The 61,642-nt window shown below is 40.1% G+C and overlaps 1 protein-coding gene across 1 annotated transcript; it reads left to right on the plus strand.

The window, feature by feature from the left end:
* The first annotated feature begins 27,339 nt into the window (after nucleotides 1–27,339).
* Nucleotides 27,340–47,574, plus strand: TNFAIP8 (tumor necrosis factor, alpha-induced protein 8). The gene is made up of 2 exons (XM_009581886.1): nucleotides 27,340–27,364; nucleotides 46,770–47,574. The coding sequence occupies exon 2, from the start codon at nucleotides 46,835–46,837 to the stop codon at nucleotides 47,333–47,335; it is 501 nt and encodes a 166-aa protein (XP_009580181.1). The 5' UTR covers nucleotides 27,340–27,364; nucleotides 46,770–46,834; the 3' UTR covers nucleotides 47,336–47,574.
* Nucleotides 47,575–61,642: the final 14,068 nt, after the last annotated feature.

Below are 61,642 nucleotides of genomic sequence, written 5' to 3' on the forward strand. Positions count from 1 at the left end.
CAGTCAAAGCACTCCCTAACATACAGGGCTTGCTTGCCAAGCACACTTAATGCCTGAGTGAATGTAATGGAAATTTGGGCTGAGAAGTAGGCTGTCCAAGAGCAGTATTTCTGGAAAAGTGTGGTGTGTGAGTGTTACTTCAGATGCAGGAGTCCCTGCGAAATCAAGCAGTGAAGGATTAGGCATGACAGATACAGCTAGAGCACTCGACTGGTAGCCATGGCCAAGGGCTGAATAACTGAAGGAAATACTGTAATGAGAGCTAATAAATTTTCAGCCTCAGAACAGAAAAGAGATGACTGAAACCTTTTTTCTACCTATGTGGTCTCTAATTGGTTAAAGGGATTATGATATTCTCTTCCCGTTGGGTTCGGGGTAAGAAATAAGGCATCCTTAAGCCCACACAATTCATGCCTTTTGTGAGTTTCTGTAGAAGAGCTGAAGCTGTGGTTTGTTGTTTAATCGCATACCAAGTGTCTGTGTCATCCTTTGTATGCAGATAAGAGTCTGTGCATCCCACCATTGTTGTCTTATCTTTTTCCGAGCAGTAACAGGTTGGTTGATTTGTCATGATCTTGTGGCACAGGACCTTTTCCTTTTGTTTCCAGTTGATGATATCCTCTCTTTGCTGAAGGATTCAAGCAAGTAAGCACTAATTTCACACACATTTTTGGCTGCCAAAAATGTTGTTCAGTCCTGCTCCCACACACATGTTATTTCCTTCCTTGTGTCAGTGGAAACATTCATGTTCATCAGACTGAGGAACTCAGTCAAGAGATTGGTTAGCCTTTCCCTCCCGCCCCCCCCCCCAGCATTTTTTTTCTGTGAATCAGTTCTGCAATCCGGTGTGCTGTATAGCTAAACAGATGCTTAATGCTACCACAGGGAGCTCTCAGGCTGGGGTGGGAGGAGAAGACAGAGTTGGTGTAACATGTCTGAGGGTTGCGAATTGTGCAACCACTTCATTTGGAGGCAATGCTTAAAAGTTTTTGTTCATAAAAGTTCTCTCAGTCTGACTTTGCACTTAGAAATACTGGTCTGCATCCCATTTCACTGAAGCCAGCCCTGCCCGGATTTGTTCGCTTTTTCCTGTGTGTTTTGTCTTTCTGTGTTAAGGATGCCTCTCAGCTTTGTGGGAGGCATCGCACAAACTCTCACATTCTTTTGAGCCAAGTTTTATTACTGAAGTTTTGGTTAAATATGTTGCAAGGTTTAGCCTTACCTAAACTGTAGAAGAAGCCTTCTTTTAGCTTGATGTTTACGCTTCCAATACTCCCTGTCACCATTTTTCGTTTAGCAAATCCACTGTCCAACTATGCACTAATAGTCATCTATCATTCACTAGTTGCTTTCCATATAAGTCGTCTAGATTGGGAAAGATAGTGGGTTATTTTCACATGAACTACTTTTGAGATAACAGTTTCTGAATTATGTTTCAGTTTCATTAACCTCTCTTCCTTTAAAAAGCTTTCCATAACCTCGAACACTGCTGTAAACTAACAGGCTTGTAGTTGGTCAGATCACTTTTTTCCTTTTTCCATTCCCCTTTGTTGTTTGCTGTTTTGCAGTTTTCCTAAATTACAGAAGTAATTTATTCAGCCTTAAATCAATATAATCAACATCTGCATATAAGAATTTTTTAGGAAATTTTGTAGAGTGTTTGGATTCTGAAATATTTTTAGGGAAGGTGTTTGGTTCTCTTTAAGCCAGTTTTTAAAGTATATTTTTTTGTTGGAGCATTGAATATTTGAATACAGCTTGGCTTTGTTTCTCAAACGTAAACTTGCATACCAGAAAAAGCTGCCTTTGAGTAACACTTATGATCCATAATGTGTATGTTGCGCCACTGTAGCGTTTGGCATTTATTAGTGCAACTTGCCACAGTTAAGTGGAAGATTTACCTTGGAATGCAGGGAAATTTGACCCAGGAATGTCTAAGTACAGTAGATATATGGAAGACAAAAGATGCCAGATACTGAGATTTTTTCATTAATCTTAGCCTTTCTTTAGATATGTCTAGTGATTCAATTTTGTAGTTAGCTCTTATGAATATCTGTCTTCTCAGTGTCAGCAGTGGCAGAGTTGCATTCCAGGATGTGTACAAGAAGGGCCGATGTAGCATCTGCAATCCACATGTGTGTGTATTGTCTTTTAGATAAACCCTTTGCTGTATAAACATCTCAGTAAATAAATATGTAGCTGACATACATACGCGTGTCAAAATATTCTTATGTTTATACTAGTAACCATGCAGAGTTTTAAAAATATGCTTCTTTAGCAGTTGTTTAATTGTTTCTGTATAGCTTTTCAATGCAAATGGCAAGTCAGTGCATGTGAAGGAAGCACTGGGATTTTAAAAAATATTTTGAATATTAACTAAGGGAGGAAAACTGGTAGTATTTAATCCTGATCTGCAGTCTCTTTTTCAAAATACATGAAGAAGTTAAAATTATATTATTTCTTAAACTGGTTAGACTGAATCCTGAGTTATTTGCTGCAGTTCTTCTCTGCTTCCCTAAAAGCCATGATACAGAAGATCGCTTAAAACAGCATTAGTTGTGACAGAGATACTTGAACAAATCAAGACAATACACAGAAGCAAGATGCTGTGGCTTGCGTCCCTATTACAAAAGAACCAGAGTGGTGAAGGTTTGGTACACATAGATGTCTGATTTTACTGATTTTAGTGTTTAGGATTTTTTCCAACTTCTTCAAGAGACAGCTGAAGAGTACATTGTTTGTACTCAGGAATTTGTAATATGTCTTTATTGAGCAAGCTAAGGTATTTACTGATGATAGTTTAAAAAAAAAAGAAGGGGACTGCACACACAGTTGTAGCTAGCAGTGAGTATCTAGATCATGTAATCTGTAATCACACTAAAAAATTAATGTTTTCTGACCTCATATCCTTGGGTAGAAAAGAAAGTAGAAAATAGCTAATGTAGCTGGGATACAGAACAAGAAGTGGCATTAACATAGATACTTCTTCATGCTGCTGCATAGACTCACACTGCTAGTTTCCTTATCTGTCACCACAGGAATTATTTTGGGTGATTAAAACAGTCTGGTTTTTTGAGGTGTTTTCCTGTGGACTTTTTCTTCCTAATTCTTAAGAACAACTATCTGGTAGTACACAATGTTGTGCTGAAGAATTTCTCCTTTTTTTTACATAAACTTAATTTGTCTTAACAATCCTGATCTGCCCTGCCCCAAACTTACTTGTCAAAAATATTAAGGAGGGCAAATGCCCTAGAAAGAGAGCAGGTGGAGATCTCTGTTGGATGAATTTTAGCTTACAATGCAGAGCCCTGCGGAGCTGATCTGTAGCAGCTGAAGTGGACAGAGGTAGTAGTAATAAAATGAATTCCTACTAGTGGAGCTTTTTGGGCTTTTCTTTTTGGGGTGGGGTGACCCTGGCCGGCAGGTAAGTCGCCACCTTGTCACTTTTTCACTCCCCCCCTGCAGTAGGGGAGAGGATCGGAAGGACAAAAGGAAAAAACCCTCATGGGTCAAGGTAAAGACAGTTTAGTAGGTGAAGGCAGGGCGGGGGGAAGAAACAAGTAATGCAGAAGCAATCGCTCGCCACCAGCAGACCGATGCTTAGCCAGTCCCAGAACAACGGCTACTTTGGGCCGTTGGTACTACACACCCCCTCCCACCCTGGCCCCAGTTTTAATGCTGATCACAGCATTACATGGTATGGAAAATACCTTCGATCATCTGGGGTCAGCTGTCTCGGCTGTGTCACCTCCCGACCTCTTGCCCACTCCCAAACTACAGATGGGGAAGGAGGCAGAGTGAGAGGCAGAGGAGGCCTTGGCGCTGCTCAGCAATAGCCAAAACATTGGTGTTACCAATGGTCACAAATCTAAAACACCATAAGAGCTGCTGTGAAGAAGGTTAACTCCATCCAAGGCAGACTCTGTACACTTCTATTGACTCACCTGTAAGGCAGCAAGTACAGTAAATCTTAATAGGTTTACTAACTTTGCTCTGAAAATCCAAATATTCTGCAAATTCATGGTAAAGGCAGCACCCTGTCTTTACATGACAAACATTTTAATTTTACTTTCCAAATTAGAGATTAAATTCTAATGCCAAAGGTGGACTTCTCTAGAGCGTATTGTCAATTATCAGTTAATTCCCAATAAGCTCAAGCCTCCCATCTGAAGCGTTGTTAAATGAAAACAATGAAAGCTGCTATGAATGAAGTATGTGAATCTTCTTTCTAACAATTAGACTTTCCATTTTCTTCCTCACTAGTACATGGTTCTTGAGAATAAGTTTTGGAAATGTAAATCAAAGTTAGCTACTTTTTTTTTTTTAATTAACAAGAAGCTTAACCTCTTTCTCTGGTTAAAATTCTTCTTTGAAATGTTCAGTGCATTCTTTATCTCTAAATTGACTCATGTTTTTATGAGTAAATAACTCATGACTTTCCAACATAGCCTTCTGCTGAGGGCTTGAACTGCTTACCTTCCATTATATACCACACTGTTCTTTAAACAGCAGCAACTGAAATTTGTTAAAATCATAAAGAAAAGGAAAAATAATTCTTAGAGCGTGAAACCCTAAATCTTCTCCTAGACTACAAAAACGTTAATTTAGACTGTCTCATAATTCAAAGAAAATGCAGAAATGCAAGTGAAACAATTAACAGCTTTATGAATTGGATCTGAAATCTAGTTGTATCTTTGGAAACTCGTATCCGATTGACAATATAAAACCTCCAGAAAATAGCTCTTACCCCTGTCTATTGTTGTGAAGGATTTCCATAATTAGATTCATTTGTAAGCCAACAAGCATGTGCCATTCTCCAAACTGATAGGATGTAAGCCTGGTTTGACTCAAAAGCTTGAGTTAACAAGCCCTACGAGATGTGTCCTCCAATAGTACAGGCAGATTGTTTCACAAGCTGTTGACAGATTTTCGTGATTAACAGTTGCTCCTAATGAAGAGACTGTATAAACCAGCACAACTTGGTCTACAGGGACATGCGTTTTGGAGTCCTCAGTCCGAGAGCTAGCTGAAGCACCAAGTCAGTTTCATAAGAAATCTGACAGTTTACTTTCTGTCCACCAAAACACCTAGAAACTCATGGCAAACAGAAGCTTCCAGTTATTCAGTAAAAATGTTTTGCTTGTCATTTTTAGCAACTGAAGATGTAGTTGGAATGTCTGTGGTACTTCTTCACTGCATTTGCAGGGTAGGGTGGTTGGGCATCTACGTAATTGTTCCAGGGGTTCTGAAAGCCCTTTGGAGCTCTCAGGAAATTTGTCAGTGAATTACCTCAAAGCCCTTGGGACCCAACATTATTTTGCCATGCTGTTTCTAAAAAGTAGACCTGAGCGGAATAGATTCAGGTTGGTTTGTTACCTGTCAAGAGAGGTTGTTGGAGCCTTTCAGAAGCATTTGCAAGATAAATGCAGTGAGGCTGTGGAGGTCCACAGTACTTAATCAGCAGTTAGGAGAGATAGGTAGATATAACAATTGCATCACAGTCCTCAGACAAACTGAGTTAATATATAGCATCATGATAGTGTCTGGACCCGTTTTCTTTTTAAAGCAAAAAACCAGACCAGGCCATAGTAGTTTTGGTAGCTGCCTTTTTTTTTTTTGACTGACGTAATTGAACAAATGTAGATCTTTTGAATGCCTTACAAATTAATATAACTTTTGTTCTAATTTCAGGTTTACTTTTACAATATAAACAGATAACTCCTATTTTTTAGGATGCTTAATTACTGTAAATTAAAACAAATTATTAAGTACTAGTCCTTAAAGACTAAGAATAAATTTGGTCTAGTACTAGTACTCTAATAGGTAGTTCTGCTTAATTCCACAGAGGAGTGATATTTAAGAAATGTAGATAGGTTGCTACTGGCACTGGATCCAGCAAATAATAAATAAAGCATTTATAATTTTAAAACATGAAAAAGTTGCACAGATGTTTGAGTACATGAGTAGTTCCCATGTAAATCCTTTAAGTAAATGTTGTCATAATTCTTAGCTAAAAGCTTTAACCTAATGAGTTATGAAATGTATTTCCCAAGTTACAAACCTATGAACTCTGAAATGTGTTTCTGATCCTTCCTGTTTATATTTTTCTCTATTTATATTTATTAATTCCAGTGCTTTCTCAAATTCTTTCATGTTGTACGTGATTATCAACAAGCCATCTCTGCCTCCGATGGATCCTGAGCTGCGGATGGTCGGGAGGGTGGCTGGTGGCAGTACCGCTGTAGATGTTTTGTGCTCTTTCTGCTTTTGGCTGCTGTTGGAGTTCTGGGACAAACAGACCTTTGGTCTGGTCTGGTGCAGCTGCTCTTTGTGTTTGCAAGTGATTACTTAAAGCGACAAAAATTTTTAGCTTTTTAAATTTAGCGTTTTAAAAAAACTAAGTTCACAGCGGCAAAAGCCACTAATGCATATGCTTCACTGCTAGCCTTAACTTTTTGATCCAGCCAGACCTTCAAGTGTGAAACAGTGCATGAACTGGGAGGTTTCTAGTGCTGTAAGCAATGTGTGTTTTTCATAATGAAGAGCCTAATGTGTTCTGAAGTTTAAAGGTAGGGTAAGGAAACAGTGCAAAGGAAAGCTTGCCTCCTGGCAGGTTTTTTCCCCAGTGTCAGACAGATGCTGACTGACACATACCACTGGATCTTTTACTATCATGAGGAGGAAAAAAAAAAAAATTGTGCCTTATGAGAAGATTCTCCAGCTCCTTCAAGGGCAGGTAAGATTAACTCGGATAAAGTACCCTGATTTGTTCCATCTCACAGTCTGTCTTCTAGTATCCCCTTACAAATCCTGGCAGTCCCACAGATGGTAGTGGTAGAAAAGAACTATCTGAGAAGTTGAAAAAGTGTGTGCAGCCAAAGGTCCCTGAGTTCCTGACTAACCTCAGGGTATTTGGCATTCCCCCTTCACAGTCAGGGGCAGCTTTGGCTGCAGTGACAATGAGATGGTGGAGTTCAGGATCCTAAGAAGAGACAGAAGAGCAAAAAGTAGGACCATTGCCCTGTATTCTACCTCTTCAGGGATCTGCTTGGAAGAATCCCATGGGATGTGGCCTCGGAGAGAAGAAGGGTCCAGGAGAGCTGGCCGATATTCAAGGATTACCCATCCCAACAAGCAGGAAATCAGCAGAGACAGCAGGAGGCCTGCATGGATGAGCCAGGAGCTCCTGACTAGACTTGAACGTAACAAACAAATGTAGAAGAGATGGAAGCAGGGACAAGTGACCCAGGAGGAATACAGAGCTGCTGTCCGAGCATGCGGGGATAGCATTAGGAAGGCCAAGGTTGACCTGGAGTTGAATCTGTCAAGGGATGGGAAAGGCAACAAGAAAGGCTTCTACAAGTACATAAACAGCAAAAGGAAGGCTAGGAAAAATGTGAGACGGCTGCTGAATGGGGCAGGGGAACTGGTGACAAAGAAAAGACTGAGGTACTCCACCCTTGCTCCAGACTTATGGTTAGGGAGCACTTAAACAAATTGTATGTACAAAAGTCCATGGGGCCTGGCAAGCTGCACGCTCGTGTGCTGAGGGAGCTGGCTGATGCCCTTGTGAGGCCTATCTCAGCTAACTTCTTTCATAGCAACTGAAAGAGGTTCCTGAAGACTGGAAGAAAGCAAATGTCACTACTGTCTGCAAGAAGGAAGATCTGGGGAAATGGAGGCAGGTCAGCATCACCTCAGTTCCTGGGAAGATGATGGAGAAAATCCTCCTGCAAAGCATTTCCAAACCCATGAAGGACAAGAAGGGAATCGGGAGCAGTCAGCATGGATTTACAGCGGGGAAATCATGCTTGCCCAGCCTGACGGCCGCCTACAATGAGGTGACTTAGCGGAAAGCAGTGGCTGTCGTTTACCTCAACTTTGGTAAGGCTTTTGACACTGTCTCAGTCTCCCATAACATCCTCCTAGACAAACTGAAAAAATACTGGTTAGATGAGTGCATAGTGAGGAGGTTTGAAAACTGGCTGAACAGCCAGGCCCAGAGAGTTGTGGTCAGTGGGACAAAGTCCAGCTGGAGGCAAGTCACTAGTGGTGTGCCATAGGGGTTTGGTACCGGGGCCAATACTGTTTAACCTCTTCATTAATGACCTGGATGCTGTGACAGACACTACGCAAGAAGGAAGATCTGGGGAAATGGAGGCAGGTCAGCATCACCTCAGTTCCTGGGAAGATGATGGAGAAAATCCTCCTGCAAAGCATTTCCAAACCCATGAAGGACAAGGCAAGAAGGAAGATCTGGGGAAATGGAGGCAGGTCAGCATCACCTCAGTTCCTGGGAAGATGATGGAGAAAATCCTCCTGCAAAGCATTTCCAAACCCATGAAGGACAAGAAGGGAATCGGGAGCAGTCAGCATGGATTTACAGCGGGGAAATCATGCTTGCCCAGCCTGACGGCCGCCTACAATGAGGTGACTTAGCGGAAAGCAGTGGCTGTCGTTTACCTCAACTTTGGTAAGGCTTTTGACACTGTCTCAGTCTCCCATAACATCCTCCTAGACAAACTGAAAAAATACTGGTTAGATGAGTGCATAGTGAGGAGGTTTGAAAACTGGCTGAACAGCCAGGCCCAGAGAGTTGTGGTCAGTGGGACAAAGTCCAGCTGGAGGCAAGTCACTAGTGGTGTGCCATAGGGGTTTGGTACCGGGGCCAATACTGTTTAACCTCTTCATTAATGACCTGGATGCTGTGACAGAGTGCACCCTGAGCAAGTTCACAGAAGATACAAAACTGGGAGGAGTGGTGGGTACACCAGCTGGTTGTGCTGCCATTTGCAGGGACTTGGACAGGCTGGAGAATTAGGCTGAGAGAAGTCTCGTAAAGTTCAACAAGGGGAAATGCCAAGTCCTGTGTCTAGGAAGGAGTAATCATATGCAGAAGTACACTCTGATGCCTGATGGACTGGAAAGCAGCTCTGAAGAGAAGGACCTGTGGGTCCTGGTGGGCACCAGGCTGACCATGAGCCAGCAATGTGCCCTTGTGGCAAAGGCTAGCAGCCTCTTGGGATGCTTTAGGAAGAGACTTGCTAGCAGATCAAGGGAGGTAATAATTTTTCTCTTTTCAGCGCTGGAAAGGCCACATCTGGAGTGTTGTGTACACTTCTGGGCTCCCCAGTGCAAGAAAGATATCAACCTACTGGAGCAAGTCCAACAAAGAACCACAAAAATGATTAAGGAACTCTTCATGTGAGGAGAGGCTGAGAGAGCTGTTAAGCTTGAAGAAGAGAAGCCTTAAGGGAATCTTATCAATGAAGAAGAGGGACCCAGATTCTTCTCAGTAGTGCCAGTGACAGGACAATAGGCCTTGGGCACAAATTGAAATGTATGAGGTATCTGAACACAGGAACACACTTTTTTACTGTGAGCTGGTCAAACAGTGGAATGGGTTGCCCAGAGAGGTTGCAGAGATACTCAAAACCCAACTGGATGCGATCCTGGACAACCTGCTTTAGCAGTGGGGTTGGACTAGGTGATCTCAGCAGATCCCTTCCAGCCTTAACAAATCTGTGATTCTGTGATTTTGGTGACTACTGCAATAACAGTGGAACCAACCCTGACAGAATATTTTACCACAACTCAGCTTAGAATTTCATCAGACCTTTATCTTTCTCCTCGTCCATCAAAGAGGATTGTTCTCATAAGTGGAGACTTTGGCCATTTGAGCATCAGTACAAAAAACCTGTAATCTCGGGAAACACTCAGGTCTCATTTTCAACTAGTGAACACAGCATTCAGAGTCGTCATTTCTAGATGATTCTTACTGATGTATGTCAGCCTCACTCTGTTTAAAAAATATTTAAAAATAAATTATTTTTAGTTTATTTGTACTCATACAACCTCAAGGTGCTTCCTCTTATTCAGGTACAAGAAAGCATGTAACCGTGCTTTGTTCTCCATCTGCTGCAGTACAGTGATACCTCAGGTAGTGTCCTCCCTGCCGCCTCAGTCAAGGCTGGCATACTCCTCCAGCATCTGCTGCTACCATGAAAGATCTTACGGCCTTTCCCAAAGTTGTTGAAATGTATGGTGACAAGTTTGAGGAATCTGACAAAGGCTCTGAGGTTTTCTCCTGGTATCTGATTGCTGCGGAGGTTGGAGTAGGCTGCTGCCAGATGTCAGAAGCAATGAATATCACCATATTCTACCTAAACAAAATCCTTCGAAAACACAAGTTTCACATGCTTTTACTGCTTAATTCGGTGGCTGCTTCTTTATGAATCTTGAACTGATTTCCCTCATTGCTGTTTACTATGAAAAATAATTGACAGCTTTATTCTGCTTTTTTGGCAAAAACCTGTATATGTCCTGGTGCTTGTGATAAAACTTGTATTTCCAAGCTACTCTACAGATCAGCATAGTAAATTGAAATTGTTTTTGTCAGCATTAACAGTTTATATTCACTAGACTTAAATGCTTAAAATAATTTCTTTTTCTCAAAAAAGTAAACTGACTGCATTACTCTTCCAGAAGATCATCTTACTTTGAATAGGAGTCACAACAGCAAGGACTTAGAGCTCTGCCATTGAGGAGTTCCTCTTCATTTTCTGCACTGTCTCTGAAAGAAGCTAAAACAGAATTTAACCTTCTCTAGAACTGCAAACTCTGCCTCTGTTATTTAACATTACGATTACTCGTACTCATCAATCTATGTTCAGAAAAGGAAGCAGTGCTGTTGCTGATAAGAGACTGTCTTCCTGTCTTTGCCTCCAACAGTATCTCACCACCACATCTTTGAATGCCAGCCAGAAATGGTGTGTTTTTCTTTTTCTCCTTCCTCTCTTTTGCATTTGGACACAGACCGTGCATCTTCCATTTCACTTGCAGTGGTATCATCATGAACATCACTTCTTAGGTTTATGACATCCTGCCTAACTATAGTGGAATGTGTGATGTCATCAACTGACATAGTATCTCATGCCATATTACACATAAATGGATGCAAGACATCAAGAGTCCCTGAAGAGAGCTATGATTGCAGTCCTTCTGATAATTTTAAATTCTTCTGAATGATGCAAGGCTAGACAAGCTTTTTGGCAAACTGTCCATCCAGATTCATATGACATGGAAGTTGCTCTCCTCAGCATGGTAGCCCACTTGGATGGTTAAGGGACAGCATTTCTGTATACCTCTGCACCGCAGCTCCATGCAGTACAGGGCTATGTCCCATTGAATCAGCATTTTCCCACTGAATCGACAGCTCTCATGCTTTAGTGTTGACAATTAACAACCATAATGTATCACATAAACAGAAGTATGAGATCTTTCTCCTGTGTAAGGAAGTCATCAACTTTTGGGAGGTTATCTTACAAGATAACTCAGTTTGGTTAAACATCTGGGATGCTAGTGAGAGGCCCAGGACAAAGGTTCAAGATAACACATTTTGAATTAAGAATTCCTAAGGCTTACATTTCTTTTTACTTTAAGAAGTGATGGCTTTTCTGTTTCTGAGCCTATTGATTCCCAGCATCATAATAGGATACTTTTCTCCCACCTCAGTCTGAGGTATGTGTTTCTACTGAGCATTTCTGCCTCTTCTTCAAAAAAGCTCAGGAATCCTTGGAGTACTGGGAGAGGTTACCTTCCCGAATTCTTCCCCTTTTGTCATCTGGACTGTTTCACCACGTAAATGCGTGGCTTTCGCAGCCCCATGAGGTGCACTTGTCAATTTTAAATGCAGTGTTAGTCTCTGCAAATGGTATCCTGTGTCTTCCTGTAAGGCCTCAGTTGGGTTCCTTAGTATTTTCCTTCGATCAGGGATAGTGTTTCACAGGGCACCTTAATCAGGCATCGATGTCTTTTGCAAAGGAGCCTTTCAACGCTGCAACCATGAGTGGTCTGCTGTTTCTTCTGGAAGAAAAGGAGGGTGAACATGAATGAGCACTCACCTGAAGGAGATTTGAATGCTGTTTATTAATCACTAGAGGTTATTCCAGATATGTTCTGTATTCACATCCATAGTCTTCTGCCTTTCTGCATCAAGTGCTCTCAACTGATTTTGAGATTCAAACATTGTAAAGAAACCAAGAATGCGGCAGCATGTTCCAGCTGTGTCCTCCTGAAGGGAGGAGATGTGAGCATATCTCCTGTCCCAGCAGCTCCAGTCATGCTTAGTCATGATGTGAGTGGACAGTATCTCTTAAAGGTATTGGTTACTGGTAACATACACATTTAGGAATGTAGCAGAGTTGGATTTGGAAAGCACTATGGTTTGTGAATGAAGTGTGCATGTCCTAGGAATGTTTCTGAACTGTATACCAAGTAGGCAGTTGTTCAATATTGCTGTCTCATTTTATAATAAATCAAGGTTTATACAGGTCGGAATGATAGCATAGGCTTGAGGTAGGATGCTGAATATATTCAGTGAGTGTTAACATTCAAAACAAGCATTTGGCCTAAAAATAAATTCCTTAATTTTTGTAATGAAACTGGTCCCCAAACCTTTGTAATCACTAACATGCATGTAAAAATACAAATAGATATTTTATTTTGAGGGAATATCAGGCATCACAAATACAGCTAAATAAAAGCCTTGCAAGTGCCTTCACAGATGCTAACTGTTGATGTTTTTTGTCACTACCTGGACTTTATTTTTCATAATGTTGCTAATCTTGTTTTTGATGGAGGCGTATCAGACACTTTAATTAATAGCTAGTCTCCAGTTCAGTGCAGAAACAGATACTATTTATTTATTGGGCGCTGGCAGTTCTGCTCAGATACAGAAGATACGGCTTCATTTGTCTTATTTAGTCAAAATAACATTTATGTCTAGTTTGAGTTGTAGTATAAAACACCTGTGAATAATTAACTTCCCTGTACAGCCAATTTTAGAGTAGGTATTCGTAGTTACTGTGTTTTTACCCTATGAAACCAGTACTATGTGAAATCAGAAATCTGTTGATATATACCTGAGAGTTTTGCCATAAGAGATTTGGGGACGAAAAAGCTGCTGTCTTATTCACCGAGGGATTTCAGCACACAGCCCTGGGTCGGACGTCGGGACCCCTGAAGAGAGCTGGCCAACTTAACGTGGGATTCACAATCACCAGTAGGTTAGGTAAGGGCTTGCCTGAGCATCAGTAGGAGAAGTTGACATGCATGAGGTCCTAGTTCCTCTCTGCAGAGAGACACCCTACTTCGAATGGAAAGGCAGTGCCTGTTTCGCCCCAAAATTCATATCCTGGAGCTTTCACCTCTGAAACAAGGCCTTTCGATGTATGGAGGTTGCTAATACGTGAATTCAGACTAAATATCAGTTGTGGGGTTTGGATTTTTTCTTTATATACTGAGGTTAGGAACAGCTTCAAGATGATAAAAAATTCTTACTTCAAGTCTCAGTCAAGGTTGAGCATCTCAAACCCCATTCAGTTCTGACTTCATTTAGAAACCATTTGGTGAAAACCCGTAAGTAGCTCGGAGTTGGAGATCAGATAAGATGAGCATAAATCTCTATGGTCATCAAATACATTACTTTCTTTCAGATCTTTGTGGCACACACATTATTAACTATGAGTAGTTTCTGGTTTTTGTTGTGCACATTGGCCTGTGTACATCTGTAGTTCTGCAAAGAATTTTTACGCTGTATTTAAAGGAAGGAAGTGGCATCGATGTGTAACGCTTTTTGAAAGGTAAATATTCATAGATACCATATTTCAAAGGATCAGGAAAAACAGATAGACAGTCGGCACCCCACAGGTGCTCTGTGTGTGCATGCATGTATGGATCATCAGTGAAGGCTGCACAGAAGCCTGTGTTGCCCAGAGTCATGCGTGAGATACTGATGTTTGCTATACCTTATCACTTAAAAATGCAGCATTTCATGCTAAGTGTACTTGCATACTCCTTAAAAACTAGAGAAATAAGAAAACGCATCCAGTTCACAACTCTAAGCCAAAGCAGCAGTGTTTATCAGCAATCAATCATCACAAAATACCAGTTTTGATTAGCAATATTTTTTAAACTTTTTGACAATGTTTTTCTCCAAACATTATATTAAGAGAGATTTCTTTATTAGTGTTAGATACTTGCATATTTCAGTGCAGTAGGTTCTTTTTTCTTTTCCCTATTCATTCACTATTAAGTGTTTGTATTTCACCTATTTATGATTAGCATTGGAATAAATGCCAGAAACCCACTATGACAAAGAGGAATTTCCATTTCTTCCGTGCAGTCAATAGGGTCAAAACCCTGTAACTGCTGATGAGATGGCTATCCTTGTGGTTTTTGTCATGCCTGTGATTTTTGCAGTGAAGTTTTCTCTTCTTTACACCCCAATTCACTTTGTTTGATAAACTGATACACTCATTTCTAGATTTCCAGGTCTCTACATGTGGAGACTGCTGTGTTTTAAATTCCATAGGAATTTTGAAAAGAAATTAGATTATTTGTGCGACAAGTGTTGAAGCGTGATCTTGAATTGGTCACAAGCTTGAAGGTCAGTCTGCATTTACAGTATAAACTGTGGAGTAAAAACCACAGAGGATTGTGAAACCAAACTCTCAGGAAATGGGGAAACATGATGGCTTTAGTATTATGTTGCCCAAACACGTTTACTGTTTACTGTCAGGTAAGCTTCTGCTGGCTTTTTCCTGATGTTAAAAATAAGTTGTGTTATGTAGGTGTTGGAATGATCTGTTTTGGGAAGGCATTGCATTAGCTTTGAGTCAAATATATTTGTAGCCTGGCCTCATAATGCTACATTTCACCTCTGCTTTTCTGTTCATCGACTGGACTTGCTACTGTTTCTACCCGCAGTCAACTGAGATCAAGTAAGCCTGTTTGGATATAAAAATCCAATTTGAATGGAACAGCTGTATAGCCAAGTGAACATATGAGCTTTCTGCTGAATAGATGATGTTTTATTGCTTTCAGTTAATGTGTTCTTTAGTACCATTGTTTTAGTTTCACAGTTAAGACAAGCATATAATCTCTGGTATTTGATAAAGAATGGAGATTTATTTTTTCAGTTTCACTTACAGAGGTGAAAAACTTGGTAACTCTACATTGGCTTAAAATATGGATCAAGATGTTGGGGAAAATCTTACCTGCTTAGATAGCATTGTTTAAAGTAATGGGAATGTGTTGAGTGGTGGCAATTCCTGCTTCATCTTTTTTTATGGGGAATGTGAATGCATCTGTACATACATTTAGGATGAAATGCTTTAAGGCAACCAGGGAAGTAGAAAACATAGATTTAGTATTGGTTTTATTTTCTTAGACTTCTGAAAACATGATAGGCAGGTGTCTTTACCCAACGCTCATTAAACTAGAATATCCTAATTTGTCGTATTGCATCTCTGCATAAATTGACTGCATTTTTTTTTAAGTTTCTGCTAAGGTTTTTATTGACATGCAGAAAAAACAGAAGTGACTAATACTTGGGAGGAAAAGATTATGGGGGGCTGGTCCCCAGATAATCGCAGTTTTAAAGTGTACACAGAAACGACTACTATTATCTCATTTTAGGTAAACTGTCCTTTCTCCACCATTAGAGTTGCTCTAATTTTCAAAAGAAAAAAATCTTTTGAATTTTTAAATTCTCACAGAATTACTGAGACACTGTCTTTTCCTGGAAGTGACACAAAGGAAAACGTAACGCTTGGGGATGTTTTGCAGGCTTAATGAAGTTTGTATGTGCAATCTTTATCCATGGCATTCCTTGGTTATGATGGGCATTTTAATTCTGCATAGTAGCGATATTTGTGACTTGTTGGCATTGGACGTCGTATCACTGCCACACATCAGGCTAGAGGCTGTCGGGATTCCTGATGATTAGATGAGGGCTGGGGCTCATCTCTCCCTTCCCACACCGACCTCCCCACTGCTCTTTCACTCTGTCTGTACCCTGGGGACCTAGGACCTGTTTCCACGTGACTTCTTCTCCACTGAGGTGACTACAGCGAGAAGAGTCCCCCTTCACCTATTTGAATTCCTGAAATAGGGGAGACCTGCTCCAATCCAGACCCCTCTTTCATCCACTATCCCCCTGATTTATCCACTGTCACCACACGCGAAACAATCCTGCATGCCTGGTGAGAGGAAAGGCTGCCACTGACTTTGGAGCTGGCAAGGTGAGTTACAGGTATCTCAAAACCTTCCCTCCGGGGGGAAGAAAAGGGGTTGCATTATCCCATTTCTGGAAAGGCAGTGGCAGGACAGGGAAGGGAAAAACATACAGGCAGGGCAGAGCAGGGCTGGACCGAGTCGTTACAGGCAGAAACTGGGGGCAAGGGATGAGCATCATGAGTAGCACAGTTGTATCCGTACTTTGAAGTAATACTTGAAATTTTAGTATGGTTTTAAATTCATGGAGCCAAGTTGTTACCACTATATCATCCATTATATTGCTGTCTTAATATAAACATTCTCTAGATAGATTTAAGTCTTTTTTCAAACATATCTGGGATTTGGGTTGGAAAAAATGATAGACATTTTCTGCTGCTGCTTGGTGTGTTGATGACCTATTTCAGGCGACGGCCACTGCGTCAGAAGTGTTTAGTTCTCCGCACTTCCCATTCCAGCACGTACAGACAAAGCACAATTTCAGCCTCTTTGTGTGAGTTGCAATATGAAATGTTAACGCGGGGCTGTACGTGAAGCCCCTCGGCATTTTTACCTGCCCTTGGCTGCTGCTCCGGCTCTGTTCCCTAGACTGGAGCAAAACACAATCCTGAAGATCTGCTTTTTTTTGTCAGGGCACTGTTGCCATCTCGTGGCGTTGGCCAAAACCAGTAACAAATGCTCCGTGACCGACATCAGTCGCTGGCAGATGTCACAAGTGAGATGGATGGATGTGGGATGCGCAGGGGGGAGCGGGTGGGTCTCTTTTGAGGCTTTACCTCTGTGCAACACTCAAAAAGTTTGTTAAGTGGGATTTCCGATAAAAGTGCCCCATCTCTTGTGCGCCAACAGTGGCAGAGTCAGTGGTAGTCTTTATTCTTTTTCTTGCTCCATTTATTTTCTAAGTGGGCAAAGATACTAACTGTTCTCCATGCTGGGCCTCAGATTTTGGAAACACACTGTAAAGTCCTCAGCCTTTAGGAAGAATTGCAGTCGCGTAGCCCCGACAGAGCAACCGCCAGCAAACGAGATGTTGAGCAGAAAGACTAGGAAGTCTTGTTCAGATCTTGTTATCCACATCTCTTTTTTTTTTTTTTTTCTTTTTTTTAAAACTGAATACTTGAAATAGTCCATGAAAATCTTGCAATAATACTATGAAGTGGTATTCAGTTTGGCCTAGCCTCAGAGTACAAACTCTGTTATTATTGTTGCTAAAGCATTCTAAGAGCTGAAGTATGAATTTCCTGTAGATAAAGTACTTGAAAGGTTAGACATGCTTCTACTAAATAAACTCATTTGGGCTCTAGCAAAAATTCTGATTTTTTTTTTTTTTAATTGGAACTCACAGCAATCAATAAAAATCCAACATTGATTTTTTAGTGTAATGCTAAAATGCTAAACAGAGTTTACACCTGGAATTTGCCTACATTGCTCACTAGCGTAAGCTTGCTTAATATAGGGAAAAATGAGCAAGGTATGGCTTTTCGGTTGTCATAACTAGATTAGAAATCATCCAAGCCGTTCTTTTGTGAGAGAAATACTTACTTTTAGCTGCAATTAATTTATTAGATATTTATTTAAAAAAAAAAAAAAGGGATGAGAGCTATTTTAGGTTAAAATTCTCCTAGCCAAAAAATAAATACTAAAGGTTAGCTATAACTGGGATCTTCCTTAAGTGGACACCACATGCCTATGCTGGCATGATAGGTGGAAAAGAAGAGGAAGATGCTGCTGCGCTGTTAGACTGTCACTCTCACTTGGACCAGCCTAAAGTGCTGATCTCCCAAGTGTGCTTTACTTATGAAAATGTCACCATAGGCCAGGGGAAACAAGTGCTGAAAATCTTCCCTCTAAGGCTGCCATAATTTAATGAGTTCCTAAATTTGTTTGGGTATTGGGAACTGACTTTTCAGCACTTGTTCAGCATAGTCTTAGTTAACATCTTCCTAAAAGAAATCCAGTTCTTGCAACTACTTTTCGAGATTCTTAATGTGGCTTCATTTTAAGCTTTAGGCAAATAATAAACTGATTTAAAACCGATTTGGAACATGCAGAAATCAATATGGTTCTTTGAATGAACACCACATAATTAGGCACATCTGGCTTGTGAATGTAAACTATAGCTAAACTGAATTTTTAAAGAGCAAGCTCTGCTTAGGTTTAATATCCATTTAAATCCCTCTTCTAATCTCTTTTAATTAAATTTGAACTAAAAGGAGATTATTCTCATAGCTTGGTATTTTTTAGTTTTGCTTAATTTGAAATTTTATCTAGATAAGATTGCATTTGATATGCAAGTGGTGTTTTGACTGTTTGCATGATTAATGGCTTTGGCATCTAAAAGAAAAAGGGCATAGTTTGATTGTTACGCATTAGCAAAACACTTGGATCATTTGCTTGGGACTGGAACACAGCCCTCGCAAACCAAGACATATGTGTTTTCCTGAATGTACACTGCTTTTATACAAACAAAAACCTTCCTTTTTTAAGGTAATATTCAATTTTCTGTTCTGTCAGCATCACTGCCATACCTTTTAAAAAAAAGAAAAATGTACCTTAGTAACACTCCAGTAGCACTGTTTAAAACATACTGTATTTAACACTAGTTCAGGCACTTTGTTTTCAAGCTCTTTTTGATTTTTGGCTATTTGAGATTAGATTTTCTGTTTTTAATTAAAATATCCCTTTTCAATTAAAATTGTTCCAGTGCTGTGTTTTGATGCATAAGTATCTGGCAATACCTCTTTTATTATGTCTTGCTGAGAGCAGATCTGGTGTATCTCTTCTCATGGCCTGTGGTGACGCTGTCAGTCTCTGTGTAGCACGCTGACTCCCCACTCATCTGGGAAATCTGTGACGCTTTTGTGTGATTTCTGCTTCTGATGCAGGTTTTTTTCATGTTTGTGTTTTTGGCATTCTGCCCCTCAGATTTCTTGTTAGAGCTTTCTTTCGTTTCTGCAAAGGCTGCGATGTCGTATAATAAGACAACCATTTCGTAAGAATTTTATCATAAACTACCGCTGGGAAGCTAGCTCAGATCTGCTGTACTCTTTACCAAACTGGAGGATTGCACCTTCCTACCTCTGTACATATGGGTCTCTTCATCACTGTCTTATTCTCTTTAATGCTGCCTTTTGTTTGGCGTAGCTGTGTTGGCAGTAACAATCCTTTTAAAGGAAAAATTAAAATAATGAGTGAAATTTTTGATATCTGGAAAAACAGTGCTATAAGCCTGTATCAATACCTGTTGCAGTCCTTGGTGTAAGGCCCTCAAAAGACAGCTAACCTTGACTATCTGTCTTTAACTTCTGTCACGTCCTCAATGAACTCCTCAACATTCAGCAACCGTCACTGATTATCATCTATTTGTGGATAGCAACCAAGGCATTGAATGTTATTTGGCATGTTTTATGCTTGCTCCTGCACTGAAACCTTGTCTTCAACTGCTGGATAAGTAAGTGCCTCTCAGTGCATGGTATCTACATGGCTACAATAAAACCATTGTTATTGTTAGTGGTTTTGTACAGCAAGATACCTATAGTCAAGGCAACAGAATTACATCAGAGTTCACATCTCAGAAGTCATGGCATTGCTCTGTGTGTGAATTTGCAGAGTTGTTTTGAAAGAAAAAAAGTAAGCCAGTGAAACCCATTCCGAGCCGAGAGCAGTCTCGTACCCCGGCAGTGTGCTGTTCTGTGACAAATGATGCTCGGCTTGAGGCCGGAAGGTGGGGATCAGCCCAAGGCTGCGTCCCAGCCCTGCGCTGAGGCTGTGCCGTGGCTGAAACGTCTGACAATTAGTGGCAGATGCAGATAAAGTTTCTTCACCACAGAGCTTTTGAGTATAGGCAACGGCAGCTTAAAAACAACTGTTGTCACTAGTTGGGAACCAACACTCTCAGCATGTTTGTAACAGGGCATGGGTTGGGAAGATGCACAGTAGTCTTGACAGTTTGCAAGGTGATTACTATTATTTTTCTTCTCAGGCTGTCAGTGCTGAAAATACTTGTGGGTGTTGCACAGATGGACATTGTAAACTGTACAGATGAGACTAACGGGACTTTCAAATTTCATAGTCAAGTTATGTTCAATATTAAGCAGGTTCAACTTTATGAAGCCTTTCGTGCATATATCTTCCCACCCTCTCTCTGTCTGCTCTCTGTCTGAGGTGAGGAGCCTCTGTAAGGCAAGTTTTACTGCATCCATATGGAAACCAGGATCTGTCCCCTACATGTTGCTTCATCCTATCCCTAACTTGGTGGGCTCATTGTGAATCTGTTTGTCACCCCGTACTGCTGCCTATTCTGCCAGTTAGTTATCAGAAAGGAGGTCTTTAGACATACTTTTGTACCTCTTACTCTATGTGAAGCCCTAGGTTTTGCTTAATTTAACTGAAGGCCACACCAGCAGTGTGGTGTGGGTTCATACAATACTAGATTTGCCATATATTGCACTTGCCATTTGGAAATGAAAGTATGGACAGGCCTCAATAAACCACTAGCAGGGTGGAGAATGGATGCTGAACAGGAGGGTATAGAAATAGGCGAGGAGGACAGCACACAGAAGGGGGGCGAATAGGATAAAGTGCTGGACACCAAGCATGGTGCAGAAGCTGTTGAGGGATCGCCTGATCCCTTGGGGCTGGACTTTTTACAATTCGTTAACCACATGGTAGAAACATACACCAGAGTATCATTCGTGGGTCTGCCCAATAGGTGGAAATATTGTGAGTGCTTCAACAAGGGCCACAAACATTATCAGCTGAATTGGTCTGAAGTCTGTTGTGCAAATGGGAAAAAACAAGTTAACGATAAGGCATAGCAAGCAGTGACGATCAGGCCAAAACCAGCAGTACCCATATTTTTCGGATCTGGCTTATAGATCAACCTGCTAATGTTTTGGTTTATTTTGTCTCTCTAGCTTTCAGTGGACTGAATTTTCCTGAGATGAAAACAGTACGCCGTTTATGCGCGTGGAGACAAATTCCTTAAAAATTCTGCACTGTAGATAACTGAGATGTTAGAGTTGTGCTGTTATATGAAAACACTGAATGCTGTATGTTGAAACCAGTATTTCTGACATCAGTCAAAAGCTAAGCACTGTCTAGATTTTTTTGATATATGTGTGTTTTATGGTAGAAGATAATAAAACAAATAGAGATCAGGAGTAAAGTCCGGCTACAGCAACAACAGACGGGCTATTGTACCTAATCCTTTTAGTTACAGAACTGTATAAACAGTGCTATTAAAATCACACAGCTAATCAAAAGACCTCTTTTTACTGTAAAATAATATTAAACCCGAAATTAACAAAATTGCATAAGAGTTGGTATTTGTTTTTGCTGCGCTCACACTACACAGACAGTGCATATTGCACTCTCTTTTGCAATAACAGAAGTAACACAACTACAGATGGTGTTGCTGTATCTCTGGGTTAGGAAATAACTTTAAAATAGCGTCTTAGTTTGCTAATTTGAATGTCTCTGTGTAACTGTTTAAGTGCATAACTGAAAGCAGAACAACTTAGATACAATGCAAGAAAACTGAAATTTTACTTTTTTCTGTGACTCTTGTGGCTCTGCCTCCACACCTTTCCTCTCCGTGTGCACCATCGTGCACACCTGATGTCTGTGTGCACCTTTGCGTGCACATGATGTCTGCGTGGCAGCAGCAGCAGGCACAGAGAGCAGGTCAGGGCTGCACTGTTCGGCACCTGGGAGGGTACCTGGCAGGTGGATTTCTGCATCCTAGGAGATGGGCAGTGCTGGAGGAGGCAGCAGCTCCTCGCTTTGCGCTGCAAGATCTCAGTGCTCTGTAGGGATGCTGAAGAGCTCATCCACCAGTCTAAACTAATAGGGAAGGGCTAGAAAACAAAAATGTCTCCTGTTTTATAAACCTGTGCATGTTGAAACTCAGTGCAGTTATGATCTGCCTGCCTGAAAAAAGGTTGTAGTAGTACTGAAGAGATGCAGAAAAGGACCAATGGAGCAAGTCGAGGGCACGCTTCTATGTTGTCTTTTACTCAATTAGTAACTTCTATAAAAAGATCTTTCTGGTAAAACCTACAAGTTAACAAGGCACCACTTGCAGAAGAGGTAGCTACAGTTAATTCCCTCATGATATCTCAGTGTGGCTTCCAGGCTTTTGAATTTAACTGTTTGTCCTCTTTTTTCTATGAACTATTATCTTGTACCTTTTTTCTGAGATACTGTATAAACGTCTGGTTGCCCTTCTGATATGGCAGCATGTTTGGAGATTCCGTAAATGTGTGCAGACCAGACCTGCTGCACTTATTTCTGCTTGGGAGATCTTGAATTGAAATACAACGATCTTACATCTCATTCTCTTTCACAACATTAGTTTAAGAATTGGTGAAATGCATTTACAGTGACGGGTGTATCACATTTTCATTACATTTTGCAAATGATATATATGAAGAAGTAATGCATGTGAGTGCTTCAGGACAGTATCCAATGTTCTCCTTGTCCTGTGTGAAAACTTGTATTATGTGCCTGTAATCCACACCCATTGAAGAGTGTCAGAAGTTGAAAATTTGTCAACCCAAACCCCTTGTATCAGAAATAGGTACAATTTGTTGGAGCTACAGAAGACAGATGGCATAAGCTTTCCTTATATTACTGCATGATTGCTAAATGGCAAAGTTTATACATAAAGTTATATCTTTGAGTTTACTCCATGAAAACAGCGGTTAAAAAGCTTTGTTTGTAGTAGTACTGTGAAAGCCAGTACTTTGTTTAACTATATAATCTTACATGGGACAATGTAGTACAACACTTTTCCTTTCTCATCATTGATCCACACAACACTCTCCATCGTTGCTAATTCATGGGAAGGAAAATCTCTATGGCATGGCTCTTGGCATAGCATAAAGAAACCATACCTGCAGTTATGTGTATTATGATCTTTTAGCGTACTTGTACACCTCTTTCTTTTGTCTCACAGTTGGGAGGAGGGTTGGAAACCCAGATTTCCTCAGCCGCTGTCAGAGTTCTGTTATGTGTCTTCAAATAACTCAGTGCAGTTACAGCCAGCAAAAGACATGCAGTTGGCTTAGAAAGAGAAAATGATTGGTGGCTATCATCTGTAGCAAGGAGTTGAAGTTGGGCATGGACATGATTTTTATTGTTTAAAAGTTTGCAATCCATTGAACGTAACATTCTGGAAGAGAAGTTATCACCATACAACTTTCATAGAATCATGGAATAGTTTGTATTGGAAGGAACCTTTAAAGGTCATCTAGTCCAACCCTCCTGCAATAAGAAGGGACATCTTCAACTAGATCAGGTTGCTCAGAGCTCCATCCAACCTGAGCTTGAACGTTTCCAGGGATGGGGCATCTACCACCTCTCTGGGCAACCTGTGCCAGTGTTTCACCACCCTCATTGTGAAAAATGTCTTCCTTATATCTAGTCTAAATCTACCCTCTTTTATTTTAAAACCATTCCCTCTTGTCCTGTCTTGACAGGCCCTGCTAAAAAGTCTGTCCCAATCTTTCTAATAAGCCCCCTTTAAGTACTGAAAGGCTGCAATAGGGTCTCCCCGGAGCCTTCTCTTCTCCAGAGAGAAGAGAACTTCAACTTACGTAACTTTAATTACGTTAACCAAACATGGGGAGTTTTTTTTTTTAAAAAAACCATGAATATGTAATGTCTGAAGTATTACAGTACCACTTCCTTCTCTAGAACTGTTCTAGGGCTGTGCAGGGGTTTTTTTGCAGTAGGAGATTTATTCTTGCTTCCATGGCAGCTGCCTCCTCTTGAAAGCTTCTTCCTGATACTTTTCATGTAGTAGTGCTGCTGCTTCTTTTTTGTGAACATTACAGTCTTTCTTGACATTTCGGCGTTGAGCTTCAGAATCTCCTTGGCAGTAATTTTAGCACCATTTTTGGGCTACTATTATTTTTATTATTCATTTTAAGTATCTATAAAAGATGTAATAGGATTTGCCACCTGTGTATCTAATAAGAAAATGCTTCTGTAAACAGAGCTGTCTCAGCGTGCATTGAGAGACAAAACCTGTGCAAGGTTTTGAGCTGGGCTGGGGCTGCCTGACACAGCTACCCATCCTTTCACAATCCCCTGCATATTGCTGTAGTAAGTCAAGGCCTGGCTACAGCCTGTTCTTTCTATGGTAACCCTTCCTTAGTGTTAGCAGAAATGAAGACAATTTACAAATGATGAGCTAAAAACCACACCAAACAAAAACCAGCTAAGTTTTTTGTAAAGTAAAACCAGAAGTTTTTTTGTTTCAGCAGAGAAGGGTGTAAAGGACCATACTTCACTGTACCCCTTGTCTTACCCAGCTTTGTGGCTTTTAGACTTTTAGCCACTGAAACTTAGTATGTAAACCCATTTTTTTGTGTGTGCCACACAGAAGTTTTAATTTTCCTCTGGGAATTCTGGCCTTCCCTCCGAGACAGCGTCTATCCAAATGTGTGGTGGGTTTTAAGCCCTTCATTTTAGGAAGTTACTTTTCTTTTCCCTAAGAGAATCTGCCCTATGAAATGTAGCTGTATCTACTGATTCTATTTTTAGAGTTTTTGTCATTCTTTATTTTGTCCTTCCTGCTCCCAATCACATGCACAGTTTACGATTGAAGAGGGCTTTTTTAAGCTTCCAGGCTGTTTACTTATCATGTGATTCAAAAATCAGTCTGGATGCTTCAATAACTGCACGGGAGGTATTGTCATCCCTTACCTGGGCTCCGGTGTTGTCCACGGACTCTTGTTTAATTTTTACCTGCCTTATTCTGTTACTTTTACTCGCCTTCTAAGTAAAATTATTTGAGTTCATTGAGTGCGGACTATTAAGAAGGTGATAGTGTCCTCAGGATTGAATGCCATTACAAGTCGCTGCTTAACCTAAGATCAGAAAATTACCTACCTAAACACTCTTCAGTCTGGTTGGGGTCTTTTCAGCTGATGCATGTGTTTTTAAGAAGCATAACAACCAAAATGAAACATAAAAAAACATTTCTGGAGTCTGAATTGAGACACTGTGCACAGGAGGAACAGGGCTGAGTGAGGAGATGCAATCTTGACTCTATAGGGAAGAAACAAAACAAAACAAAATGTCGGGTTTTTGTTATCTGTCCAGAGAAGTCTGAAGTTTCTGAGAGATTTGAGAAATCTTAATTTGCAGAACTTGGTGACATTTAACCACAAGGCTCATTATCTCTCCGTGTCTGTCATCTAAAATAACAAAAGGCATCCATCTATTGTGTAAATCTGTTCACGCAGATATTGGCTTATATTCTGGCCATTTTATCTCTCTACCAACACTCCCCTTGATTAAAGGAACCCAAAGGCTATTGCAGTTCATCTTGACTAACACTATGTTTCTTCCTGTTCCTCCTCTATTCTGTGTGGGGTTTTTTGAGTGGTTTCAATCTACTAAACAATAATTACCCCAAACCAGTAGTTTTTAAAAAAATTTTTAATGTTTGGTTTTTTTTAAAACTTGAAAATGTGGCTTCTTTAGCTAGTCCAGTGTTGTAATTAATTTTTCTTCTGTGATACCATTTAGGGTAACATTTGCTTTCATTCTCTGTGCTTTGAAGGATGCAGCTGCTGTGCTTTGCCACACCGCAGGAGACGGTGAGGCCTGTAGAAGACAGCTAGCTTCCTGAGGAGTGTCCTTAAGGGACCCATGGAGTTGCTCGTATTGCAAAACAAAAAATTGCGAGTGTCACCAAGAGCCTTTAACTAAAATGAGATCTGTCTTTCTTAGGCATGGGAGAAGTACATGGTAAAGGACAGTCCTTATCGTGAATAAAATCACTCAAAATAGGACCTAAGTTGCTCACATCCTGAAATACTGTGTACCCCGGTCCCCAAAGCAACTTTGCCATGGCTGAAGAATTCATACCGCCCTTCCTGACTCTCTACCTTTTACTTACAAGACTATCCTACCTACTTACAGTCTTCCCATAAACTTTAATGAATACAGCTGAATTTTATAATCTGAAATGCTTAATTTTTTTTTTTTCGTATGTGCCCCAGTTTTGTACAACTGTCAGCTTTGGCGCTTTCTGATTGCATCTTGAAATACACTTATTTCTATTTGACTCCAGTAACATGCTCACTAACTGCTAATAGCGTTAGTTCTGTGAAGACCCTGACAACCCTTCAGGCAGGCGCATTTAACCCTGTGAGGGGGAGGAAGGTGGGAATTTGGTTGCGTGTCAGAGCTGGCAGTGCCATCAGGACTTCTCCTGAGAGATCATGCCTCTCCTTTTGTCTGAGCAGTCACGTTTCCACTGACGTTTTGTCCTGTTCGCTGTGCTAAAAATATATTAAATGAATAAGTAGGAAAAGATGGTTCCTTTTGACGGTGATTTTACTGGAGGCTGTGCCAACTGGAAAATAGGCTTCCAAGTAATTCCTCCAGTTTTGCTCCAAAGGCACGTATGATGCATGGCGACTTAGGGGGTGGCTGCAAGAGACCCCTGTTCTCTGTTCTCTGCTGTAAAACAATGTTGTGTAATAGCTAAAAATAATGATCTTTTCTAGGATGCAGGGGGGTCTGTAGCACAAAGAAATCAGATAGTTTTTCCAAGAAGGAAAGGTGAGCTCCTCCTTTAAGGGTAGACGGCACCATGCGCTGAGCATGAGTGAAAGGAAAAATAATTATTCAGCTTAAACTACCTGAAAGAAAGCTGCTGCTTCTCATCGCTTAAGCATGTATTTAGTCATCCTGTGTTAGTCAGTGTAATTACGGAGGCTACAGAACTAATTCCAGATAGTAACCAGTGTTGAAATGTACAATTTAGGCTTAAAAAATAATTGATTTAAATCAGATTTTCCTGCAAGTTAAGAGAGCTCCAATCTGATTGCCTGCTACCGCAATCAGACACTGCTCTGCGCTCAGGGCTTTTTTGGTCTCCCCTGCTTGCTTTCTCATACCACGTTGGCAAGCTGCAACAAGTGAAACTCCACCCTTCCTACAGACTGGGGAGAATAAAATGCATAAACGGCGACTGCTGGCGAGTAAAATGAGGGTTTCTGTGAAGGTGCTGGTTTTCCAGACAGTCGCTGGTGTGCAGCTGAGAAAGGGGCGGGATCCTTTTCAAGTAGCTTAGTTGTGATTTGCTGAATTCATAGACTTTTCCCCTTAAAATCCCAACCCTCTTTCTTTTTTCCTCTTTTTTTTTTTTTTTTTTTTTTTGAGAAGTTGACTTGCGGCTACTTCTTAGTGCGCACGTCAGCTGTAATCTGGTCCCCAGTGCCTTGCGCTGATACCATGAGTTCAGAGGCTGATGAACCCAAGGAAGGTACGTTTTTTAACTGTTTTCACAGGAGAGGAAACGTGCATGCTCGCGTCGCCAGCACCGCTTTTGTGAGTGCGGAGGAGAGTTTCTGCTCACTTTAGCTTTCGGGTGTTCAAAGGGGAGGGGAAAATGCCTTGGCAAAATCATCCGAAGTCCTGCTGATTTCTCTGGATATGAAATGACCGAAGCGTTGGCACCCAGGGATATCTGTCTCGGCAATGGTGATTTACCTGCACGTGAAATACTGATAAGTGGAAGATATAGTGTTTAAAAAAACTGGTACTAGAATATCGAAAGAGGAAGATGTTTTTAATTTGGAGGCACTGTATTTTTCAGCAAAAGAGGAAGTTGCATGGGGGAGAAGTGAAAGGTCATTGTTTTGGGAATAAGCTTGATGCCGCTTACTTCCCTGTCCGAATGAGTGTGCATGCATGCGTGTGCGTGCACGCATGTGCGTGTGTTAAGGCTCAGTGGAGTGTGCCAAAGCTACAGGGTTTCATTTACTGCTTCTAGAGTGTAACGTGTGGAGGAGCTGGAAGTGCTCCAACAAAAATACGATTATTCACTAGTGTTGATTGGGAGGGGGTGCGAGCCAGAGTAGGACAGTAGGGAGCAAGCGGGGGAGGAGGAGGGCAATTTCCTGAAAGTGCCTATATACAAAAGAGCATTTATACAGAAGAGGGAACAGGGCAGTAGTGGCGTTATACACTGGATTTCTTAGAACAGAATTGATGTTTCATGGTTACAAATAGTCCTTAGGGACACTCAAACTTACAGAGATCCAGTATGGCTCAGAAAAATAATGTAAAAACCACAACAGATGAGCAAGGAGTAAGGCAACCTAAGCATTTTGTATTTGATGAAAAGAAAAAAATTTCAGAATATTTCAGATGGTTTTCCCCTCATACTCGGTACAACCTCCTCCGCTTGGAGAATAACATTAGCAGGGACCTCTATCTGCTTACTTGAGTAAAAGAGTATTTTGTTGATTTGCAGAAAAGTCAGCCTGGACTGAATCAAACTTAATGCTAATAATGCTGCTAGAACCTAGTAATGAAGCATGATAGCCTATGTTTTGATAAGAATTACAACGATGCTCTCTGTTTTCTTTTTCTTCTTTCTTCTCATCGAATGAACAGATGAACTAAAAGGTAGCTTTTATTTTTTTTCCCAGAAGATTCTGTAGGACAGATTTACTGAAAAGCAGAACTGAAAAAAAAATTTCTTACAGAAACTGTTTGAAAAGGAGAATATGTGAATGAATATGTGAATATTCTCCCTCAGTTTTACAGCAGGAGAGATCAGCATGCATGCCATAGCGTGAAAGATCCTCTGGTTTACATACAGGAAACTCCAGACAATTTTACCAAGCTGGCCATATTTGAAATGTAAATTTTCTTTTTTAAAGAAACCTCTTACCTTCTTAGATGATTCAGATTCTTAAAATCCTCTGAAAATATTTTTGCCTTTCTGTGCATTTGTTTTGAAACAATTTGAGATGCCAGGATCTTCATGCTGAAAAAAGCATTTGGAGCAGGTGGCTGAGACAGGAAGGAAAGGGTAGCTTTTTGGTTAGTTATTTTTAGCTGGGAAAATATTTGGGTTTTGCTGTCCTGTGATTTTAATAGGTTAGAATGGAAAATAAAATCAGTAGCCATTGTGGGAAGATGAGGTACAGATACCACTGAGAAGGTTTTTCAGTTGGTCTGTAAATGTATTCCTGGTAATATACTCCCATCTGTAAAGGAGTAATTTAGAAGATGCATGAGAAAAGGGTGTTTAGTGTGTATGTGAATAAAGACTGGGATTAACAGATGAATATGTAGAACTGCAGCTTTTACACTACTTTGCCTAGTCTGATTGAACATGGCATGAAAGATCGTTGATCAAAATACTGAAAAATACAGTCAAATACCTGTGGATTTGTAGTGGCCCAGTGTATGAGGCGTAAAACAGGCATTCAGAGTCTTTCAACTAGCTCTATTTCATCAAGAAACTCTGCTTTTTGCATAAAGAAAATGGATGCTTCACAAATTCAAATTGAATTTAGGCCTCATGCTTTTTACACTGAGGAAATATAATCTTTTAAGTGGTTTACCAAAGGGGGATGGTTAATTTTTCCTTTAGGTGCAAGACTGAACGTCACTCTCTGACTTACCCACAAATTATGGGGCCCAGCCGGGGAATTAGTAGATAAAGGTCTGTGACTGATTATGGAAGGGGTAGAGGGTACATTTGGACAATTATACAGTAGTTACTTTACCAAATTGTGTACATTTTAAGGCCAAAGCTAGTGATGAAAGCATAGTGGTTAATCTGCTACATGCTAAAAAGTGAAAGGAGGAGAAAGCTACAGGAAAAATGTTATTTTAATGTTGTTTGTAAGCAAAGGCAGAACTTTTCTATTTCCCTTAAGGCAGAGATGCTCAGGTGGCCAGGGAAGCATCACTGGCTAGGAGCAAGGGAAGGGATATACAAGGAGCTCTGAAATCCAGTTGCAGCTTCCAGGCGTGACTCTCAGACCATGTGTTGGAAGATCAGCCTGAATGAAAACGAGGGTTGAGGGCACATTAATAGCATCGAACATCGTGTATGTTCTGACAATGATCTGATACTGACGTGAGCAATACTTCACTGCCTGCTACTTTATACAAGTGAATTGCAGTATTTGAAGAACATCGGGATGTCTATAAAAGTGGATTTAATGGGTTAATATGGATTGTTTTTTAAAATCTACATAACAAGGTCAAAGACCATAGGTTTTACTACTGTAAAAATGAACTATGGCCATTGTTACAGTGAAACCCAAAATCAAGGTCAATTTTGAATGGCTAACTCCTGAAGATTTTCTTTTTTATGATTAACTGAATAAAGGTAGAGTCTTTGACCTCAAGTCAAATCTTTTTTTTTTAGCAGGAACTGGGAGTAAAAAGACATTGCTAGAAGACAATCATTACTTCACTGTATTTTGTACTAATTGCTGGGTACGGGGTATGCAGCAGTGTATCTGGGCTTTTCAGCTTCTGCCTTTGATCTCTGCGTGGTCCGTATTAGAACAGTAACACGAAATGGTTTTTTTTCTCCTGTCATGCTGCTTAGTAACATTAGAACAACCTTTGTATTCATCTGTGTTCCACAATGCTGTGGTAAATAAGTGTGTGTGCATGTGTATGTGTGTTGATGCGTGTATGGCATCAATCTGTATTGCATTTACAGATTCCAACAACTGCCATGATATAAATAACCCTGGCATATTTTCTTGTAGTTACTTTTGCGTTGGATGAAACAAAGAGCATGGTAAAGTCAAGAAAAAGGCTATAGCATTTAACTGCATGGCATAATTTCAATCTGGTGTTGCATGGTGGCATGTCATGTGTTGAGGAAGGTAACAAATGGTTTCAGGCTGTTATTTGGCTTAATTCCATTCTGCAATCTGAAGCAAGTGTTCTTAATACTGTCATATTAAAAATACATATCATGAATATACCTTTTTAAATACATGCCAATTAAATGTTAAATAGTTAAAATTATTGTGGTGTTAATGGATTCCTTGCATAGTATTTCTTCAATAGAAGGAAATAGTAATTTATGTAAAGCTTCAGAAAACTTCAGCTCTACGACAGTTCTGCAGGTTTTATGTTGTATATTTGGAAAACAACAGGAGATAAATCTAATGTCTCAAAGGAAAAGTAAAATAATAACAGATATCAGAGTAAATGTAATACATAGCCTATGAAACGATGGTACCACATTTCATGGGAGCGAGATCTCTCTGCATTCCTACAAATGCTCAGAGCTTTTTTAGACACAATTAGCATTTTTTAATTCAAACGAGATTACTGAGGAATGAGCTTACCTGTTTTGTTCCCTTTAGAGCTCAGAACAGAGACACAGGGATTATAAAATCACAGAGCACTCACTGTTTTGAGAAGTCAGTACTCCCTCCTGTAACTAGCCATGGATTTGCTTTGACATTTTGCAGTCAATTCTCATTGCGTGGCAGTTTTCCTGGGTAGAATCATGTTCATTTACATAACAAATTGTCTGCTCTTGTGCTCCTACAGGCCACCTACTCCATCCAAAACATCGATGGGCATCTGTAATGTATGATTCTGCATCCCACTATCTCCAAAACCAGCATTTGTTAGAACCTTTTATGCTTTTATGACAGCGAATGGGAAGATCCAAACTGTGCAAGTAGAGCGTTAGCCATACATAAATGCAACATGTACCAGGTGATGACAGTCCCATTTCATATTAACTTTTGAAGTTACAGACTGAGGTGGGTGTTGATCTCTTTTCCCAACAAGTGATAGGATGAGAGGAAACAGCTTCAAGTTGTGCCAGGGGAGGTTTAGATTGGATATTAGGAAAAAATGCTTCACTTCAAAAGGGTTGTCAAGCACTGGACCAGGCTGCCCAGGGAAGTGATTGAGTCACCATCCCTGGAGGTATTTAAAAGATCTGTGGATGTCGCACTTAGGGACATGGTTTAGTGGGACTTGGCAGTGTTAGGTTTACGGTTGGACTCGATATGATCTTAAAGGTCTTTTCCAACCAAAATGATTCTATGATTCTATATTTAGAATAAACTGTATGAAAACTATGAGATTAAACAGAAATGGCATGTCTCAGTGTCCACTTCCGAACCCAAATCTGAATGGTTTTATCTGAATTGTGGTAGCTTTGACAGCTGCCAAAGTTAGAGATTGTCTCCTTCTCTTTTGTGGAGCTAATTTTTCCAGTACGAAGCCACAGGAAAGCAGCACAGACCATTAGGACTTACTCTCACATGTTAGACTCACCTCCTGCTCTCACTCTGAAGACTACAAAATGTGGGCTTCCTTTGTTTCACCTGCTCTTTACCTACCCTCCCTTGTCAAAACAACAATCTCCATAAAACATTAAGGCCAGTGAAAGAGGAGCTTTTTGTTCAGAGTAGTCTGAAGAGTTCTGTTCAGGAGCAGGAAGAATCATCTTGCCCCAATGGATGTGTCAGAGATCTGGATTAGTCAATTTGAGGATTTTTTTATTCCACGGATAACTTGCCTACTGCCAATGAAGAGAATTAAAAGATTACTGGGGTCAATACATATCATGTACACAGCTCTATAAAGCAGAGCCTAACAATTTGGCATTTCATGTAATCCCTTCTATAGATTATTAGAATTCAAGATTAATAGGACAAGCTAAAGGCAAAATACATCATTTTAGTACAGGAAAGAATGGAAAAAGGAAGTAAGCTTATGAGAAGTTAGAAAGAAAGAATTATTACTAACTGGACGCTGTAATACTATATCACATATGCATGGGGAAAGCATTGCCAGAGGTGCAAATAGTGGGAGTGGAAGGAAAAGCAAGAAGCTAACACCTTAATGAAGAAGAAGCAATGGGAAATTTGGAGGAAATAAGACCACGGTACACGGGGAAGCCAGAACTGCTAGATTTTTTTAATGTATTTTTGGAGGATTCTATGTTTAATGAAGCAGGATACAGGAAACGGATAAAGGGCTTTGAGGACAGGAATACAACTGCCATGGTTTGTAGTACAGCTTGCTGCAGCTCCATCTAGATGTGGGCACTTGAATCTCTTGGTAAGAGCACTGACTTAAGGCTGTTAAACCGTAAGACTCTGGAAGCAGCTCTGCATCTCTCCCCTCAAAAATAGAAAGAATGGTTGGTTTTATTTTCCTGGCCAAATCAGGGTAACCTTTAAGATAACCTATCTGTGAATGGATTAGGTGGCCACTCTCATTGCTGCTTCTACAGGCTCAGAATTGAATGGGTTGAACTGATGTTTTTTGTTGTATGCCACGTTTGGAAGTCCATATGGAGTAGTTGTCTTCTGCTGAACACTTCGTACCCCACATATTTAGCAACCTCTCCCTTGCGTAGTTGGAGCAGATGAGGAAGCTAAGTGGTAATTTGAGGAGAGGCCATGGGATAAGCACTAGCTGTAGCTGGTAGGTTACTTCAGAGAATCACTGAAACTCTTAACAGGTTAATCATTTAGCTGCAATTGTTGGGTTGAATGCTAAATTGCTTTGAGAAAATTCCACTAATATAATTATACAATCAAATCTTTTAATCCACAGCGAACTGCAAGACTCAGGTGTTTAATTTCAAGTAAGATACAGTCTCTGGAGCTATCTGGTCAATAGAGAGAATCATAGATTAACTGAGGCTGCAGGGAACTTCTGGAGGTCATCGGGCACAACTTTCCACTCGAGGCAGAGCCAGCTTTAAAGTTGGATCCAAATTCAAATTTAGATGAGGTTGCTTAGGCTTTTTCCAGTCAAGTTGATAATGTCTTAGAGAGCGGTGATCCCACAACTTCTCAAGCAACGTATTCCAGTATTTGACCACCCTTGCTATGAAGGTGGTCATTCCTAATGAGAATTCCACTAGCTGCTGCTTGTGTCTGTTGCCCCTTGCTCTTTTGCTGTGTATCCTCAGAAGGAGCCTGGCTCTTTCTTCTCTGTAGCTATTCAGTAACAAGTTAGATGTATCAGTTAGGTCCGCTATTAGTCTCCAGGGTGAACAAACCTAGCACTCTCAGCCTGTCCTCTGTATCGTGCGCTCCAGCTCCCTAACCATCTTGGTGGCTGTCTGCTGGACTTGCTTCAGGTATTGTCAGCTCCTTTTTTGGAGAGGTACTGGGGAGCCCAAAACTGGACAAAATACTCCGCATATGGGAAGACAGTACTTTGTTTTCAAATTCTAACAGTCTTTTCCATCTTACAGAATTGATTGTTATACCAGAGACTTAGTTTCCCCTTCTTCCTTCCATTTATCTATTGATGACAGCATTTATTATATATTTATATATTATAGTACTTCTTAGACCCTTGGGTTATTTTCTTTGAGGAATTTGCAAACTATGCACTGTCATAAATGAGACAGAGGTTAGAGATGAGGGAGCAAAAGTCAGTGAATCTCCGGAGAATCAAAAGTATCTGGGTAAGGGAAGGGCCTTGCACCTACATTCAGAAAGGCTGTATTCTTTATCAGTATTATTTCCAAGTATAGCAACAGGCTAAATGAATGGCTTCTTAGAATTATGCGTATTTTGTAACACATGTGCCAGGGATAACATAAGGAAAATGTAACACTCAAATACTAATTGTAATTTGTAACTTTTATTCAAAAGCACACATCATTCCTTTCATCGGTAACGATTTATCATTTTGTCAAATCTTCTGTTAAATGTGACAGTTTCACAAGGGTTCTTAAATCCTGCTTTTTGAGAAGCAAATTGCTTCCCCTCCACCCTCTCTCCTCGGATGTTTAGAGTCTCTATAAACACATTTGGGTAATAAATAAAGCAAATGAAAACTATATTGCAGGTGTTATTTCAACTTCTGGACTGTTTTTTTTGTTACAATTACATTACAAAATGTGGTAAGAGGAGAGCATTTCATAAAGAGGTGTGAAAGAGCTACTGATTTTTATGCTACTTTATGAAACAACTTCTGTTTTTCTTTTTGCGTACATCATGCTCAATAGAAGAAGTAGTAGGCTAAAAATAGTTTCATCTATTTCATAATGGCTTTAAAGCCAAAATTACTTTTTTTCGTGTTTAAGGATTAATTTTTCATGTTTGCTTATTGGGTAGATACTTTGTAGATCCAGTATCCACTAGTAGTACTGTTAATAGTAATAGTTGCTGTATATGACTTCATAAAAAATTCGAGTGCTTAAACTGACTGTTTCTGCATTAATAAATAGCACCAATCTGAATGTTAGTCTCATACATATTGATGTTAATTTCTTTTTGTACTGTTGGAAATCTGGAAGTGACGTATTAATGTTTTCTCTGTCTGCATCAGTAGATTTGCCAAGTTGCTTGTGTTTTTTAATGGTAGGTGTACGCTTTTTCTTTTGTGGATCTCCATCATGACTACTGAACGGGATACTCTGTGGGATTAGCGATGCCAATGAAACTGCCAGCAACTTGGTTCTTTTAACCGTAACGTCAGCAAAAGCACAACCCTTAAATCTGCTGTCAGTTGGGCACAGTCTTGTTTTGAGCAAGGAGGAGGGAAACTGGGAAACCTGTCCTTTGAGAGTTTCATTCTACATTCGTCCTCTTGGGATGTTTTCCCATAAATGTTGATTTCTTCATAAGATTCCCTGCCTGAGTTGGGGTGTCGTTTGATTCAGTTTCATCAGTTGATTCTGTGTCACAGTTTTGTTTTGTGGTTCATTTCTAGCGCTTGACTGGCTAGCAATGAGAAGTAGAGAGCCTGCGTCTCTGCATGGCATGGCGGATTCAGTCTGGGGAGCTTGGGATCCAAAATCTTTACCACAGATCTGTTTCAGCAGAAGCAATGTAGAGGATTGAATATACACTGTATAAACTAATTTATTTTTCCCTACCTTTTGCTGAATTCAGGATCGATATTTGTAACTGTACAGATCAGTAATGGAAGATCAAAGAGTCTGTTTTGCATAGCAGTAGGGGAAACTACATTTCAGTTTGAGATCCAATATACAGATATTGGGGTGTCTGCAGAGAGTCCTGTTCCTGCTGGAAGTTTACAGTAATGAGAATAAATTGCAGTAAAGCAGGGAGTTAGCATTTCATTTATTTGAGAGCGTTTATCCTTGAAAGGTTTGTAATTTGAAATCCAAGGACACATTCTGAGGTATATTTTGCGTATTTACGAAGGTCAGTACTTGCAGGTTTCTGGCATTGGTAGCTGACCTGTGATTTCAGTGGACCTCTAAGAATGTGATACCCTCAAGTCTTGATCCCAAAATGTTTACATTTCACTTTATACAGGAATTAATAAAGCACTGAATCAGCGCATGCACAGACAAGCTTCCACTTAATTAACTTCATTAAGGTGTGCAGGAAACTTTGACTTGGGAAAAAAAAACAATTCCATTGTTTTAAAACTTAAAGCTTTCATGAAATCTGTTTTTGCTTTTACTATGTCCGCTTTACCAAACTATTCTCAAGGATAGTTTTATTTATACAAAGAAGAAAGTTTTGTTTTAATATTAGCAAAAGCAAGTAAAAGACACTGGTGAATATTTCAGCTACTGATTCCAAGGGCTATTTTTTCCTACTTGCAAAAGAGAAAATGAATGAATGTTTCTGTTCACTTAAAAACACTTATATTAAAAATACTCACTGAGAAATTGTGTCTTAGACTTTACTTCAGAAACCAACAAAGAACTTGAAACAATGAATCAAGAATTTGAGCAGCTACGAACAGAAATAGTGGATACTTCAGGAAGGGATAAGAGTAAAGTTTGGCTCTGGTGTCTACATCTGCGATAAGATGTCTTCACCAAGCTCACAGCCTTGTCCTCAATGCTGGAAATTAGAGATTTAGAAATCTGTGGTGCAAGACATCATTGTCCTGGATGTATGTTTAAACTAACCTTTCTTTGAACGAACAGTTGGTATTATAATCAATTGAAAGAGATGGTGGATGTAGATGTTGATCAGTTTGTTGTGGCTTGTACGTCATGCCGTGCAGTATGGGAGGAGAGGGTAGCAGTATCACAGTGAGGTGAAGAGAAATTGTTAACATTTTTATTTCCGTGCAAAAACATAATATAACTAATACGAAATTTAGATTGATGGTGTTTATTTTCACCACCTGAGGCCTTTCCTTCTCTGGGTTCAAATTTGCATTCCCTCCTTCTTAACATTTTGGGTAATAATCCTGAAAATCTCAAGCTACAACAACCTTTCCGGGTGGTGGGTATCCCTTCATAGCTGATCAGTGCTGTTCATCGCCTACTTAAAAATACCATTTGATGCTAGTGCAAAGTAAAGAAGCTTGACATTTAAATTCTACAGTAGTCAACAGCTGTAAAAAACAGTGCACTCAATCTCCTATGCCTTGCCCAGAGGAGTGGACTACAAAATAGATGCAGGTTTTACAGAATCACAGAAGAGTTGAGGCTGAAAGGGACCTCTGGAGACTGTCTAGTTTTAGTCAGTAAATATATTTGCAACATCTAAAAATAAACAGAATTGCTAGTGCTTTGCTAGGTATCAAAGTTCTGTATCCAAGTAATACTGCTTCCTGACATAAAAGAAAATGACAGTGTCACACACATGATGTTTAACCAGAAGATTTCATTTTACAGAAGAAGTAGCTAACAGTGTTAAAGTCCTAATTTTTCTCTTATGCTTTATATTCTACTAGGATTTAATGACATTAATGAGAGCAAAACCAAACTCTTAAGATATGTGGGGAGGTGGACCTGTGTTTTGACAATCTTAGTTTATGCTTGAGAGTTTAGATGCTGTTAAGTCAAAGATTTTAAAAGTGTTTTTTTTTTTCCCAGTAAGTGTAGAAATAGTTTGCATATTTTTTCAGCTGTTTTGAGCATTGGTTTTGATTTGGAGATGCCAGGAATAAAGCTAACCAAGTGGAAACAGACAGGAGTCAAAGCAAAGCCTCTGGAAGATAGACTGTGCATTTGGGTCCTGGGAAGCCTGTTCTGAACTGACAGCAAGGGAGTAGGGGAATGAAGGAGAGAAGACACTCTGAACCATTGAGTTTGTGGCTGGAAGGTTGGATGAAAGTCGTGGTAGTGTAGTACAGATACAGAAGGAACAGGCTGTGGCTACTAAATATTAGGAGAAAAAATTAAAACGGAGGGGTTCGTTTATTTGGCTCCTTGTGGATGACAAAAGTAAGGGAAATGCGTGTTAGCAGTGGCAATGGAAAAGACCACTATGGCCACCAGGTACCATGAATGATTGGTGCAGAAGAGTAAACAAAGCATATATTCTATGTACAGCCATGCATTTAATGCCAGAAAACTTGCCCTCCGTGCCATAAAACAGGAAAACAGGTAGTGAAAAATTAAAAACTGCAAAAGAGATGAAGGGTGTCACTAGTGTTCCAGGCCTAAAGAACAGCCAGTATTTGATAAGTAAAATTCTTAGATGGCATATTTTCTTGTGTTTTATAATCTGCATTTCAGCACTGATACTGAATAAAGGATATACTAACCAGGCACCTGAGAACTGAGTGCCCACAGTAGGGAATCACTACTGTGTTTTTTCTATATCTGGCCTGTAGCTGTGGCAATCTTCAGTGCCTCAGAAGTTTCTTTAGAAAGGAGAAGACAGAAATCAAATTATATATAGAATATACATTGTACATAGAATATATGCTTTGTCTGTTCTTCCGCACCAATCATTCATGGTACCTGTGATTATGTGTGTGGGGAAGGTGTCATTTAGTTTCTCAGGGCAACCAGTAGAAGATGCAAGAGAAATACATATAAACGAAGTGCAAGCTAGCAATTCAGCCTTCTCAACATTACACTGAAAGAGAGATACAGAGGGACTCCTGTTCTGTCTGCAAGAAACAGACAGGGTGGCATATGGATCGACATTGAGAAGAGCAAAGAACCAGAACTAGAAATACAGGAAAAACATTATTAACTACTTTCAAAGCCATTGTAAGATCACTCACAAACCTTCCTGTCATTTAAAGTCTCTGAAGCCTCTGCTGTGGCTTTCTTTACATGCTATTCAAAATATATGCCCTTTGCATTTTGACAGCCAGGTTGCTACCTTGTACTAGTAATTAAGTTCCTTGTTCCTCTCATGCCAGATTGCCATCTTGTCTCGGCCTTCCAGTTCACTGTATTTTTGCCACATGTATCTTAAACTTCCTCTTAACTTCCCCCGCCACCCCCATGTCAAATTTAGGTCTCTCCAATGCATGAAAGTTCCTCCGGGCTGCTGGTCTCAGCGCTTTCTGCATTCAAGCCAGAAGCTCTTCTGTTCTACTCTAGGTCCTGTGCCTACAGCTAAGTTTTTTTTGTGAGGAGACATTCCTTTTGCCAGGATAGCTGTAAGAGCAACTAGATACCTCTTTTTAAACTTCAGCTTTTGGTAAAACATTCAATTGTAATGGACAGATTATTTTATTGGAAGTGCCACTTGGGTTAGGCAGCTTGGCACTGTTGCCTTGCTGCAGTTTGGTACGTGTTTGTAAGGCTGGACAAAAAAATACAGTATCTGCGTTGCATTTGCTTGATCGGAAGGAATGACCTAAGATACACTTTATTTCCTATGAGAAGATTTGTGCAGTATTACTGTTGAGTGTGCATGGACACCTGGTAGATACAGAGGAACATGATATAGCGTTGAGATCGCCAACAGCTGAAATATACAGGCAGAATATTTAATACCACAGCACCTGTTGTTACATTCCAGCAAGGATAACAAATGGTGGCAAAGGAGTGAAATACCAAATTAAGTTCATGACCCTACTCTGTGTGACTGTCATTTTCTCTGTTTAATATCCAACATATTTTAAAATATGTTTCTCTAAGAGCAGTCATCGGAAGTTAATCTGATTTTTTTTTTTCGTATTAAAGCTGCACTGTTAATTAAAATACATGCAGAGGCTCTAGCAAAAAGGGCTTTTAAGAAGGCTTTTTAAATTTCTAACTCAACTGCAGTGTATGTATCATGTGATGCACAGGGTGGCTGTGGGAAGCACAGGCATGTAAAACCAGAATAACTTGTTGGCATAGTCTGCTCTCATGGGACTGCAAAACTCTGTACATACATTCTTGTTGGAAATAGCATCTTTCCTTGCCACACTACCCAGCCTTAACCTCCAGGTGCTTTTTTTGGCAATTCTTCTCACCCCTTGATCAAAAAAGTATTTTGTTTTCTGTTTTTTCATAGTTTGTTTTTGGTTTTGCAGCTAGAAAGTGGGTCATCTTTTGCTGTTGGTCAAATTTTGGACATGTTAGTACACTAAGGCTAGAATTAAATAGCAAAATCAGGAAGCATATAACAATATCGTATGCATTTTGCAAACCTATTGACAATGACTTCTTCAGCACTTTATTGAGTGAAAAAAGGTGTTCCCAATGCTGTTTGCTAGCTTTTCTTTTATCTTTCCTGTATTCCTGCAAAAAAAAAATGTATGCTTACTTTCAGTATGAGTATGCAGATTAGACATACTGTATGTTTCAAAAAATGCTTGATTAGCCAGATTTTTTTCCAAAATTGCTTGATTAACTGTTGCTTCAGAGTGACTTGCAGCCTCAGAGCTGACTTCCAAATCCAGTAAGTCTGCTCATGCAATATTTGCTATGTATTAGACTTGGCTTCAGATTGGGTATTTTTTCTTTTGAAGGTCTTCCAGTGTGAATGTTAAAATTAGTACACTTTGCTTGACTAATTAACATTCTCATAGAATGCTCACTTGGTAAAGATTATGGTGAGTGAGAATTTAGTACAATTTACTGTACCTATTAAGAGAACTGTAGGCAAAGGTTACTTACCTGTATGAACGAATGCTTTGTATGCATTGAAAATTTTAGTTTAAACTGTTTTCTAGTTAAAAATTATATTCCTATATAAATCTAACTTTTTAAAAACAAGGTGCCAAATAAAATATTTACTCTTCAAATAAGGACCTTGTGTACCTGAATCAAAAAAGTAGAGACGTATGTGGAAGAAATAAGTACTGTATAGGGCCCTTGTTTGGGTGTTTCCCCCCCGCCTCCCTCCTTCTGCACTTAGCCATTTGCCCTCTGGGTTTTCCACTGCCTGATGGTGCTTGCCCAAGCTATCTGCCCTGTTGCAGTCCTTTTCTCAATAAACTCTGTGGCTGCCCTGGTCTCTTCTCACCCCTGCCATCAGCTTAGAAGTTGCAGTCCCAGTGTCTGAGGTTGAAGAGAGAAAGCTGTCAGAGCGCTGTCTGGTCTTGCATGTCTGGTACAGGCTTCAGTTTTCATCAGCTTTTGAAAAGCCAGCGAGTGAACAAACGCTTGCGAACGCAGAGACCGGCCAATATGCTGAAGGGGCCATCTGGGGACTGCTGCGTTTTTGGAATGATTTCTACATTGAAAGGACTTTATCCGTGCTTTTAAGAAGTTTAAATTTAACACGCCTTTCACCCAGGAAACTTTGAAGCACTTAGGTAATAATCAAAACACTGACTCTTCTGTTTAAAAAAAAAAAAGAACACCACCAAAAAACGTTCTTTGAAACCGTGACTCACTCGCTCAGATGGTTATTAAGAAGCAGCTATAAATCATGGTGGCAGCTAGAAAAATCAGCTTACCGTATTCATATCTGAAGAATTAATAGTCTGTGTCCTACCACTCATTTTTTAATCTTACCGTCACGTAGTAAGTACATTGTGAAAATTGTTACAGCCCTGGTAACAGGTTTATGACTCTATTTCTGCCTGTTCTGTACTTCAGGACTTGTTCGTTCACTGATGCTAGCTCTTGCAGTTTATCACCGTTGGAGCTTTACCTTACTGAAGTCATGTGTTTATACATGAAGTCATATATTTATACACCTCAGTCTATTTATTTTTTTAATGTTTCTGGCCTTTATCATTCCTGAAAACAAGGGTAGCCCTGTAAAGACCCAGAAAGCAGAAGGCACAAGAAAAAGTAAAACTTAAGTAATTTTTTTATCCCTTGATATCTAGGTGATCTCCTGATTTTGGAGGTGCATGACTCACGGTCACATACACTCAGAGAGCGTAGTGCTGTCAATCCCGCTTGATTTCAAGTAGCCTCCCTCCAGGGAAATGATGCTCTCTCACGCCAGGAGTCTGACTGAACATGCGATTCGTAGGGCTTGCGTGGGCTTTTGTCTGTCGCTCTCACCCGCAGTCTGTAGAGAGGCAAACGCACTCGTCCACACAGGATGCTTGGCAGGAAACAGGTTGCCACATTTCTCAAAGCTATGTGATAGAGTCTTTTAAATACTGCCCGAAGCGCTCAGTCGGAGCTGTCTCTTTCGTCCTAATCCCATGTAAGCGTTCTTTGTGCCTTGCCCAAAACCCCCCGTCATTTTTGGACCTTGCGCTCACCAGGTACTAGTGCAGTATACAGTATGCCAATCACTAAAATGAGAACTGGGTCTCACGCAGCAGTGTTGTTATTAATGGCTTCACAGTCACATTTTCTCTTCTGCTGGGACCGTTGTGTCAACATACCGAGTATGTATGCTAGAAACGCAGCTCATGTCAGAAAGCTCAACTCTTGATTTGCCCATGGAATTTAACGTGGTTCACTGGAAGTTTTTACTGGATGCTTTTTTTCTGGTCCTTCTTTATTACAAGAAGTTTAAAAATACTCAGTGACTGAAGTATTCATTGTCAATGTACATGAGATTGAATACACTCAACTGCAAGTGACATTGAATCTACCATCAACTGTTATCTTGTGGAAAAAAACATTCTGCTTTGATTTAAGGCAGTGAAATAATCTGATTCAACTTTTTTTTTCCCCCAAATACTTTTTTTTTTTTTTTTTTAAATAGAGTTGAGAAATAGGGTATTTGGTAATAGGCATTTGCCACATTACGGAGGGAGGTGTACTAGCTTCCATGGCAGGGAAAAGTCAGCATCGCAGCCATAAGTAGTAGCCTTCCTGTACTTTTATACCAGTCTCCTGAGAGCTAATTAACCCACAACTCTAAATTTTCACCGACAGTTTATACTTCCACCACAGTTTTAAGGAAAATGTGTAAGGTGAAGTATTTTTGGGAAAACACATCCAGAATGCTACATGTCCAATATTTATTGAGCTTAACACACAAAATACTGATGTTAAACACACATACTGTTGGTTGTGAAAATTAAGATGTTTCATAATTAATAAGCTCCCAACTTTCACAGGAGGCAGTCTCTAGTGACTTTTTTGCTCCTCTAAATCATAAATTAGAAGACTTTGCAGATGTCGCCATTATCCCTAAGATCCCGTGAATTTCAAAGTAACGGAGGCAGGAAATCCTCCTGAGAGCCTTTCCCCTCGGACTGCTCTCCTCTACTGCACATAATCATGTTTATTTGTATAGATTGTACAGAAAATTACATCCCATTGATTTCAAAGGGGTATTTTTTGATGACACACTTTGACATAATGAAGTGTAAAACTGCACAGGAAAGAAATAGGAGCCATAAAGAGCAGTCATGAGGGAAAACTGTCTGTGAGATGCTTAAGATTAGCGGGATTACCTGCCCAAATTCTGGGCCTACTGCAGGCCACCAGAGAAATGGCACTATTTCAGCTCAATGTGCAAGGATGGGACCTGCAAATACAGTAGGTGTGGCCAGAGATTTGTACATCCTGGCCACCTACTGTAATCACTCTTAAAAGGTGACTACACACAATCAACCCTAAGAAAATGAGGCTGCTTTAAGTAGTTGTCTAAATGTGGGTTATTTTTAGGTGCTCGCGTCTGAAATTGTAGTCCGAGATTTGGAAGGGGGTGCTCGGCTGTCCTCACACGGGGAACGGGGGGCTGGTGACGCGTGCAGCCGGCGGCCGCCCCTGGCATCAAGCAACTCCGGCACACATGAGTATCTGCATTTGCAGATACCAGGTTAATGTTTTAACCTCTTCTTGACACGTCCCCTGCCCTTTCAAGTCACAGGACCTTTCTTCTCCCTCCCTTTCTGCTAATTGTTCCAGTTGTCAGTTAGCAGTAACGGCTACTGGTGTTGCACTGCTTGCTCAGCGGTGCAATTTCCTTTCAGCTCTTTTTTCAAGGAAGTGAAACCACTGCGATGTATTTTTGCATTCTGAGGTGCCAAAGCAAAATGAAGCTCTGCAGGCAGGAGAGAAAGGTAGCTGAGAAGAGCTGCTGTTACGGTGAGGGGGAGAAACCCACGTTCACTCTGTGATAGCTTCTGACAGTGTTTCAAAGCACGTGATAAAGTGTGCGCTGGATTTAGCACAGTAAATAACCCTCAGGCCAGTCTTCACCTCGGGTATTTTCTCTCTTTTTCTGCTGTCAGCATTAACAATTGCAAGTCCTTTTGATGAACAAGTAAGTAATAATTTTACTGTTTTTTAAGGAAGTATGTATGTTCGGTCTGAAGGAGCTCTATAATCTTACTGCTTAAACTCAGTTTTATTTAAGCAATTGACTGTAAAATACATTTTACGTCTTTCAGCCATTGGTAATGAGGAAAAATTCTGATTATAAAATACAAACAGTTTGTAAGTTCCTTTTTGGATTGACTGAAGTATGAGATTTACGTATTTAACAATTACATTAGAACCCATGTAATAACACAGGGAAAATGAAGCTGGCTTCTGGTGTATTGCAAAGTAGATAGAAAATAGGTTGTGCTGGGTAGTCCCAAAACTTGGACGGTTTTTAGAGAAATGTCATTAAGATTTTAACACCTCTTGTAAGTGAGCAATTCCTGTTTTGCTTAGCAATAGTAATTACACGTCAAGCTCCATTTTGTCAAATGTTAAGTTGCAGAATGTAAGAGTTTTTTTGTTGAAAAACTGTAAAATTTTTAGAAAACTGCCATGTTTTCAGCTTCTTGAAATTGATACGTTGCAGGTTGTTACGTGTAAATTGTTAGAACCATACCTGAGTGTGTGACTGGCTGGACGCAGGCTGTATGGATTTCTTTTCAGTTACAGTGGAGCATTCTGTGTGATAGAGTTAGCATTTTACGAGAATACCTACAGCATCCTGGGAGAGAACATTTTAAAATACGTATGTATTGATTGTGGGGGTTTTTCTCTGCAAATTTATGGAATATACTTTGAAACAGCGACTGCTATTAGTACGAACATCTGTATATCTTTGTGGAGTACCAGAAAGAAGACATCATGAACAATTAGTAAATTGGAAGGCTTTAAAAAATAAAAGTTATGAAAGAACAATTGATATTCCTGTTTTGGAGGAAGAAAGCTATCTTTCATCTGTAGATCTTTGTAAAGCACTGGCTCTTGGGTTCTAGTATTGGCCACCCTTTGAAATGCTTTGATTAGTTTTATTTGAATCGTAACAGTTGCAGTTTTAAATTTAAAACCACAAAAAGTGAATCAAATATTTTCAATTCAGATTGACTGCTTAACATATTTAACGTCTTCCTGTATCGTTGTGGTGGAGAGACATGTCTGTCTTGTGATCTTGAGTGCTTTGCCCAAGATAGTTAACAATGGGTTCTTTGGGTTTTGAGTGCCCTCATGTAGTAAAGATTTTAAAAGATGTGCTCAAATGCTTCATGCTTCAAAACAAATACAGGTATGCACTGAAAGTGTTAAGAAACAAACCTGCTTGAAAGTTTCCAAGATGACAAAAAAGAAGCTTGTAACTAAGTTTCTCAAAGGTACTGTTGAAGAAAAAATACAGATTTGTGTCTCGTGTGTCCTAAAGGACAAGTTCCTCTATTTGCTGGAACCCCAGAGGCACCCTGCGTCTGAACACACCCAGCTGCCCAAATACAAACAGTTTTCCAAATTCAGGGACTTAGAGTTTGGCATCTGCAGAGTTTATGTTTTCATAAAAAAAAAAAAAAAACAAAAAATGTTTCGAGGCCCTGTGTTTGCAAAGCAAACCTTCCATATGTGAAGTAAATTAAACAAATGAAGCTTTCCTTCAGCCTGTCTGAGACTCCAGGAAAGCTGCAGCGTAAAGGCAGCTGTCCCCCAGACTATTCAACCTGGAAATATGAATTCACGTATGACTTAGTGGAGAAGGTGCTGCAAAGGGAATGTGCTGTAAATAATTGTCACTGGCAACAGAACGTGAGCAGTAACATTTCACAAAACAAGTCTCTGAAAGAATGTTTCGGGTATTTGTCTGAAGAAATTACAAACCAGTCATTGCGTATATTTGTGCAAGCAAGCATAGTTTTGGAGGTGGGAATCTGTTGTAGGATCTACTTCATTGGTCACAGAAGGATTTCTTTATAACGTTATGCTAGCAAGTGTTACGGCAATCCCTAGACTGTTCATTTTTGGCTATTTCTGCATTAAGTATAGGACATAGAAGTGTTAGTCTATACTTGCTTTCCTTCTGAAAACTAGCACCTTCAGATTGCACGCAGAGAATCTCAGTATTGTTTGCTGACAAAGGATCTTTGTGTTTGTATATATAAAATATGTATGTAAAAATATAATATGTGTGGGATGTGAATTCACTGATCATGTAAAATGCTAATCAGGAAAATGTTTCACAATAGTCAATTCACTGAATTACTATCTCTAACTGAGTATTAGTGGTAATTGTCACGACATTGGCATAGTCGTGGTTTCAGATTTCATTATGAATATGAGAATCAGATCAGACTTACGACTCATCTGATCAAATAGGGCAGGTTTATTGCCTCAATTTGAAATCCCATCAATCCATATATAGAGAGATATTTTAAACCATTTTTGAGCAAGTTCTATCTCATCTTGTGTTTTCTCAAAAATAAAACAATCTAAAAGAATGTAAACCTGAAGACAACAGAGTTTTAGGGATTGAAAAGATGGGTTTTTCTGCAACTACACACATAAGTTTGCATTATTTTTGTGGCAGTTAGTAGGACTAACATGAATGGATAGACAGGGAAATACTCCTTAACTTGCTGTCCATAGCATGTCTTTTACAAAGTATTGACTGCATACTTCTTTTTTTCCCCAGTGGCCACAGATGTCTTCAACTCCAAAAGTCTGGCCATTCAGGCCCAGAAAAAAATCCTTGGAAAAATGGTGTCCAAATCAATAGCAACTACTTTGATCGATGATACAAGCAGTGATGTTTTAGATGAGCTCTACAGAGTGACAAAGGAATATACACAAAATAAAAAGGAAGCAGAGAAGATCATCAAAAACCTCATTAAAATAGTCCTCAAATTGGCAATTCTCTACAGGAACAACCAATTTAATCAAGATGAAATAGCGTTGATGGAGAAATTCAAGAAGAAAGTTCATCAGCTGGCTAAGACCGTGGTCAGTTTCCATCAGGTGGATTATACCTTTGACAGGAATTTTTTGTCCAAACTGTTAAATGATTGTAGAGAGCTACTTCATGAAATCATTCAGCGTCACCTAACTGCAAAGTCACATGGACGTGTCAACAATGTGTTTGATCACTTCTCTGATTGTGAATTTTTGGCTGCCTTGTACAATCCCTTTGGACCTTATAAACTCCATTTGCAGAAACTTTGTGATGGTGTCAACAAAATGCTAGATGAGGGGAACATATAAGTACTTGTATTAAAGTTGACTGCCTATGCATTATTTGTAGATGGAACACTGTTGATTTATGAAGGAATAAGGGAGCATGCAAAAAAAAATTTTTTACATTATGACAAATGTTTCCAAAATATCTTTATTAATTTCATTCCTTATTATGAGCTATCTGTTGCTATTCACAGTCCACCTGGAAGAAAGACTGCACATGACTTTTTTTACTGTGCTTTGCCTACGGAAACAGCTGGATAAAGACAGTAAAACAGAACGGTCCAAGTAGAGTAAGAGTCTTGCAAGATAGATATACAAAACAAAATAATATGCTGTCAGACAATCCAAATCTTTCATACATTTACAGAATTATTTCTAAACTATCAGAGTCCAGTAATATTAGTAACAGGCTATCATGGTGATGGTACACTCTATAATTTCTTTGACTTATTTGTAAAATATATATTTGATTCATTTATAGTCTTCTATGCTCTCTGCACAGATCACAGCTTCCTAATGTTGCCCTTATGAAGCATTCAGTTTTAAATAATATCAGTGATGCTGTCACGTAGTCTTAACGGGCTTGTTCACCTCTAGCTCAGTGCTGAAAACTTCCTGTCTGCAAGGCTACCAAGTATAGATCCTTATAGACCCGCACAGATGCTTGCTTCCTTTGATTATATGGGGATTATTTGAGAAATAAGCTACAGTAACATAGCCTAACTGGGGAAAAGTATTCCCTAGAAAACACTTGCGGTACATAATTTTAACTCTGCCTATGTTAAGGTGAAACATAGTGACTTACTTACCTGTGCAATTCCTTAAGATATTTAGAATCCTGCTAATAGGTCCTAATTCTTTTTGAAAAGGTGTGAGTTGGTATATTTTATACACTAGGCTGATGTGTATGATGATGTGAATTCAGAAAACGTAATCATCTGAAAATAAATTTCAAGCCAATTTCCTTTGTGTACAATGAAACAGCAATTAGTTTTATCATTGTGTTATGTACTATTTAACTAATGGATAAATGGCATCTCGAATAATTTTTTTTCCTTCTTTCCCCCCCCCCTACCTTTCACCCTTCTTTTCCTCCCTCATCTTCTTCCTGCCTTGCCTTGGGGATAAAAAAATGTGACTTTTCTAGACACTGTAACGTACTTAAAAGCATGAAGTTACACACATACATTTCAAACACCTGAAGACTTTTTGTTAGGAGGCATATAAAGAATTTGCTGTTTATTTAATTGCCAGTGGTTTTGCTGTTTGCTGTGTCCTTTTGTTTTAATGAGTAAACCAAAGAATATTTGCACTCCAAACTTCTCATGCCTTTTTTTTTCCCGTGTTGCGTTTTGAATTATAAAGAGCAAACTTGGCCTGTGCCGGCAACGAAAGCATTACAGCCTCTGGCATATGGCTTCAGCATTACTTGTGATTTTTTAAGAGAGAAAATTCACTTTTATTCATGTCTTTTTGGTGACTAGGCTCTGAATATTCCCAGAAAGGTGCCAGAAATGTGCCAGAGAAATGTTTGTTCAAAATGTGAACTCATTTTTTACAAGCCACTAGTGTCTAGGAGAGACAGAAGATTAATGTACTACTAGGCTGGAACAACTAGGAACTGATGTAAGGGTAGTGCACCAGAATTTGCCAAGAAATAGATTATTAGCTTCACATCCGAAGGAATATAATTTAAGATCCCTTCCCGTGTTTTTCTTAAACAGTAAATACATTGTACTTTTGTCCATCAGAAGTCATGTATAGGAATGCAACATCATGAGGAAAATCCCACAAATTGTAAAGAGTATAGTTTCTGATGTATTTGCTCCACCTATTTCTTTTCTTTTCCTACCTAGGAAGAGAAAGCTATTTATTTTCTTTCCCAATTCTTTTCTCTGAGGTGAGAATAGAAAGGAACTTGACTTCTAGAAATTGAAACTGTTTTCTTTACATATTTTCTTTACAAATATTTCTAAATCATGTTCTGATTCTGCAAAATAGCATAGTTCATAATGAATGGTAACAGTTACTGAAAGGAGGACAGGACAGTAGCTTGTTTAGAACCAGGCACAATATATGCATGTGCTCTGTAAAGCACGGAAGATTTTCTTCAGCCATGACCCAGAATATTATGACTGCTCAAATTTGAATTTTCTCTGGGACAAAATTTTCTTAAATGGTCTTTGTACATTGTTAATGAACACCTACTTACATGTATATGAGCCATATTGTAGTCAAACTATGTATATTTTCAGTTACCACAGTAACTTCTTACTCACAGCTGCATTATCTGGCCATATACTTTTTAGAAAAAGCAAAAATTGTTCATGGAGATTTGATTATAAGCATAAAAACTTGATAACTAGGAGAAGTTATATTTAGCTCACAATCTAGTTACATTCTTCTGAGATGCTGTAACAATAGTTCTTGTCCGGCATTCATTTGCAATTACAAAGAAGTGACTTCTGTAATGATGAAAGAAAACAATTGTACTGGATTTCCAAAGACCTACCTTTATAAATAACATGACATAGCATACATATGCAGCATACATAAATAGTGGCTTTAATTATCAAAATTCAGAAATAAATTGATAGCATTTTTCCTTGTAATACACTTGTCATGTAAAAGCACTGACCCTCTAGCAGAAACTCGCATAGTCGAGTTTAAAAAAGGTTACAGTAGTACTGTTTAATTATGGGTAGGATAATGCCATTCTGTGCTGTAAAACTGATGCAACACTGTGTTTTAATAGGGTAAGAATTATTAGTACATTAAAATCCAATCATCATGGATTCATTTTGCAATAGGCTTTTAAATCTCAGTACCTTAGGTGTTTCATATTTGTAACATCGTTTTAATGTTTAGTTAATATGTAGTGCCTAATGTCATCCAAATGTATGTTGGTGAAGTTGTGGAAGTTAAAACTAATGTTATAGCCTTCTAGAGGAGTTGAAAAAGTGGTAAGTCAGACCTTGGATACCTTTTGCAAAACATATCAAACAACTGTGATCCCAGCCATACAAAGAAAACAAGATAGGCATGTTATCATGGCCATTCTGTGTGTGCCACCTTAAAAGGGATTCATTAGAACTTTTGGCAACCCCTTAATTATGTTTGTATGCATTTGTGTGTATGCATAGACAAAAAGACACAATGGGGTAAGTTACAATCCTTATTCTTGTTCTTAAGCTCTCTTGAGATTTATCTCCTGTTCTTATCAGGAGTCTGGAAGCTTTCAGCAACTGGTGTGGGTTTGTTTTTTTCTTTAGGAAAATACCAAATCATGTCTCTTCTGAAAAAAAGATTCAACCCCACCCATAAAGCAAATTCCTGTAAAATAAAGGAATGAGGAGATGGCCAGTAGCTTTCTCACATCTCTCCCTAAAAAGATTGCATTATCCCAAGGAAGTAGCGAACTGATTTTCATGCCAGTTGGCTTCAGTCGTTTTCCAGCCCCTTGTTGTAGCTATAACAGCTATAATGTGACTATTTAAAGGTAAACTGGAATTCTGCATGTAACACTTCAAAGGACCAGAACATACTTGTTTTCATGGTCTAGCCAAGAGGAATCCACACTACTCATAAGTCCATCATTGTCAAAGATGACAATGTTATGAGGAGGATGGATAAGTTGCACATTGTACTGGCTTAGATGATCTCTCTATGATGAGTGTTCACCGTCTGGTGACCTGCTACCATAGCTTTCCTTTGGCCTTACATGCTTTTCCTGCCCTTCTGAGCAGCAGAACTACTCTTCAGACAGGCCTATTCCTTCCCTACCATTTTTGCCCCAAGATTATATTACATTGTGTATGCGTCTAAGGAGAACAGTAGATAGAATATGTTACCCGCTTCACTTAATGAAAAAAACAGAGCTAAATACCAGTTTCCTGGTTTTTTTGCAATGTAATTTGAAATCTGAAAGAATAATCTACATCTTCATTTAGTTGTTAATACTGTTTTGGGTATAATCTATACCCTCATCAGTATAGTAAGCATTTAGTTGTGATTTCAGTACACGTACTTCTGAGCCTTAAAAAAAAAAATAGTAGTGCTTTTGAATGCATTGCAGAGGGTATACTTTAGCATGAACATGAAATGAAGATTCCTGTTTGCATAACCATTTGCAGAGAAACCTTCTTGTTACAACTGTTTTTCACTGAGATTTGGGCAGGTCAGCCAACATTCATGGTTAAGTGGCAACATCTGTGCTCTAGATAAGACAACTGTCAAAGGAGATTGTAGTTGTCCAGAAGAGTTCCATATCTTATTTTCATGATTTGTACATAAATGAAACTTCTTTTGGGAGAGGAAAGTTTCCTATCTATCTTAAAAAAAAGTTGCTACCCAAAACCACACTGTGGCTACTACACAGAAAGACTAAGTAATGTAGTTGTTATTTCCAATTTGTTGAAAAAAAACTTGTGTTTATTCTTACAGAGAACAAGTTCTAAAAAACTAATCCATACATAAATTACTAATCTGTTGGTGCTGAAGTTTGCATACTGCGGCTGAAATTATGTTCCAACTTTGACATTCATATCTATAGTAGTATATATTTTAGGTTACCATGTGATTTATTTTCCCTCTATGAAAAAAAAGGAGTAGTATCTCCTTACAGGCTATGTCTAAGAGCTCTTTCTGTTACAGTAGTGCTTGGTCTATATCACAAATCAAGATTTCTTAATGTTTAAACCACGAATTGCTGAAGTGACCTCTCTTTTCTTAGTACTCAGTTTTAATATTTACAGTTCTGGTTTCCAATTTTAAAGCTGATATTTACGGATAGGACATTCCTGAATCAATATCCACTTTTTCTTGCGAGTTTGGGAAATACAGGAACTGCAGCGTATCTTCTAACAGTCTGTAAATTTCTACTTGCTATCACTCCACCAGTTTCTGGAGAAACATCCCTTATGGCATTTCTTTCTATTAGGGAGCAAATTGAAAAGAGGCAGCTCATAGCTTTGGGATGTCCCATAATTACACAGTATCAAGGAAAGAAGCAGACTATAATGATTAAGAATAATGGAATTAAGGAGATACGTTACTTGCCCAACTTTCCCAAGCGACCGAAACCTGTTTGCTATTTGTTGTTCTCCCCTGTGGGAAAGTCTTGGTGTGGTAGGTGGAGGACAAAGGTGGAGCTTCCTACAGTTACTGTGATTTAGATATAAATTGCTTTTACCGTCACACGTAAGATCTTCCACTTTCTACTCTAACAATCTTAACACTGGATTTTAAAATCATGCTTCCCATTGGCTTCATGACAAATTAATTCCTAGTTCAGTTTGTATTAAATATTTGGGTTTTAAATGTGCTTTTATTAATGCACATAAATACGAGCTGAAACAAAATAGAAGTCAGCCTTGCACATCATATCTTTCTTCCTAGACACCTTGTTTTTTCCTCAGTCCGTAGGTGTTTTGTGTGCTATAAAGAAACTTCTTGGTGGATATAATTCTGAAGGTTTTGATAAATGCAGGTTTTCCAAGACAAAATTGTTGGCTTTTCACCCACTTGTTCTCCAGTTCCTGCTGGCAGCTTTTCCGACTATCATCAGCCCCACTGGTCTTTAAATCAATGGCAATTTAGAGCTCCTTATTTGCAACACCCTGCGTGGGACATTTTGAATTACGTTTTTCAGAATTCATTTATCGTTTATTGTTCTGGCCAAGCCACAGCTAATAGTGGATGAAAAATACTGTTACATTTAATTTGTGTGAGGTTTTTTTTAATACAGAGTATGATGGTGTAGATGGAATAAATCAGCCCAAGTAGGGCCCATATACCACCAACCCTTCTTTTCTTGCACAGGAATGGCAATGCACCAGTTCTACTCCATTATACAGTAGTGTTGAAAAATTATTTGGCTTTCTTGAGCAGAATTTAATCTCTTTGCATTTGAGGAATCTCTTTCAGTAGCTGGGCTTGGCTTGGGTCCTGAGGCGAAAGTCCCCTGGCTGTTGATAAACTATGGTTAATTAAGGGTTCGTGTGACATGAAAGGACAGCCTTTCCCCATTCCAGAAGTACTTAGCTGATGCCTTCAGTTTACTTCACTGGCTGGACTTGAGATACTGTGGGTTTTCGCTTTGTTTGTTTGGGGTTCGGGTATTTCTGTGGAGAGTTAAGACCTATAACTGTGTATCACCTGCTAGGCTTGCTAAGAGATTACAGAAATAAAAAGACTGACGCAGTGCTTTGAGCCACAGGGGGAATAAGTGCATTGGTCCCGGGACATAACATGGGATCAGCTGTTACTTTCAAGAAAGCTGGTTCTGTATCTCAAGGATCTTGATAATTCAGCAACAGAAAAATGATCTCATCCTTGGAACTAAAGTGAGTCTCTTTGCCCAGCAGAAAAGCTATCTCAGTTATGGGCTGCTTAACTTGATTTCAACGGTATGGACACTCCCAAAGGTACATTTGCTGTGCCATCATATGAGAAACCATTAGGGAAAAGTGCAAAGGAAAGCTCAGCACTTTTCTGGGAGAAAGGGCTGTGATCAGGCAAAGATCTCATTAAGTTTGCTTTGCCATCTTCACTGTGATGAGGTTTACTGCCTACTGTAAGCATAGGCATTTGACTTTGGCTAAGTAAGACAATACGCTTCAGCTTGCAGTTCCAGTATCCTATGACACTGCAATTTACAGTTTACCCCAAAACTAGAACTGAGAAGCTCATGCTACAAAATATGGAAACAGGGCAGGAGGCCCTTTACAAAACAGTATCGATGAAAATTACTCTTTGCTGCTGTTTGGAGCTGGGAGAACCTTGGCTGGGGAATTCAGACTTCCCACATCATGCCTGATGAGCAAAGCAAGTGCTGAAGAGGAGTACAAGCTACTAAAGAAAAAGGTGTTTATGTTGTTACTTAGTTGACTGGCTGTTCTCCATCTACCCATCTTGCTTCTCAGTTAGTGGGCTATTCCATACTTCATGTATTCTTGACTGAAATTGCTCTTTACTGCAGGTTGGGAAGGAATTCTGACCACAGAATGTAGTCAATCTGAACCTGTGGTGTTTGGCTTTCATTTGCATTTTTGGCGTGGTTGGGATGGAAGCTGACGGAGTGGGTATTTCTGTGAGACAACTGGAAGTCTGCTCTTTATCTGGGGGGAATGAATATACGTGTAGTGTTGTGCACAGAGAAAGCTTCTGTAACAATACTGAGATTAAGAACTCTAGAATGTACTTGGTGGCAGCTTGAGAGAAGAGCCCATTTTAGGAGGCACAGTTTAAAAGTAGCTTATCTTTTGTGTTTTAAAGGAGCTTTATTTTTTATTAAAGGAGCTGCCTGGATTTATTCCAAGAGCAGAACCTCTTGGAATTTTTGGCTGTTCTGAAGCTCAGTACGGCTGTTAACTCAGGAAGCAACTGCACTGAATCAGCTTTCTCAAGGAGGCCTTTCAAGTCTTCCACCTATTCAGTGAAGATTCAGCTCATCTATAGATACCATTTACCCATAACTTGGTCGTAGTGCCAATATGCATCCGATGTACACAGAATGCGACATACCGTTACTTGCTAGTCTTTTTACCTCTTATTTTAGCCAATGTGGGTTTTACTCTCCTTTTTTTGCCTTCAAGGAGACCAAGTTAATGGATTTTTCATGAAGAATCATTTAGGATGAAATGGAGTGGTTGTGTTACGGGAGCAACACCATAACCTTTTGCTGGCACCTCCCCAACATCTCTCTGCGGGATGTACTTTCAAAGCTGTAGATGTGCACAAGCAACTAGTTTCTGCTTGGTGAGTTTGTTCTACTACTGTGTTATTACATACCAGCTCAGCAGTCCACCAAGCCCTGACTGACCCAGGGCTTCAGCTTCCCTTAAACTGTGAGTCTCTGATGGAATCAAATGGAGAGCTTCCATAGTGCTCTGCTTGTGCCCCCAGCATGGATTTTCCACTTAATTGAGTGGTATGTGCGACAAATGCCAAAATTAACGTTTCTTGCCAAAACAGGGACACAAGACCTCCTGTGATGTGGGTTGTTGACAAGAGCTATGAAAATGTTTGCATTTACATTTGCAGTTGTTTTATAAAATATATCCATTCTTAACTACACAGCAGGCTGCTCCTCAACATCACATCAGGAAAGCTGCTTTTCAAGCTCCGAGGGTGACAAACAATGGATTCAATGGCAAGAAAAACCCACTTACTAACTGCTGTAGGCTCACAGGAAAATAAAAGAACACAAGAGAATCCAAGTTAGAATGGAAATAATACTATTTGCTGTTCCTGCAGATGAAAGGAATCAATAGAAACACTATATGCTAGCTATGAAGAATTCCTCAGTGGGGGTTTCTATCACATAAAATTGTATACCTAATCAAAATAAGTAGTTTCCTCTAACCACTTTTACTGAAAGAGTAATTAGTACGGTGAGCTGGGCCGTACAGTTGGTTTATATGAGATGAACATTTGCGACCAGCTCAGGGCTGAGACCTCTCAATGACCTCTCTGCACTGGCAGCCAGAGGATGGCTGCAGAGAGAGGAAGGAAACGGGGACAATGAGCTGGCTGCAAATGAGGCCTCTTTGGTCACAGCAGAAAACGTCTACCTTCAAAACCCCAGGGACTTCTACAGCACTAAGGCTGTGGGGAGGTACCATCTGTTGTGGGCCATGCTGCTCATGTTCAATGAAGGGTGCCACAGTTTTTAACATGGATTCAGTATCTAGTTGTTGGTCATGGCAAGAAACCGCTAGTTGCCCCTTTCACTCATGTTTGTAGAGAAATCTTTGCTCCCAGTGAACAGACCTCTACAAATCTCCATGAGCAAAACCATTTAGAAAGCAAATGAAGTACTTGAAAATGAGCCTTATGATCCAAACAGATCTTCTAGCGATATTAAAAAATATAGAATAAAAGCAAGTCAGTCAATTCTTTTATTCCCCCTGAATAAAAGGTTCAAAGGTGCTCACTGTCTACAGCAGCAGACGGTAGAAAACGTTTTCAATGGCATTAAGACTCCTACAGTATCCATAACACATGCAACTCCAAGTTTATAAAAGAGACAAAAGCCAAAAAACCCCAATTATCTGACATGTTAGTTGAAAGACCGATTTTAGAACATACACCAAATTTGTTCTAGTGCACAACAAGAAACTTCACTGTTTATAAAGGAACTTACCTGCTCTAGGCACTGAAACGTAACAGAAAAAAACAGAACTGGGGCTGTTTAGCCTGGAGAAGAGGAGGCTGAGGGGAGATCTCATCGCGCTCTACAACTACCTGACAGGAGGTTGTAGCGAGGTGGGGGGCGGTCTCTTCTCCCAAGTAACAAGCGATAGGACGAGAGGAAATGGCCTCAAGTTGCGCCAAGGGAGGTTTAGACTGGACATTAGGCAAAACTTCTTTACTGAAAGAGTGGTCAGACCTTGGAACAGGCTGCCCAGGGAAGTGGTTGAGTCACCATCCCTGGAGGTATTTAAAAGACGTGTAGATGAGGCGCTTAGGGACATGGTTTAGTGGGCATGGTGGTGTTGGGTTAACGGTTGGACTTGATGATCTTAGAGGTCTTTTCCGACCTTAATGATTCTATGATTCTATGATAATCATACTTAGTATTACTTGGTGTTTTTGGCAATTTTTTCCTGCTGTAAAAAGCCTGCTATGTCAATAAAAGAGTTAATGATAAATATATGTTTGTTCACACTGCTCACTAAGAGACAAAATAGTGTCTTCCTTTTTGACTCACTTACTTCCTTACCAGTTTTAACCACTTTACACCCTGTCTGGCTGAGTTTGGAATCTGGATATCCTGCTATTAATCTCCAATGGCTCACTGATTCAAAACTCAGTTTGACACCTGCTGTTGATTTGTGGCTTGACACCTACTCCATTCAAGTCTCCACCTAACGTCACCCCGCTTTGGTTAAGAGTGGTAGTGTTTTGCTCTCATATCTTGTTTCAGACTGATGCAAGTATTTTCTGATAGCTGTATGACTTTTGGAACAAATCGCTCCCGACTGTTAGGGGAACCCCCTTCCATTCTGAGTGGTTCTTGTATTTTGGATCTTTTTAATACTGACAGGTTTCACTTTAAAAACATAAATATAAAAGTGACATACTTTCACTCCAGTGCACTTTCTGTTGAGTTTTCCAGAAAAAACATCTGTTGAGGAAACTCCAATATTCTTTATTATTTTGAAGTGTGAGCTCCTTGCTGATTCTAATCCCAGTCTATGCACCAAAATGAGGAAGCTATAAAAGATCCTGACGCGTTAACAAGGACTGACTGTTAGCTATCTAAAGAACAAATTATGCTACAGAAGTACCTCAGGGTCTGATCTTATTTGGGGCACGTAACCACTAGCTTCCAGGCAAATTCAGGAGTAGAATCCTTTCCTTGAATAGCCCATCATCTGAAAAAAACAGGACATGGAAGACTATGGAACCTGAAAGGCTAGAGCTGAAATGGCCTGTTCAAGATCATGTAAGAGGCCAGAACCTCATTTTCAGAACCGAAAATGAACCAAGTTCTCCTAGGATTCGTTTACAGCCATGCACACAGAACTATGCTGCTTTAGATAAATGCGATTATATAAGGAATTATGCAAATAAATTTGGTGGTGTAAGGATGACCACATTAATTCCTGTGAGTATTTCCAGTCTGAACTAGATGTTTCCAGTCGCACAGTTGACTGAGCTGGGTATTTGTGCTGTTAGTTTGCATGCGTTCCCCTACCCTAACAAATTAAATCCTAAACTTACTGAACAGTACAGAAACAAGCCCCCAACCCCCTTAATAAAGGCATGGGAGCGAATAAGGGTACATAACGCTCAGCAAATAGCACACTGGCCATACACTGCATCAGTGCAAGGCTCTCCGCTGCAGACTGTGTCTTTGAAGGTACACCGTGTGTGACGGTCATGTCGCCGGGCCAGCCAGGCGGCTCTCGCAGCAGCCAGCACCGCTCGCGTCCTGGAGGCCCTCTCTTCTCCCAGGTGGGAGCCCAATCCCACAGTGTAGCAACAATAAACAAAATACTAAGTTTTGAGGCTGAACGAAAGCTCACAGACGGTTATGAGCTCAATCTGCTACTTCCTCGGGAAGAGCAATCGCACACTGACTCACAGCTCTGCCCTCCCAGGAAACGGCTTCCTCCTGCCGCCGAGTGTAGCACAGACAAGTCATGATCAGCCGTGTTCTCTCTGCAATGCACAGCCAACTGCACCTGGCCTCTTACTGTTGGGAGATGTGTTGAGCTGCATTCAAATGAAACAGGCAAACTTTGGAAGTGTAATTAGTTGTGAGGGTATTTTGTGCAGATTAACAGTGCCAGAGTAGCACACATCCAGTGCAAGGGCTTGTTTCTCTGCCCTTTTTTAGGTATTTCCCATACCTAAAACTCCTGATTTTTTATAGACTATTTATCTGGCCTGTGTTCCCTTACCTGCCTCCAGAACAACTTTTTGTAGTTTCCAGTGCATACACATAACGTGCCTATACAGCCAGAAGAATGCCATCGTGCCAGTGAATCTATTGGGCAAGTAAAACCAGCGTGTATTAAAAGCAGTGTCCCTTTGACTCGATCTGTGCATAAGCCTTTTTTAGGTTCGTCGTGTAAGAATTTCATTACTTGTGGTGTGGTATCTGTAAATGTATTTAAGTTAGTTTTACTGTAGCATAATGCTCCCTCTAGTGCCCAAACTGTAAATTGCAATTACAGTATTTAATGCAATTTCTCCGTTCAAACTGAACTGCATGCAATAAAATCACAGGCAATACATCTCTATTCCTAATATTTCTAGAGGAGTGAATGTTACATGCTAAAAGTAGTGAATGTTACATGCTACTTGAGGTCAGAAATGCTAGTTTCTTCTAGTTTGGAAGTCTCCAAATAGCTATCACTCGAGTAACTATCACCTCTCTTTAGTTTAAACAGCCAAGGAGATAATCTGCAACAAAAAAAATTTTTCTTTCTACTAGCTCCAGAAATAATCCAAACTTTACCAATTGTAAAAGAAAGGTTAATTATGAATTAGTTCATCTGGGCAGAGGGAGTATGTAGATGATTTCCCCAAGAAAATAAGCTAGTCAGCTGCTCTGAATCCTGGGCACTCTTACACTATCCTCTGTTCCCTGACCACCTCCTAAATTTAAGATCGACAATGCAAAGAAGCAGGGAGTTTACAGCTCCCAGAGGTTCAGGCTTATAGTTCTCTCAGTCAGCCAGGAGAGTGAGCTTGTAAGAAGCAACAGCTCCATGAGATTCCTGTTCATAGTTCAGATAAAGTTTGTTATCACCTGAGTTGGGTGGGTGATACTGGAAAATCCTAACTAGATCTACTGCTGAGATCCAGAGCAGTGGCCCTGTGAAACTCTAATAAAATTACATGCTGAATGACACCGTCTCACACTACACCATGCCTGCAATGATATAATGAATAGGTATGTTCATTCCTACTTAACCGACCGACTGGTTCCACAAAATACAATCATCTGTCCTACTCTTTCTTCCTCACGCTGTTCCCCTGCTTTACCATGGGGTCACTCCCATGGGCTGCAGTTCTTCAAGAACTGCTCCAGTGTGGGTCCTTCAGGAAAAGACTGCTCCAGCATGTGTCCCCCTTAGGGTCACAGCTCCTGCCAGAAGACCTGCTCCACTGCAAGCCTCCATGGGCTGCAGGGGGACAGCCTGCCCCACCATGGTCTTCTCCACGGGCTGCAGGGGAATCTTGGCTCCAGCACCTGGAGCACCTTCTCCCCCTCAGGAAAAGACTGCTCCAGCATGTGTCCCCCTTAGGGTCACAGCTCCTGCCAGAAGACCTGCTCCACTGCAAGCCTCCATGGGCTGCAGGGGGACAGCCTGCCCCACCATGGTCTTCTCCACGGGCTGCAGGGGAATCTTGGCTCCAGCACCTGGAGCACCTTCTCCCCCTCTGTCTTCACTGACCTTGGTGTCTGCGGGGCTGTTTCTCTCACAATTTTCTCACTCTTCCCTCCCACAACTGCCGTGCAGTGTTTTTTATGCTTTCTTAAGTACGTTCTCACAGAGGCACCACCATCTTGGCTGCTGGGCTCAGCTGTGCCCCGCAGCCCGCCCGCTGGCGCTGGCTGGATCCACTGTGTCTGGCACAGGGGGGCCCTGGCCTCTCCTCAGAAAGGCCCCTGACAGAGCCTGGGCACAGACATCCAGTACATCCTTCCACACACCCAGAGGCAAAACCTGGGGGGAAAGAAAGGCGGTATATTTCACATTAATTGTTCTGATACCAATTACAAAGGAACAGTGAAGAGACATAAGATTCTTTGGTTGAAATGATGCAGATGGGTTAGGAATGCTTTATGAGTAGATAGGCCCGACATTCAGTAGATAAAAAGGCCTTGAAACTTTGTATTCTGCATAAAATAGGTCAGGAAGCTAACCTTGTATCTTGAGTAGAATAGATAAGGGGGTTGTGCCAGCCTAAGCTAGTTTGTGTTAGTGAGAATTGTGCTAATTAAGCCAAGGGTTAAAACTTAGCATGCGTAAAGACTGAGCTGAACCAAAGGACACTGTGAGGAAGGCTATTGACCACCACCAGAGGACCCTGAAAGACCACCAGGAGACCCTGGAAGACCACCTATGGATATAAAGGCGCATGCGTCAAAAGCTTTTTCATATGTTAATGAATTCCGGGAAATAACATGAATATTTAGATTATTTCTCGGAAATGTAATGAATATGTATACTCTAATTGTATATAGCTTCGGTGGTTGAGTAATTTGGCGCGCGCACTAGGTGGAGAGATTGCCTGTGCGGCCGGCGCCGCATTAAAGAATGCCTGTTTTCTAAAACTCCAAAATCGAGTCTTCAGGAGTTCTTATTTCACCGATTTACGGTAACAGTTCGATCTAAAGAACTCCCACAACCAGGGCAGCAACAGCTGAAATCAGTGATTTGGATTGTGAAATAGTACATAAAGCAATAAATAACATAGTAAGATTAATACGAAAGAAGTAAATAAAGATTAACTTTAAACGGAGGCGTGATGTCTACATTCAGGCAGTCTGATCTTGAAATCCGCCCCGCCCAGCTGTGGCCTCATAGTCACCTGTGAAGATGTGCCTGCTGTGGAGCAGGACAGACCAGCTCGCCTGTTAAAATCCCCGTATTTCACAAGCAGCTCGCCTTGCCTGTAGAGGTACGGAAACACAGTGAGCAGGCGGGGCTGGAGCCCGAAAACCCCCGCCTCCCCCCGCCCCGAAGCCGCGCTCTTTCCTCCCCTCAGCTCAGCGCCGCTGGGGCCAACGGCGCAGTCCAGACTACGTCTCCCAGAGGGCGGTGGCGGCAGCGGTGGCGCATGCGCAGTGTCGGCCCTCGCCCCGCC

Source organism: Fulmarus glacialis, unplaced genomic scaffold (genome assembly GCF_000690835.1).
Source record: "Fulmarus glacialis isolate BGI_N327 unplaced genomic scaffold, ASM69083v1 scaffold6817, whole genome shotgun sequence".
In the NCBI taxonomy this organism is placed as follows: Eukaryota; Metazoa; Chordata; class Aves; order Procellariiformes; family Procellariidae; genus Fulmarus; species Fulmarus glacialis.

Bases quoted from the DNA above. Each gene is read 5' to 3' on its own strand.
- TNFAIP8 (XM_009581886.1), top strand. From the start codon at position 46,835: ATGGTGTCCAAATCAATAGCAACTACTTTGATCGATGATACAAGCAGT.